Below are 69,466 nucleotides of genomic sequence, written 5' to 3'. Positions count from 1 at the left end.
CAAGAACCAGATTGGGATCAGAATATTAGTGCGGACAGATTGATGATCAAAAGGTATCAGCAGTTAATTTTGTATGGGGTAAAGCATGGGGTACCTAGACCCAAAAATCTTGCAAAGTTGTATCAGGTGGTACAGAGTAAAAATGAAGACCCTTCTCCTTTCTATGAGAGGCTGTGTGAAACTGCTAGAAAATGGATGGATTTGAAGCCGGATGATGAAGCAAATGGGAGGATGTTCAATATGGTGTTTATTGGGCAGTAAGTGCAGGATATAAAGAGAATGTTACAGAAAGTCGATGGGGGCAGGGGTATGTCAATAATTGGGATGAGAGAGAAAGAAAAGAGAAACAGAACAGAATGAAGTTGCAAGCATCTTCGCTGGCAGCAGCAAGAAATGGGAATAATAGTAGAAGGAAAGGTAGGGGTGGAAGTAGAGTAAGAGGGGAACGAGGCGGAATGATGCAGGGAAGAGGTTCACAAAACCTAACCCTGGTGGGGCCAAACCAATGTGCAGCCTGTAAACGGGAGGGAGACTGGAAGAATGAACGCCCGAACCTAAAGGGGCTAGAGGAGCAAGATCGGGTAAGAAATGCCCACCTCATTACGTTAGGGGATTCAGACAATGAATGAAGGGCACCAGGGGAAAACATTAAGGTCTCCCCAGCTGATCCCCTGGTTTCAGTTAAGCTGGCGAATCAGACAGCTAAATTTTTAGTTGACATAGGAGCAATACATTCTCTATTAAACAGTTGTAAAGGACCTATGAGTAAATTCTCTATGTCAGTAATTGGTGCCACGGGAAAATGAGAGATTAGGACTTTCTTTCAACTGATTAAGTGTGAAATTGGAAACAAAGCACTTTTACACATGAATTTTTGTATATGCCAGAATATCCCCTACCTCTGATGGGAAGGGATTTATTGAATAAATTGGGAGCACAGATAACTTTTTCATGAGAATAAAGTTCAAGTACATATTCCACAAAATAACGCCTGGAAGGCACAAACATATATGTTACAGGAATTGTCAGAAACGAAGAATGCTGAAAATAAGGAAGAACAAATTGAAGTTCCCTCTGAAATCACGAATGCAGCGGTTCCCTTCGAATGGGCAACTGAGAAACCTGGAAGAGCCAAATTGGCAGAACCGCTAAAAGTGGAATTGAAACTGGGAGCGAGGCCAGTAAGACGAAAACAATATTCCATGAAATTGGAAGCTCGGGTTGGACTGGAGCCTATAATTAATAATTTTCTAAAATATGGACTGTCGAGAGTGTCAATCTGAATATAATACCCTGATTTTGCCTGATAAAAAGCCACATTCATAGGAATATCGATTAGTACAGGATCTAAGAGCTATTAATCAAATAGTGATTGATGTACACCCGGTGGTGCCTAATCCCTACACTCTGCTGACGACGATAGTTGATTCAAATGTTTATTTTACAGTGTTGGACTTAAAAGATGCTTTCTTTTGCATTCCATTGGACGAACAAAGTCAGAAGCTGTTTGCCTTTGAATGGGAGAGCCCTGCAACGGGACGCAAAGTGCAGTTCTGCTGGACAGTGCTTCCTCAGGGATTCAAGAATAATCCTACAATCTTTGGTAATGTATTGGCAAAAGAACTGGAACAATGGCAAGGTCAGAAGCCTACCGCTACCTGGTTACAATATGTAGATGGTATCTTGTTGGGGGCAGACACAGCTGAAGAATGTAGAGAGGCAACTATTAATCTATTGAACTGTCTGGGGTTGGCAGGATACAGTGTCACAAAAGAAAGCACAGATTATGCAGAAAAATGTAATTTATCTTGGATTAGAGATATCCCAAGGAAAAAGGAAACTGGGAGTTGAGAGAAAAGAGGCGATCTGCCAAATCGCCCTCTCCCCATCGAAAAGAGAGCTCAGGGGATTTCTAGGAATGGCTGGATGGTGTCGCCTGTGGATACCTAATTTTGGGTTAACGGCTAAACCTTTGTATGAAGCTGTTAAGGGACCAGGAGCACCAGAACGCCAGGAAGGATTTGATGAAATAAAAATCGCTCTCCTGAGTGCTCCTGCTTTATCAGGTCTCCTGAATTTATCAAACATCAGGCACTGGGAGTGCTTGTACAAACTTTGGGAGACGAAAAGACCAGTAGCTTACTTTTCAAAGCAATTGGATAAAGTAAACTCTGGATGGCCAGGATGTCTGAGAGCAGTAGCAGCTGCTGTGTTGCCAATACAAGAGGCATGAAAATTGACTTTGGGACAGAAAATAACTGTTTATGTGCCACATGCTGTTGCAGCGGTGCTGGAGCAGAAAGGACATCGTTGGCTATCCCCGAGCAGAATGGTACAAGACCAAGCAATATTGCTCGAACAAGAATATACAGCACTGAAAGTGTCCAGTGCCCTGAATCTGGCATCGCTGTTACCTGTACATGAAAGGGAGGAATTGTCATATGATTGTCTACAAACCATCGAACAGGTCTACTCTAGTCGTTCAGACCTGAAGGATACTCCCTTGCAGAATCCCAACTGGGAGCTGTTCCCTGATGGAAGCAGCTTCGCTGTGAAAGGGGAACGGATGGCTGAGTATGCTGTTGGTACCTTAGAAGAAGAAATAGAAGCAAGAGCACTGCCAGTGAATACACCTGCTCAGAAGGCTGAATTAGTCACTTTAACTCAAGCTCTGGAATTATCAGAAGGAAAGTGGGCTAATATCTATACTGATTCAAAATATACTTTTGGAGTAATACATGCACATAGTGCAATTTGGAAAGAAAGAGGACTGTCATCATCACAAGAAAACCCTATAAAATACAGCAAAGAGATTATGAAATTACTTGAGGCACTTAATAAACCTAAAGAAACAGCAGTAATACACTGCAAAGCACATCAGTCTGGACAAACTGATGTAATTAAAGGAAATCGAAAAGCAGATGAGGCTATGAAAAAGAATTGCTCTATCAGCAACAGTGACAACCTTAGTTCCAGAAAGAATGTTAAAAATTGACACTCCTAAATATACAGAAAAAGAAGTCAAGTTGGCTGAACTATTGAAATGCATGAAGACTGCCGAAGGATGGTGGGTGACTCCAATCGGACAATGTGTTGTAACTCCACAGATAATGAAGGAACTAACGGAACGAACACATAAGAGCACACATATGGGAACTGAAGCTTTAATTGAAACAGTAGGAGGTAGGCTGTAGGAATCAACATGATGTTGATTGCTAAAAGTGTCACACAACAATGCGCGATTTGTGTCAAAAATAACCCTAAGATCCAAAGGACACCCCCTCCCGGAGAGGTAAAAAGATGTTTCACACCTAGGGAATATTGGCAAATTGATTTTTCCGAATTACAGAATTGTAATGGATATAAGTATTTATTAGTAATTGTTGATACTTTTTCAGGATGGCCTGAAGCTTTCCCACGTCGCACCAACAAAGCAAGAGAAGTGGTAAAAACTTTGTTAAAGGAAATTATACCAAGATTTGGGGTACCAGGAAGGTTTTCTTCAGATCAAGGACCTCATTTTGTTGCGTGGTTCAAGGGGTGTCAAAATTTTTACAAATTAAGTGGGATTTACATACTCCATGGAGACCCCAGTCCAGTGGAAAAGTAGAAACGATGAATCAGACAATAGAGAGGCAGATTGGAAAATTGTGTCAGGAAACCCAGATGAAATGGATATAAGTTTTGCCTCTAGCGTTATTAAGAATTAGAATAACCCCTGAAGTTAGAGAAAGAATTAGTCTATTTGAAATTTTGTATGGGAAACTTTACATGGTAAATTTAACAGGGAAAGGAACTCAGATGCACCTTAAGGGTGATCAAGTGTCGAGTGACTCTCTCTTGTCTATGGCAAGGGTTCTCACTTCTCTCCATAGGCACGTCCAGCTGAGAACTCCTGTGCCTTTGGATTCAGCTGTACGCCCGTTTAAGCCAGGAGATCAGGCGTGTCTGCAGACCTGGAAAGAGGAGCCGTTGACAGAAAAGTGGAAGTGACCTTACCTTGTACTATTAACTACAAACACTGCCGTGAAACTTCAGGGGATTGATATCTGGATTCACTCACCCGCGTAAAAGTGGCCCCTCCAAAGATGTAGAGTGTTGAACAAGTACAACCTTTGAAGTTAACAATATGCAGAGACAAATGAACTGCACTTGGACTGATATTGAATCAGTTTTACATTTAGAGTGTGTACAAGGAAAAATTTTCTTGTATTGTCTTTTAGGAATAACATTAATACTGTTTCTATGGTTTTTATACAGGTACCTTACTTTTCTAAAGCCCAACAAGAGAAATATGGTGGTTACTTTTTTTTCCCTTTCCTGAGTCAAAGGGAACCAGGAGGGATGCTCTGATTCTTGGAGTCATAATTCTCCATCTGGAAATGGTTGAAAAAGCTATGAAAATAGATAATCAAACAAGTTGCTGGGTGTGTACCCATTTCCCAGAGCATGGCAATAAGGGAGTACCTTCAGTCAGAATACTAATTCCCTTCAGTAAGTCCTGGAATAATTTGTAGGTAAAACCAAAATTCACAAGGAAAAAAAGAGACTGATTTTCAAACCTGGAACGTACGAGATGTGTTAAGTGTATGACAACAAATAAGACCAGGCCATCTGGTAAGGCGTCAGTAGAGCATTACCCATGCTGTCAGTGGTCAATGCAGTCACAAGGAAAGAAACGACAGAGCGGTTATGGGAACCTTCCAAGGGCAGTGGCCGGTTTCGGTCATGTGGAAAGAAGGCACGGGGAGTCTTGCCGCCCAACCGGTCTGGGACTTGCACCCTAGGTGCGGTTGTCCCTAATATTACCATAATGAATGAAATAAACACAGGGCTATGGGTAAGAACATATATGAAAAGGTACCAAAGAAGCCACAATCCATTAACTGCTCGACCAACTGCCTTCCATTCATTTGTCGGGTGGTTTCTCCCTTGGTTAGGAGTTAGAGAACTTGAAAAAGCGCTAGTGACTATTTCAGCACTTACTGAAAACATAGAGAATGCAACAGCTGATGCTACCAAAGCCTGGCAAGGGAAGCGTCAGAGATTGGGGAAGCCACCCAAAATAGAATGGCATTGGATATGCTATCGGCTTCTCAAGGAGCGGTGTGTACAATGATCAATACTGGTTGTTGTGTATATGTGCATCAAAGTGGGCGAAACTCTACTGATTTAAATGAAATTTGGCAACAAACTAAAATCTTACATGAAATTCAAAAAGATGATGCATCTTTAGGGTTCAAAGAGACTTGGGGATGGTTAACTTCCTGGTTCCCTGATTTAAACCTATGGATCAAGAGATTACTGGCATTATTAATAATAATCCTGTTAGCTTTTGTATGTTTGAATGTACTTCTACAGTGCACCTGTAGGTGTTGCTTGGCCAGCAATCTGGCACAAAAATGATGTATCTAAGGAACACCCTTAGACAAGTCTCAAAAGGGGGAAATGATGTCTTGCAGAAACAGTAATTTTCCAATTAGCAAAACTACTAATGACTTGCGCCTTGGGAAAGGAATTTGGGAGGGAGCTCAAAGATATGAAAGTGTTTGTATAAGATACACACTGTGGAAAACTAACGGCTCTAGCCTTGACGAAGAGCTAACAGACCGATAAACGGGAGCATCTTGGCACCAAAGACTGGACGGTGGCCAGAGAAGCGTGAAGTTTGATCAAACTGCAGAAAGTGGGTGACAGGTAAATGTGGCGAGGGGAGATCGCGACCGCCGACTCAATTCAGGACCAAAAAGACTTGCCCCCCCCCACCTGAAAGGGGCACGCGTGCTAATTTACAGAGCAAGCAAGGCTAATTTAAGTACAGTAAACCAATAGTGTATGAAATGTTAATCACCAGCCAACAAGTGTAAATTTAGGCAGGTTTATACTAATCATGTAAGCTGATAAATATACCGCTGTTTTGTATGAGGGTGTGCCTGCTTTGTGGGAAATCGCCCAGCACCCAGCTTTGTGCAAACCTGAAGTAAGTAATCAACGTCTCTCCTGAGTGGGTGGTTATTGGGCCATTGCACACCGGGCAAAGGAGCCACTTTTTGGACAACACAAGGAGCCGGTGGGGGGGTGTCAGAGTTTGGGTGGGGGCAATGGGCAGATGGGGGGGTGCAGGCAGCACCCTGGGGGTCCAGAAGCAAAGGGGTTAGGGGAGGGGTGGAGCAGGGGAGCGGGGGCGCGAGACTGGAGGGCAGGGGACGCGGGGGGCACGTCCCGGGGAAAAAAAAAACCCGCACGGGGGGAAAAACCTTGTGTGGGGGGACGTTCGGGTGGAGAGCACTCGGGAAGGCGGAGAGACAGGCAGAGGAGGACAGGGGGGAGGAGACGGACACGGACGGACGGACGGCGGCTATGTGTGGGTACAAAGGTGCACGGGGGGACACGGGTGGGGATGACCTACACCAGGGGGTCCACCCGGCATAATCCACAGCAGATAACTCACCTGGGATAACCCGCAACGGATATTCCGCTCCGGAGAAGGAATCCACGCCAGATAATCCCCAGCAATGCCCCTCAAACCGCCCGCGGTTCACCCCAGATTTGGCCCAAACTGGTGCGGGTTTTTCGTTTGGGGTTTTTTTTGTTTGTTGTTGTTCTCGTTGTTGTTCTTTTTTGTTTTTTCTTTTACATCATACAAAACTTGGGGGTTTCTGCTTTCCAAAATATTCAGTTCTGGGGTTTTCCGGTGCTTTTCCACAACATAACAATGGGTCATTTTTGGTTCTGATTTTCTGCATTAATGGAGGGGGGGCAGTGTTTGCTTTCCAGCTGCGGAAATCCAGGCGGATTCGGCTTTCCTGGGAGCCCCAAACTGTGTTGCTCCCCCCCCTCCAAATTGCGTGGCCCCACTGGGGAAAGTCCCCATTTGGGGGAAACCGGCCCCAAAGTGGGATGGGAAAAGGGGGAAGGGACAGCTTTGGAAAGTGCTTTTATATCTTCAAGAGAGATTCGAGGGGGAGGTCGAGTTTTTAAATCCTTTCTATAAACAGGGTTTCTTTGCATTTTAGAAACCTTCTGTAGCATAGACGTTTACACTTACGTAGCTAGTTACACATACATATATTCAGGCAACAGATACCTTTGATGCATATTACCCGTTTACACTGATATATCTATTGACACATACGTGCCTATTTACACGTCTTATTCCATAGAACATCTATTTAGACGAGCTGGCTGTTTAGACTTGGATATTTTCACACTTTGATATCTTCGACTTCTCTCTTTAGACTTAGGTGTCTACTTACAATCCTACCTCTTTAGACTTAGTTATCTGTTTACACTTCCATAGAACCTTTACTTCGATTACACAGGATACCTACTTAGGCTTACTCGGTGACACAGGGTAAGCGTAGATACCTCTACCTATCCAGACTTTTTCCTGTTTTAAATTCGTTCATCTACATCATCTCTTTTTGCATTTTAAACTCCTTTATTTCTTAACATAGAGACAAGTTCTTTTTTATTTTAAAACCCTATCTATCTATTTAGATTTTTTAATAGTCTAAAATCCTTTATATAATAGAGCAGATACAGGTTTGTATTTTGAAATCCTTTTTTATGTATATATATAAGTGAGTATTATTTTTATATATATATATATATATATATAAAGGCGAGAGATTTTTCTCTACTGCAATGCCTCGCACCCGTATTTCCAGTTTTTAATGTTTTTAATGAATTTTCAGGCATTTTGGGGCTGTGACCCCTCTCCTCTGAGGGGAAACCTCCCCATGACACCTCCATCCCCCACTCACCTGCTCCTCTGTTTCATCATCACACCCCCACCCCCAGTGACATTGGGGTGCCCCAAATGACATCATCACCCCCCAGGCCCCTCCACACCCCTCCACACTTTTAATCACCCCCCCCAAAAAAGGCACAAAACAAGGAAAACAGCCCCGACCGGCAGCTCGCTACTTTAATAATGCCATTTACATATGTAGGTGCCCCCCCGAAAAGGGGAGCTCCGCCAGAAAAATAAAATGGGGGCAGCCCCCCCAAACGGCTGCAGCCCCCCCCGGCCCCCGTCCCGCAAGCCGGCGGCTGCCCCACGCCGCGGGGGGAGCCTGCCGGGGGACGGTGCCGCACCTCTCGCTCAGGCTCTGCTCTGCCGTGCTCACCCTCCGTTCCCGCGCTGGCTTGGACTTATCCAAGGGCTGCAGTCCCTTAGGGGTTTACCCGCTCCAAGCGGAGCCTTATCTACGAGCCAGTCTCTCCAGGGGTATACCTGCTGCGGCACAGACCTGCACAGTCACTTAGAGGTGCACCTGTTCCAGCGTGGCCTTCTCCACGGGCCACAATCCTTTCCGAGATATACTTGCTCCAGCATGGCCTCACCCACAGCCATGTTCTCTTCAGAAGTAAACCTACTCCAACATGGCCTTACGCATGGCCACACGCTTTGAGGTGCTCCAGCACGAGCTCATGCACAGCCACCAATGCTTCAAGGTGTACCTGCTGCAGCGCGGACTCATCCACAGCCACAGGTGCTTCGAGGGGTACTTTCTCCAGTGTGGCCTTCTCCTTCGGCCACAATCCCTTCAGAGGTATACCTGCTGTGGCACAGACATAACCATGGCCACAGACGCTGCGAGACATACCTGCTCTGGCATGGGCTTACCACGTCCACAGACGCTTCAGGGTGTCCTGCTCCCACGTGGACTCATCCACAGGTCGCAGTCCCTCTGACTCAAGGTCAGCTGTCCTGGCCGTGCCCCCTCCCAGCTTCTTGTGCACCTGGCAGAGCATGGGAACCTGAAAAGTTCTTGATTAGTATAAACACTACTCAGCAACAAACAAAACATCAGTGTGTTATCAACATTATTCGCATCCTAAATCCAAAACACAGCACTATACCAGCTACTAAGAAGAAATTTCACTCTATCCCAGCTGAAACCAGTACAAGTCCTTGCACTGCTGCTGCACATCTTGCTGGCTTGGTCGACAAAGCTGGAAGCGAAGCGTAACGCTTTCGAGGGGAAAAGGAAAACCAAAGGACAAATCGCAGCAATTCGCTTCATACTAAAAAAGCTGTGCGTGTGTTTATAAACATCCAATAAAAATACTTCTGCTGGAGAAGGACTGGATTTTCCTTTGGCGTTAATTTAACTTGCACAGCTGTGAATCGATACCAGTAGATTATCTGTCTCCAAGATACGCAGTTATCATTTGACCAGGGGTTTTTTGCGCCTTACGTCATTAGGAGCGACATCTGGCCAGCCGCGCCGCCCAAGAGAGATGCTGCTGAACTGCCAGGGAAACGCACCCTTGAAAGCCAGACAGAAAGAAAGTACTTCAGAGCACTCCGTCAAAAGAGCGGGGGGGAAAACACCCCGTAACGTTCAGTTGCCTCTCCTGGTCAACGTTCAGAACAAATACCTAACTGCTTAAACACACCTAAGCAATTGTACGCCACAGCTAGTTGGCAGTTACAGCTGAAACAACGCAAGGCAGTTTCTATATCCAATTTTAACTTTTTTTTCCTAAAGTTACATCTAGGAGAGAAAAATCCGTGACAGAAGAGATCCCCCATACGGTTTTACTTTGGGGGCAGAATCCAATCCCCGGGGCTGCAACGCGTAAGGCTACCAAAAAGGACCGGCAGATTTGCTAACGCTTTTGGCTGCGCCGAAGCACGCAGAGGAACGCGTGTTGATGACATCTCGGCTGTTGCAACTGAGAACCAGCGATGCCATCAACTTCTGGAAGATGTGCTGTGCTCGGGTCTTTGGAAGCAAATGGACTTTTTTTTTTTTTATTTTATTTTATTTTATTTTTAAGAGAGTGGAAAGTCTTGCTGCTGCTGACTTCTACTGCCAAGCGCATCATCTCTGAAGATCCCCACTCTGATGGGGAGCTCATAAAACACAACTTCTTTGAATGAGAAAGATTTCCATTCTGGAAAATCTCTTTCCAGCTGAAGTAAGAAATCACACGCTGTAGGTTAAGAAAAAAGGATGCTGCCGAAGCAGTAACTCACCGAAACCACGTCAGGACTCGCTGTCGCTACTTACAAGGCTGGCAATGCTTCTCGGGAAAGCGACGCCGATTCCTCCTCTTTTGTCCACGTCTCTCCTTGGACCTTGATCGCTTTTAGTACGGACGCTAGTATCGCAGTAAGCTTTTCAAGACCTACTGTAAGATATTTTAAAAACTTATTGACTGAAAAAGCACACAGCTTTTATGACGAAAACAAAGCCTGTTTCTTCTGAACTCTTGCAAACATTGCCTTTCCTCTCTTAGGACACAATTATTTTCCCAATAGCATTTCCTAGTAAGCACACAGAAACACAAGATTGCGCTTTCAGGAAGGCAAAACAAACGGAGGGAAGTCGACTTTGCACAGGCATAACATGCTCCAGCACAGACCTTCTTTTATTTTTAGTATCTGTGTTAAAATATTTCATAGAAAAACTACAGAAGGAAGGAGAGCTGGCACATTCTTGACGTTAACTTTGAAGTCCATACTACAAGCGCCTTAGGAAAAATACAGACACGCATCGCGGACGTACCTTGTACTCACAGACCGCTATGGATCACAGCGGCGCGCAAAAGAGAGGGGGCCAGGGGAGGGGCAGGGAGGGCCCGGGACTCACCACAGCTCTCGCTCTCGGCGCTGCTGGGAGAATTGTCCAGTTCAGATGCTTCTTCCTCCTTCTCTCCTCCCTTCCTCTTCTGTAACTCCAGTCACTCGGCTGTCCACCTAAAAGAATACGTGGATGTCTTACAGCTCTTACGAGACAAGGTTTCCTAGACACGTAGCCTCGCTTGCTCGCGCACTACACGGCTGTACCACGCTTTGGGTTATGCCTACAGGCCCTGTGGTGCACACTGGTGGTCTGGCCTGTGGTGCACTACAGAGGGGGATCCCTTCCCACCCGGAGAGGCAGGCTCTCTCTTGCCTGCAGCGGGAGGCAGCGGTCAGCCAGATGGCCTTCCGTTTCTTCTTCTTTACCTTTCTCCAGCCTCTCCGGCTTCAGCCGCGGCAGCTCCTGTCCGCAGCCAGTAAGCGCTCCTCCTGTCCCTTTTCGCCCCCACACCACGAGGAGAGCGAGGTCAGGCAGAGACAACCCACGCAAGCCTGAGGCAGGTGCTGTCAGCAGCATCCCCACGGGAGGAATGGACAACCGCGTCCTCAGCGCGGCCTCTGGGACAGGGAAAGAAGAAGCGGTGACCGTTATTACCACAGGTCGCCCCTGGCCGAAGCCCTTCCTTCTGCAGGAGCTTCTGGAGACGCTGCTCCTTCCCCGCACTGCTGGTAACGGCACGGCACCCGCGTTAAGGGAGAATCCAGCCCACTTGAGAGCCAGCTTGTGGTCTTCACAACAGGGCTTGGGGGCAATCTCGTGCTATGGGACAGGCTTCAGGGGAGGTGCTGGAGCAGGGGGCAGCTGCACGGGGCCAGGAGAGGCTCGGGGGGGCTCTGGCGAGTCGGGGAGGCGCCTGGGGGCTGCCCGCCTCCTTCCCCTCGTCCCTTCCGTCAGCTCTCCGGTAACTCCCTGGGGCAGCCCGGGAGCCGGCCGCAGCGGGCAGGCTGAAGCTTCCCGTCCCGCCACCCCCGGCGGCCAGCGGGCCGGAGACGCCCCTGCCGCCGCCGCAGGGGCTCGCTCGCCTCCCTCGCCCGCCGGGAAGGGCGCCCAGCGCGCCGCCATGCCGCTGCCGCGCGCCGCGCACGCGCCGACGCCGACGGCGCGCCGGAGGGGCCGGAGCCGACGCGGGCTGCGGTACCGCATTTGCGCCACGAGGCGGCAGCAGGGAGCACCCGGCGCGCGGCGCCTGCCCGGGGCGGCACCGGCGCCGCCGTCCGCGTTCCGCGCGCCGAGCGCCCGCCGGCGGCGCGCCCGCGGGGAGCGGGGGGCAGCGCCGGGCGCGGCGGCTCCGCCCCGCGGGCGCCGCATGGCCGCTACCGGCGGGCGGCGGCGTGGAGCACGGCGGCGCCTCCGCGCACCGGCGGCGCCCCAGCTGCAGTGCCGCCCCTCGGTCGCCGGGCGGCAGCGGCGCCTCGCCCGGGGTTTGTCCTAGCACGAGGCCGCCCGGCTCCCTGAGCCCGGGGTCGGGCTGGGGGGAAGCCTGCGCGCCCCGGCCCCCTGCTCGGTGAGGCGGGGGGCGGCTGTGTGCGAGCGGGGAGCCGCAGGGGCGCGGGGCAGGGCCCCAGCAGGGAAGCCCAGGGGGGCTTGGCTGCCTGCGGGCTCCCGCCGTGGGAGGCAGCCCCGGGGCGCGGCCGCAGGGCCAGCCCTCTCACCTGGTCAGCGAGCCCACGCCGGGGCAAACCGAGAGGCAGCTACAGGCACGCAAAAAGCCGTCCGGTCCCTAAAGGTGCCTGGGAAGCTCTGCTAGCCCTGGGACGGGGCTGGGACTGAACCTGTCTCCTGGGCTAGGACGTGGGGGACGCTGCTGTGCCGCTGCTGCAGGGAGCCACTCTCGGGGAAGGCTTGGACCACGGGTCGAGTTGAGCCAAAGCCCCTGCCCTGCAGGGCGTAAAACCTGACTGGCTGCAGAAGGAGCTGATGGCCTGTTCCTGCCCCTGTCCCCTCTGGGCGCGGGGCAGTGCAGGCTCTGGGGTGAGGCTGATCCCATGCCACATCCAGGGCAGGGCTGAGGAGGAGCTCCAGGAGGAGAAGCCAGCTTCCCCAGGCTGATCCTCATCACCTCGTTCTCCTGCCGGGACAGCACAGCTTCCCTAGTACCCCTGAGCCCACCTTCCCTTTCCCACCCCCAATGCGCCCTGCCCCACTGGCAGGGTGAGGCCCCTCACAGAGCTCTCTTGAGAACAAGCTGACGTGTTTGTTTACAACAATAGAGCTTTTCTGAAAAGCAGCACCTGCACAAAGTCCGTCCCTGCCACTCCACAGCATGGCAGCTGTGATCAGAGGCAGAGCTCCCCAGAGATGGGGACACTTTCCTTCGCCGCTGGCAAATCTGCTCCAGGACCAAGCAGAGAGTGTTCCCAGTCAGCACCACTGCAGCATCCTGGGCACCATGGCCTTGGCACAGGTAGCATGAGCACACGTGCCTGGTGGCAGGGGCACTGCAGTGCTGCTGCAAGTCCTGGCTGGGCATTCCTTCTGAGCCCGAGGGTGTTAAGGTGGGAGGTGGCACAGCCATCTGAGCTGGCATTCCCTGTGGGAGTCCAACACAAGGCCATCGCCCTTGCAAGTCCATGCTCCTGGAGGTGTCCCAGGACCATTGCCCCCAGCCTGAGGAGCTCTCAGAGGTGCCAGGGCACTGCCTCCTCAAGGACCACCACCTTTGCACTTCATGGCCTGCCTCAGCCCCAACAGGGCTTGGATGCGGCAGTCCCCTCCGTGCTGGTGGTCCCCTCCAGAGGGACTGCAGAGGTCAGGTGGTAGAAGCTGTCATCCGCAGTTCTGGCCTGTGCCTTGCAGCAGCCCCAATGACCTTGTGGGGCTCCTGGGGCTGAGGCCACAAAGCCTCCATGGGGCACCCACATGTGAGCTCCTCGACAGGGCTCAGGCCTCAGATCTGTAGCAGGGAACCCTGCGACGAAGCCTGGGGAGACTGCAGTGGACGCTTGCCCTGCCAAGGCCTTCACCGTCCCCTGGGGCATCCTCAGGGCTTCACCTGTGGCAGCCATGTCCATCTCATCACTAGAGCTACAGGACGTGCTGGGCAGGGTGCTGGCCTCAGGGAAGCCTGGCCACGCTCCTCCCTGGGCATGGGGCCATAGAAGGGGACAGGCACCGGGTGGGAGCACGGTATTGTGGAGGCTACCATGCAGGCAAGGGATGCCCCACACAACCGCAGCATGCCCCGGTCCAGCTGGATGAGGTGCTTTAGTTTCAGGAAGGCGGGACAGGCGCAGTGTCGCCCCAGGGGCCCAGCCCCAGCCCACACGAGTATTTCCATGGACTGCTGTGCTGCCACAGGGAGCCTTTGCAGCTTCATCTCCAGGCATTTCCTTGCAGTGCACATCCAGAGCTTGCTGCGCACCTTCTGGCTCAGCTCCAGCCTTGAGATGACAGGAGGCACTGCAGCGTGAGGCCAGCTCCTGTCTGCAATGTTGGCCTCACACCCGCCCTGGGTGGTGAAGTTGGTCTGACTGTGTACATCTTCCTTTGGCAGGATGGAAGCTGATCCTACCACCGGTCCTCTTTCTGGTCCTGCTGGCCCATTATCCAGGCGGGGAAGGGCTGGGGAGGCCATGGATAAACCAAAAGGCTGTAGGCACTCCTTCTCCCACGGCGACAGGCCCCAGTCCAGGCGAAAGAGGCTCTTGTGCACAACGTTTCCCAGCACTGGTGGTCAGATGGCTGGATCCCCCACGCCGTCATTGCCACCGAGAGAAGAGTCCAGGTGCTGGTTGCTTGCAGAGAGATCCAAGGGACATGTCTGCGCAGCCAGCGACCTGGGGCACAGAGGCAAAGGAGTGTGCACAGACTCCTCAGAGCCATGCTGGCTCTGCAGCTCCTGCTGTCCCTCCCCGGGGTGCCCCACTGCACTAGCCTGACCCAGGGCCCCCGCATGCAGTGCTCCCGGGGGAGCTGCAGGTCCAGCAGAGTGAGCAGTGGGGGGGGCATGGCACCAGTAGGGCCAGGGACTCCTCGGTGGGGTTGGGGTCCCCCCACAGCCTCCAAACTTGCTTCTCTTCTATGTTGTCCACAATGGTGTCTGCCTTGCCCTGCAGCGGGGGGTACAGCCCATGCCAAGGCAAGGGCTGGCCCTGCCCTGGCCAAATGAGCTTCAGCAGGACCAGTTGGCTCTGCTGCAGTGCTGCTTGCTGCTGGGACAGCTGCACTGGCGTGGGCAGGGCCCCCAGCCACATTTCCAGTCCTTTCCTGGCCATGCGCATCTTCAGGGCTGAACAGGCTCTGCTGCCACACATGGGTCCAAGGGAGCGGGTGGACCCCAGCTCTACGATGGCTCCTCTGTCTGCAGTCAGGTATATCTCTCTCAGGCTCTCGGAGGGACTGAGGCTCGTGGGGGAACCGGAGGAGCTGCAGCCACAGCAGGGCAGGTGGCCCCACTCCACCAGCTCCTCCAGGTCCTGCCATGCTGCCTGCCAGGTGCCAGGGTCCAGCGTGGCTGGGGAGCCTGGTCCGGGCAAGGCCCCGGCCCTGTTCCCAGTCCCTGCCAACAGCACCAGCTGCTGCAGCTCCTGCGCAGCCTCGCTGCAGTGGGTGCAGCTTGGGCTGCAGCACCAGGGCCTGCACAAGGGGTCCACAGGACTACCTGCCTGCTGCTCACCACCTGCAAATCAGGGAGGGGTTGCCTGAGCTGTGGGGGGCCAGGGACACGGGGACAGCCCAGGGACCATCCACCTAGGTTGCTCCGCACCAGGGCTAGGCTGCTCTGAGAGGTCCTGCCCTGGGGACGTACCCGCACATCCCCAGCTGGACCCACAGGGGACTTACCTGGCTTGGCTGCCACCATCTTCAGTGTCGCTGGCTCTGGCCATCATCCTGTGGGCCCAAGAGTGTGGCACAGTGACCCACCTGGCGCCAGCCCCCACCCTGAGTGGCCCCCCTGGCCCCCAGCAGCCCCATACCTGTTGGTGACGGCTGGTGGCAAGCAGAATGGCCCCAGCAGCCAGGAGCAGGATGCTGAGGCTGAGCTGCTGTTGCTCATCATGCAGAGTCCAACACAGCCACACCGGGAGGTGTGGGATGGTGGCATGTGTTTTATGATCACCATGCTGCAAGGTGACAGCCCTGCTGGTAGGGACACCTCAGTGATGTCACAGCCCTGCATCACACCAGCGCTCACCCCCGCTGTGGGTACCAGCCTGGCAGTGCAGCCACCCAGAGCAGGGGCCCCAGGGCTTTAGGCATCCTGCTGCCACGCACTGGCAGCTTCCCATCCCCACGAGCAGATCAGGGATCCCAGTCCCAGAACTGCAGACTGGCTGAGGTTGGCAAGGAACAACCTGGTCTAGCCCTCCCTGCTCAAGCCGGGCCACCTGGAGCCCAGGACCATGTCCAGGTGGCTTTTGAGTATCTCCAAGGAAGGAGACTCCACAAGCTCCCTGGGCAGCTTGTGCCAGTACTTGGTCACCCTCACAGTGGAAAAGGGTTTCCTGACATTCAGACGGAGTCTCCTGCATTTTGGTCTGTGCCCACTGCAACATTTGATTTTCCCCAAGTGCAACATTTGAGCTTGGGCAGGACAGGGTGCCCCCCGCCAGGGGCTCCTCCGTCCAGGGTCACAGAGATGTCACTCAAGCTCTCCAGGCAGGCTGAGGCTCAGCTCCAGCTCTGTTGTTAAAATATCATCATTAATCTAGATACAAAAGAAAATACAGACTGTTTTGGTGGATTCTGTCAGGGAGCGCCAAAGACCGGCTGCTCCCCAAAGGATGGGGATGGCCGGGAGGCACCCCAGCACAGGCAGTACCCTCACTGGTAGGGTGCAGTCCCACGGGGCCTGAGCACAGCGGGCAGAGCTGGGGCTGGTAACTGGGTCCATTGACAGCCCCAGCAAGTGATGAACAGGTCCAGGGTCCATCAGGAGCATGGGGCTGGGGGTATGCTACAACATACATCCAAGGGGTCCATCCAGGAGCAGAGCTGCCTATGGCACAGGTCCAAGGCATCCGGCGAGGAGACCAGGCTGCAGACCAGCACAGCTACAACATAGCTGACAGGGCTCAGGGCTGAGCACAACTGGGACTCCTGTGGCCGTGGGTGTGGGGCTAGGTGACACTGCTCAGGGAAATTAAAGCCTATTAATGCCCTCCAGGCCCCGACAACTTTAAAATAAGTCCAAAAGTCAGTTCACACTGAATAAGCTCATTTATTGCTCCCTTTCAATAAAGCAAGTGAGCTTACAGAAAATGGTGCCATTCCACCCACTCTGGAGCTAGATGACTACTAGACAGGGAAAGACAAATTGAAGTTATCCTTCCCGAGATCTTCATGGCTTTAAGAGCTACTTTCCTATGCTCAAAAAACACTCAGAGAGAAATAGCATATGTTATATGAAACCAGAAAGAATGCTGGTGACTACTTCACTGAGAAAACTATAGGTTTTTTATCAACATGAAGAAAAGTGAAATGCCCTGGGCAAAATTATCCAATATCAATTACACACCCGTAATAACAGGGTTCGGGCACTGAGCAAGCCTGGCCTTGTGGGTGGCAGAATCGCCCAGTAATTCCTGCCTGGTTTCTCTTTCCTTCTTTTCCAAAGCTGGGAAAGCCCCTGTAAAGCCATGTAAGCAAATCTGTAGGAACAGTCACAGTCAATACCCTTTCAAGAAATACTCTCCAAAAGAACGTGCTGGAGGTATCTGTGCTTCTCACCTGCCACAAGTGCCTCCAGCAGCCGCATCACCCCACCACCGCAAAGGTGGCACACAGAGGTTGCTGTGGGATGTGGATGTTATAAGGCCCGTTAAATGATGGCACTCACCTGCAATTAGACTCCCTAGGAAACGTCCTCACAAAAGGGATAATCAGCATGCCCCTAATTGCCCCCACTCCCTCTGGTGCTGTAAGGGTATTGCTAAAAAATTTAGTTTTACGCTACCCAAGAAGAAGGTGGTCTGTAAGTGCTTACAGACTGTTTTCTACACCTTCGATGCCAGAGGTCGCACAAGCAAGATGGGACAGAAAGAGAAAAAAAAGTGGGTTTAAATGATGTTAATTTAAGAGCAACTCAAAGCATTGGTCTGCATCAGGTGGGGCAGGGAACAGAAATAGCCAAAGTTGGCTTCGGGTGCATAGAGGTCAGGCAAGACATGCTTAGTCCTCCAGTCTGGCCTTACCATCCCAGAGCGCATGGCGAAACTGCCCTCAGGGGCCTCCTGGGCTCCTCGCTGCTTTTGCAGCTCTCTGCTGGGGAATGACCTGACCCTCTCGAGATGGTCTACAAAGCCCTAAAAATTTCAGGAGATCACTTGTAGAAAAACAGGTTGCAGCCGACTTTCGGGAGAAAGGGCCCTTCTGCTTGAAGGTGCTTTGAGTCTGGGTCTCTCTAGGAGACAGGTCTTGACATTGAGTCGAATCACCATCTTAATGCAGAGACGTTAACTAAAACAAGCAGTCAGGACCACATTTACAACCACTCAAGTCATACCTGCATCTGCATGGCCCGAGTTCCCACTCTGGCTCCTTCATTTACCAGCACACGTCCTGGGCACAGAGCTCACAAAATTGCTCGGTCCCTCTTTCTCCACAGAAATCCACAAATCAGGCGACTTCCTCTACCAACTGCTAATAGTCGCAGCCTGAAAGGGGAACAAAACTGAAAAACCCCACGTGGTTCATTTTGATGGCTTTTGAACTCACACTTCTCCGCTTCTCACTGTAGCAAGTTTCTTCAAGCTTTGCCTAAAAATAAAACATCAATGAGGACAAAAGGGTTGTTTCTTGTAAAAGTATCCCCTCCCCTTTCAGGTTTCTGCATAGCCAAGAAAGCTTAAATATCTATATCCATGAGTGTGTATATATAGACTCTCTGTCTATTTATTTATTGACATGATATATACACAGTTTTTCACCAGTCCTAAGCAAGCTCCATGCTTTGGTGCTGAGCAGCAATCCAAGCCAGCAACCAGCCGCTGGCTGACACAAGCCCTGGTGGCTGCAGGATAACTCATGCTGTTCCAGTTTAACGTCAGCCTCAGGTGAGCCCCGTCAGCACTTAGGCTGCTATTGCTCAGTGGTTACAACTCGGGGTTTTTCTGTTCACTGAGTAACAATCTCCAATTCCTCCCACCAGGAACTTTGCTGCAAACTGATAGATTTATTAGTAGCCCTTGGGAATTTTTCTAAGGCCACCCGCTTTTTGCAGCCAGAGCACTGAACTGCGCTGCCTTCCCAACCTAATTTATTCTCGACTTCCCAGTGCCAGGAATGAGCGGCAGGACGAGGCTATAGGACAGACCACCGCAGGGAATCCCAGCCCACAGGAAGCCCCGGCATGATGATGATGCATGAGCCTGGCATGCCGGGGCGCCGTGTCCTTGGGGCTGGGACCCAGGTGGCCAAGGGTCCCCGCCAGACCCAGCAATGGGGCCAGAAGTCAGACCTGGCACTCAGCAACCCAGAGGCAGCACCGAAAAGGTTTTCCATTGCCTCCATCCATCCCAGGCCCTGCTGATTTGGGTTGCATCAGCGCTGTGGCTTGCCATGAGCAGCACATCCCACCCCTCGCCCCGACCCCAGGCATTGAATGGCTGTGCTGTTTTCGGGGGGAGCTCCAAACCGCATTTCCCCCTCCTGGTCCAGCACCTGCGGCTCCGCTGGTGGCCATCCTACCTCGCTTCCCCTTCCTCACCCTCTGGATGGCAGCAGCAGCCCTGCCCAGGGCTCTGCCTCCCCTCCCAGCGCCCACAAACCTGTGAGCACGGCTTGCTCTCCGCTTTGGCATTTGATCATTCCCCGTGGCAGTGAGGAAGGAAATTTATTTTGTTAATCCCCAGCTGGGTGCGGCGGCTGAGTTTTGCCTTGCTCTGCTGCATCTCGGTCGCCATGGGACGGGATGGCTCACGGCAGCAGACACAGCATGGAGAAGCCCTGGTTTGTGTTTGGGAGCTGCTCCTGTATGGTGGAGAGACAAGGCAGGTCCTGTCTGCCCCATGGGGCTTCTCTCCCTCCTCCGACACCGGGGCCTCAGCCGTTGCCAGCTGTGGCTCTCCACTGAGGGCCAGTGCTTAGGCTTCAAAGGTGGGTAGCAGTGAAACCCACGGCTAGATTTTAGGTGAGGCGACCTCACAGCCTGGTCCGAAATGCAGATGGCTCCGAGTTCATGTGGGAGCCTCCAGCAAGGGGCTCCCCACACCAGGGTTTTCCAGCTACTCCGGGGCCCTAGCCCCACACTGGGGCCAGCAAGGCCATCCCCGATGGTGTTCCTGTTGTCTGTTGCCCCTTGCTCCCAGGTGTTATCCTGGCAAAAGCACACACACATCTACGGTCCCCCCCTCCATCACAGCTCTCGCTTCAGCCTTGAACCGTGCCAGAACTATCCTGGGAAGAGGAACTAACCAGCAAAAATAGGGGAAGTGAGCCTGTCCATATGGAAAGAGTCACAGCTTTCACAGCAGAAGCTGCTTTAACTGTTTATTCCCCAAAACATGCAGCAGCTGCTCTGTGCCACTGAAGCCAGGGCCCAGCCACGCGCCAGCATCGCTGGGCAGAGCCGGCTCAAGTACCACTGGGACCAGCTTCCTGCGGTTTAGCAATCATAGAATCGTTTATATTGGAAAAGACCTTTAAGATCATCAAGTCCAACCGCTAACCCATCCCGAGCAGGAGGTGCTTTTCCCAGCTGGGGGCATTACAGACCCTGGGGGAAGGACAGGGATGGGGTAGAGGAGGCTGCAGAGGACCCTAATGTAGATGTCAGTATGGGGGGGACACCTGTGCCATGGGCTGACCCCCATGGGGGGAACCTTCAAACACACCAGTGCCTGCCCCAGGGTCTCGGGCAGCCTCCTCCCCAAGACAGAAGGGAGACAAGCATTGCACTGTCCCCCACACTCAAACCACACTGCACCATCTCCCCACTTCCTCTCCTCGCCTCTTCTGCAGAGGAAAGCCTTGGAGTCAGCAGCAAAGCAAAGCCCATGCGACCAGGGCCAGATCTCACCCCGTCATGTGAGCGGGACCCCAAGGCTGTGGGGCTGGGGACAGGTCCCTTGCATGGCATAAAGGAGCCAGGGTCACCCGGGGGCAGGGGGGGATTCATCGGGGGGAGTCACCCAAGCGCTGGCCAAGGGAGATGCACACAGTGAAATTCCCTGGGCACAGTGAAGAGCTGAAGGTGAGATTTCTCCCTGCCCCATCCCCTGCAGAGCAGCTTTCATGGGGAGAGGGAGCTTTCGCAGCAGGAAGGCAATGAGCTCTGGGCACCTCTACTTTCTGCTCCCCACCTGCTTGTCTCGGCTCCACTCAGTCATTTCTCACATTCGTCAGATCTCACTTCTCCTTTCCCTTTTGTTAATTCAACCCCCAAAAGGAGGAACCACCCAGCAGCTGCACCCCCAGCCAGCTCATTTCCCCAGCTCCCGCCTCGCTGCTCAGACGTCTGGTGAGGGCCCTGTGCTGGTTCAGCCATGGGCTGGATGCTGTGGGGGGTCCTGCTCGCCTGGGTGTCGATGGCTTGGGTGAAAGGGGGTGGGCAGTCCCAGGAGCTGTCCTCCTCTGCGGGGTTTCCAGAGTGCAAGAAGGCCCTGAAGCTCCCAAGTCTGGAAGTCCTGCCGGGGGGAGGCTGGGATAACCTCAGGAATTTGGATATGGGCAGAGTCATCAATCTGGGCTACTCGCTGTGCAAGACCACAGAAGACGGATCCTATATCATCCCAGATGAGATCTTCACTATCCCTCGCAAGCAGAGCAACCTGGACATCAACTCTGAGATTATCGAGTCCTGGAAAGATTACCAAAGCATCACCTCTGCCTCCATCAACCTGGAGCTGTCCCTCTTCTCCTCCATCAATGGCAAGTTCTCCTACGACTTCCACCGGACCAAGACCCACCAAGTGAAAGACCATGCTGTCACCACCCGAGTGCAAGTCAGGAACCTGGTTTACACTGTCAAGATCGACCCAGGGGCAGTCCTTGACAAGGGCTTCAAGAAGCAGCTGCTGACGATCGCCAGCCACCTGGAGAACAACCAGACACGGATGGCTGATTTTCTGGCCGAGGTGCTGGTGCTTAACTATGGCACCCACACCATCACCTCCGTGGACGCCGGAGCCAGCTTGGTGCAGGAGGATCAGATCAAGGCAACCTTCCTGAAGGACAGCTGGGCCACACGGAGTGCTGTCACCGCCTCGGCCGGTGTGGCCTTCCACAGCATCATCAATGTGAAAAACGACGAGTCCCTGGATATCAGCTCTGGCTTCACCAAGCAGTATCTGGAGAACCGCACCAACTCCAGGGTAGAGAGCATTGGCGGGACACCCTTTTACCCAGGCATCACCCTCAAGACCTGGCAGGAGGGGATCAGAAACCAGCTGGTGGCTCTCGACCGCTCAGGGCTGCCCCTGTACTTCTTCATCAACCCCAACACCCTGCCAGAGCTGCCCACCCCCATGGTGAAGAAGCTGGCCAGGCGAGTGGAGATGGCTATCCGCCGCTACTACACCTTCAACACCTACCCGGGCTGCACTGACGCCACCTCGCCCAACTTCAACTTCCATGCCAACGCTGATGATGGCTCCTGCAAGGGTGCCATGACCAACTTCACCTTTGGGGGAGTCTTCCAGGAGTGTGCCGGGCTCGCTGGCCCTGACACCAGCACGCTGTGCCGGGGGCTGGAGCAGAAGAACCCCCTCACTGGGGCTTTCTCCTGCCCCACCACCTACACTCCAGTGCTGCTGGGCGTGCAGGAGCGGGAGGAGGGCCACAGCCATCTGGAGTGCCACAACAAGTGCATCCTGGGCATCTTCTGCCACCGCGAGTGCCGGGACATCTTCTGGCTCTCCCGGGTGCAATTCAGTGCCTACTGGTGTGCTGCGAGTGGGCCAGTGGCCCCAAACTCAGGATACCTTTTTGGGGGGCTGTTCAGTGCCCACAGCGCCAACTCCATCACCAGCGCCCAGTCCTGCCCCTCGGGATACTTCCCGCTGAAGCTCTTTGATGAGCTCAGGGTGTGCGTGAGCCAGGATTACGAGGGGGGCGGCCAGTATGCAGTGCCCTTTGGGGGCTTCTTCAGCTGCCAGGCAGGGAACCCCTTGGCAGGGCAGCACCAGGGCACCGCCGAGGACCCCCATGCCAAGAGCTGCCCCCCGGGCTTCAGCCAGCACTTGGCGCTCATCAGCGACAGCTGCCAGGTGGAGTACTGTGTCCAGGCTGGCATCTTCACAGGGGGCTCGCTGCCACCCGCCCGCCTGCCACCCTTCACCCGGCCCCCCACCAGCCTGCCGACCGTCGACACGGTGCTGGTGAGCAGCGGGGATGGGGACAGCGCTTGGGTCAGGGATGGGCAGAGCCACGTGTGGCGGTTGGCCCGGCCAGAAGAGATCCAGCACGTGGCGGAGATGGGGAGGGGCCGGGGCCTGACGGGGAGCGAGGTGGCTGGCATCACGGCAGCAGTCCTGGCCGGGCTGGCCACCATCCTGGCAACGGTCTGCTACAGCCGCTGGAGGTACAAGGTGAGGGGATACCGCGCGATGGGCGAAGGGGACAGCCTGGCCGCCGTGGGCCCCGAGGACAGCACTGTGCTGAGCGTGGGCGAGGGGTACCAGCAAGAGCCGGAGGGACCGATGGCATGAGCGTCCCCTGCCCCCCCGCAGCTGCCAGGCGATGCCTTGTGCCCCAAACCCAGGCAAAGCCCCCTGCCCACCCCCCCTTCCCGGGGCAAAGCTGCGCAGCGCCACCAGCCCCCTGCCCCTCGCCCCCTGGAGCTGAGGGTCCCTGTCCCCACAGAGGCCCCCGGCTCACCCCCCATGGGGCGACAGATGCTCTCACCCTCCGCCAGATCCCCAGGCTCCAGCCTCGAGCACCTGGGAGGCTCCATGGCCCTTCAGACATCCGTCCCTGGCTGACCGCGGGGGCCGACTGTCAGGGTCAGCCCCTCATCAGGACCCACCACGATATCCCCCCGCACGCCCCTGCACCTCCATGGCTGCATCTCCCCCCTCCAACCAGTCCCAAGGCTCTTCACAGATAAGCGGATTTCCCCTCCGCTGCAAGCCATGCCCCAGCTGTCCCCCCACCCCAAAACCAAAAAAGGGAACCCAGGACCCTTCAACAAGTTGCTGGGGACACTGGGGTGCCCGAGGAGAAGGAAACCCTGAGCCCAGCCAACTTCTTCCCCCCAGGCTGGCCCCAAAAAGCCAGGGGAAGCTGCGCACCCCCCCGCACCCTTCCCCAACACACAGGAACACCAGCAGGGCTCAAGCGTGTCCATGGCGGAGACTTCTACTGGTAAAAACATTGGGTCAGGAGGCGCGCTGGGGCCTGACTCCTGGGAAAAGACCCCCGGCCCTCCAAGCCCAGAGAACCCCCCAGCTACTGCAGGCACCCAGGCCCAGCACAGATGGCATTAGCGATGCTTCGCCTAGCGGGAAAGGAGGGAGTGGAGGGGCCCCGTGGAGACGTGCACGGAGCTAGCCACCGACTCTTGCCCGCTGCAAGCAGAGGGCAACCCCTGTCTCCATGTATATCTATCGGGATAGATATACACACGCATGCAGAAGGCACGGATCAGTTTTATTTCAGCCAGCAACTAATTGCGTAGGCAACACGGCATTAAAAAAGAAAAAAAGTCATGTGAAAAGACTGTGTCACATTAAGAGCCGTCAGGCCAGCACCCGGGGAGGGTGGGGGACCCCCCCCTCCTTCCTCCCCCAGATCACGGGAGGGTTTTGCATAGCTCCAGTCAGGGTTTTTCTGCAGTGGGGGAAGCCCAGGGCTCAGAGACATCACACTGCTGCAGCTCCCTGGCTGCAGAGCTGCCCAAAAAAAGTGTTTTCCCGGGGAAAGAGGTTTTCTCACTTGAGGTAGAAAAATAACATCCCATGCTAAGGACGGCTGGGGACAGAACAGTGCAAAGGGGCATCAGGGGGACAAGGGGTGCCTGGCCCCCCCACGGTGCCCCCTCACTCACCTGGCCACACAGACGACGGACAGAAGACAACAGAGAGGCCAGGCCGTGCAGGGACAGCGAACGTCCCCTGCCATCCGCTTTATTGACCCCCACCCCCTCCTCCGCAGGGCAGCCGGCTGGGGGAGACGCACACCCCAGGCCGGGGAGAGGAAAAACAGCGACAACAGAACGATGCACAGCAGGACGGGTCCCCCTCCCACGCCACCATCCCCTGGGACAGAGGGCAAGGCGACCCCCCCAGGAAAACCAGGAGGGGAATGCAACACAACGGGCTAGGAGGCTCCAGCTCCCCAGGGAGCAACAGTGCAGGGCTGGGGGCGGCCTGGGCGGTGGGGGGTGCTGCCACCCACTCTGCTCTCCGACTCTGGGGGTCTCACGGGACAGGGGCAGCAGCGCAGCCAGCCAGAGTGTCCGCAGAGCAGCCCCCAAAGCTGGGGGGAACCTCCCTGGCACCCTGTGACGGCTCGCTCTGAGAGGCCCTATGAAGTGCCCCGGGGGCTGGCAGGGACCGCAAGATGCCATGCAACTCCCCCCCGCCCCCATCACCAACAGTCCCCTCCCCACGCCAACCCCCCTGGCCCCAGCCCAAAACCGCCGCGCCAAGCCCCCGCCAGCCAGCCACCCCCCACCCCCCAAGGTCTCCCCAGGGACCGCCGGCGATGGTGCTGAGACCCAGCAGGAAGAGGAACAGTTCCCACCCACACCCATGCCTGGCCCCACAGGGACCCACAGGCAACAGCCCCACCGTGGGGCACTGACCTCCTTCGGGGTGGGGGGTCCCCGCAGTTGGGGAGCAGTGCTGTCCCCGTCCCATCCCCTCCCAGGCACCACCAGGCTCAGCCCCCAGTCTGGCCGCAGCATCGCATTCTCCCAGCCCACCTCCCAAAACGCGACCGCCTGTATGTACATATATATGCCAAAACCCCAAAACACGAGGTATATAAAAATTCAACGCGGGGACACCCCTATACGAACAGTTCAAGGAACCCACTACAGGGGGGTGGGAGACAGGCCAAGAAACGTGCTCCTCGCCCCCCTTCCTACCACCCACCGCCCCCCCCCGGCACAGGGCAGGGGGGGCAGCCCAGACAAGGGGACCCTGCAGGGCACAGCTCAGACGCAGCCAAGAGGAGAAGGGGGCACGGAGCTGGGGGGCCAGCCGAGGCAGACTGGGACTCCCCCAACCTCCGTGGACACAGGAGACCAGTGGGGAGGTACCGGACAGGACAAATGAACGAACAGACGGCTGAGGGATGAGGCACAGCGAGGGGGACTCCCATGGCCCCCACTCTTCCCCACAGGCCACGTCCCAGCCCCAGGTGGGTGTCAGGAGCATCGGACCAGGCTGGAGCCATCCAATGGACGAGGAGGGAAGGGAGCCTGGCACCCCCCAAGCCCTCAGCACAGCGGGGATAGGACACCGGCCGGAGGGGATGGCCAGGCCAGCATAAAGCCCCACAACTCTGTGCGGGGAGGCTCCCTCCCCACGGGAGTGAAGGGGATGGCCAAAAGGACCTTCTCCCGCATTCCCGGCCAGCCTGGGGATGCTCCCGCTGGACGGGTTTCACCAGGAGTGGGGGGCTCCAGGTGCCCCCTGCAAAGCCCCCAGGCAGCTTTCTCCAGCAGCTTCATCCTTGCGGGGGGTGGCACGGGCACCCTTTCCCTTGCCTCCCTGCCACGGTCTCAGTCCTTCTCCTGTGCCAGGCTCTCCTCCGTGATGCCCTGGGCCGCAAGCTCTGCCAGGACATTGTCCAGGTAGTTGATGTCGGGGTAGCCGTGGCCAGTGAGGTTGGAGCCGAACTCTGTCTTGTGGTGTATCTCGTTCCAGATCACCGTGTCCGACTCGCCTGTGGTGCTGGAGGTCCCAATGGCAAAGATCAAGCGCCGGTCCCAGGCTACCAGCAGCAACTTCAGTACCTGTGGAGGGGAGAGATGGGGCAGGCAGCAAGGCAAACGTGGAGGCGGGAGGAAGGACCCACTTCTGCTAAGGGCACACCTGATCATCCTGGTACGCCCCGGCAATGTGGGCAACCCACAGCCAAGCCCTCCCAGAGAGCTTAGGATCCCAGCATGGGGTCCTACCCCAACCAAAATAGTGGGACCAGGCTGCCAGAGCTCCCCCAGCGCATGGGAACTTCACTGGGCTCCTGCAGAGCATGCCAGATGGGCTATGGGGAAAACCTCCACCCAGATTTGCCTGCATAAGCCCTATCTGCTTTTCCCCGTGCTCCAAATAATAGCTGTTCACTCCCTCTCCCCCTTGATATGCCCTTGAGCATGCCTTGGCCAGCTCGAGCTGCCTGGGTGAGCCCCTCACCTTTCTGCCCTTCTCGCTGTCCGGCAGGTAGCAGTGCCGGGGGAAGCCGCGGGCGGTGAAGCTCTTCCCGGGGTTTGGATGCTCTGGTCCCTGCAGTGTGTGGAGCGGGAGAGGAACAAAACCCTTTTGGAGCTCAGAAGGATGCTCTGGGAACAACCCCTCAGCCTCAGTGGACGCAGAGCTGCTCGCTGCTGTGCTGGGCAGCCACACTCCAGCACGGTGGCCCTAAATGCCACCACCCCCCCTGCCACCAAGCAGATGGGGCCAACGCTTTCCATGCAGATGTACCCCAGACTTCCCACAACATCCTTACGGGACACACACCTCCCGAGACATCATTGAACCCGGAGCCCTGAGTCAAGGCATGAGCTGCAGCATGACCCGGGGGTGACGCAGCGGGGACAAGGTCCACCAGCCCCCACAGGGGACCACCCATGTACACCCCGGGGCATAGGGCCGGGCCGCACCTGCACCCCCGGGGGGATGTTGTAGATGATGCGGATGGTTTTGCAGTCAGAGTGGCCAGGCAGCGCGTGAGGGATGACGTGATACTCCATCTTCCCAGGGGGCTGTGTCCCCGTCTTCACACCATAGATGGTTTTGCAGGTGGGACACTGCAGGCTCCCATCCTGAGAGCAGGAAAAGAGGGAAACATAATGAAACCGGTATCCCCCCCCAGCACTGAGCCAGACTGGGCACTTTGTCCCTGAGCAGTACTGAACGCCGCATTCATCATGAAAATAGTCATTTCAAAAACACTCAGGAAGCAGGGGGTAGGGCTGGAACAATTTGCTACAGCGACTCAACTTCAACCAAAAACCCGAGGTCTGCATTTCTCTTCCTCATCAGTTTTACAGTCCTCACTACTTTCCCTGCCTCTGTTTTGGGTTTTTAATTTTTTTTTTTTCAAAGAGGGAAAGATAATAAATATTAAAAACCCCCAAGCAATGTGAAATGCATTTTCCTGGGAATGTCGAGCACAAGAGCCATTTGCAGGGGGCTCAGGAAAGCCCACCTGCGGCTGGAAAAGCACTGTCCGATGCCAGATGCCAAGTAGCTCTGCTCAAACATGCAGGGATCAAAGTTCGCCACCACTAACCCTGGGAAGGAAAGCAAGGATATAAAACCGAGCATAGTGGGGGAAAACACACCCACGCAACCCTGGTTTCTGATTTAACCGTCCCAAAATGCTTGCTGCTGATAAAAATTAAACTCTCCATTAGGGCGGGGAGGTCAGACCCCTCTGGGGCAGCAGGGCTCGAGCACCGTCCCACTGAGGGCAGGTGGAGCTCAGCACAGGTCGCCGAGCCAGGGGTTCGGGCATCCCCCAGGGCTGCAGCCTTGCACCTTGTTGCCGTTGTTGTACATGGCGACCAGGCAATGGAGGTGGAAGACGTGGCCACATTTCACCAGCTTCCCCACGAGGTCGGGTTTGACGGCCGGCTGGGGTCCCTTGTAGCCAGAGGGTGCAGAGAGGCGCTCCATGCAGATGGTGCAGTCCTGCGTGGAAGGGGAGGAGAGGGGTCAGATGGATGGATGCAGCTGGAGCCTTGCCAAGGACACGGGGCTGATGAGCTGCCCTGCTCTTGCCCAGGGACCAGCACCCACCCCTGGTGCCGCGCCATCACCCCGAGCCACCGCAGGGGCCAGCCAACACGTGCATGCGGCACACAGCCCCTCTTCGGAGGGCGACAGGGACAGGGCAGGGCCATGAAGGGCGGCAGGAGACTCCTGCATGGTGTGGGGGCATCGCCCGTGTCCCCAGTCACTCCTCCCAGAGCAAAGCACCCCAGGGACACCCCACTGCAATCCCCCATTGCTCACACCTCATCCAGCGGATGCCGCACCTTCTGCAGGTATTTTTTCAGTACCTCCTCTGGGGTTTTACCTGTGGGAGAGCAAGAGTCAGAGGGGGCGGAGGGCAGCACGGGGGAACCCACTGCTGGGGGCAACAGGAGGAGACAGGGGGACAGGGGAACCAGGTAGAGAAGGGGGGACAGGAACAGGGGCCAAGCGGCAAAGTGCCTCTCACCCTTCTTGGCCTGCTTCTTGGTGGTCTTGCGGCAGGTGTGGGAGATGCCAGGGATGGACTGGATCTCGCTCTTGCTGACGGGCGGGGGGTGCAGCACCAGCTTGGGGGGCCGTGTCAGGCAGACGGGCAGCCCGGCCGCACTCATTAGGATCCCCGTGATCCCTGGGTGAGGGGGTTCGAAATGGCACTGAGGAGCCAGCGTCACCCCAAACCCCAGATGTTCCCCCAAAAACCACCCTGCTGGGGCCGACTCCCCCCCTGGGGAGGCGAGCACCTGCGGGCACCAGGCACCCTGCTGCAGCCTGATTCTCACCTGCCAGTGCTGGGTTGACGGGGCTGGAGCCAGTGAGGTTCTTCACGGGGACGGTGGGGACCCTGCGAGGAGCCAGCAGAGACCACGTCAGGGCCGGTGGCAGGCACCCACATCCCCATAGCCCCCGGGGGCCAGACAAAAGTTGCCTGAGCAACTGCACGGGCCCTGGCTGGAAATAGAGAATCCCCCGACGGGGCGACGCGCCCCCCCTGCCCCACCGCCGCCTTTTCTCTCGCTCTTTAGAAACCCCGCCTGTGTCTCCATTCACTGCCCCTTTTTGTCACCGTTCCCCGAGCTGGTCTGTTGTTTTTTTTTCCTCTTTTCTCCTATGGCCACGTCGCTGCCGCAGCTCTTTCCCCCGCCTCCCCTTGGGGCTCTCTTCCATGGGAAAGTTTCCTGGCGGGTCAGGAGCAGAGGGAAGGGGGAGGATGGAGAGGGAGAGGAAAGGGGCCAGGCTGCGACAGAAGGCTGACGGCAGAGCCAAACAAAGAGGAGAAACAGGCTCATTAAATGCCCACCTCCTCCAAAGAATGTGTCCTCGGATGGTGGGGGTCTGGAGGGACCCCTTCTCTTGGGGCCTGAATGGCTTTTCTTTGGGCCTTTCGCAGTTCCCCACCCAACCCCTGTCACCAAGAAAAAGAGCAGCCTCAGCCTACTCATTGAGATGCAGGAGCCACCCTGTGCCCACTCCAGTCCCCGGGCACCCACGGGGAAGGTGAGGGGCCCAGCACAGCCCTCTGCCCATGGGAGGTTGGGGACCGCCAAGGTCCGTCTCCCATCAGGCTCGGGGGCGATAGCGCCCCTGCAGTGGGGAGCCCCGCAGGGCTGCGGCTCCTCTGTGCCCCGGGGAGGGGAAAAAAAAAAATCGCGCTGACCCTGTTCTCCCCCCAGCTACCCTCTCGCTTGCACGTGGCGGGACTCACCCAGAGGCAATGAGCACTCGGGACTGGGCGATGGCCAGGCGCTGGAGGTGGCTGCGGTTCAGGGTGCCGAGGCCAGGACGGGATGCCTTGCTGCTGCCCGCGCCGGGGGGGCTGGCGGTGGAGCTGGCCGAGCTCAAGGCAGGCGTGCTGGCTGCCTGCCGCCGGCCCCCTTGGGCTGCCAGCGGCTTCAGCGAGCCACGCACCGCAGCCATACCGTCAGGCGCCTTGGCCCCTGGGGCCGGCACTGGGGCTTTGGGAGCGGCGGGTGGCGCAGGGGGGGCTTTGCGGGGCTGCAGGGTGGCAGTGCCAGGGCCAGCAGCTGACACGGTGGCTTTGACGCTCATGACCAGGAGGCACTGGGGACAGGCGCAGGCAGGGACCGGGGGGGCTGCCGCTGCCCCGGGGCTGGCCGGCCAGGACTGTGACTTGGGCAGGGTGCCCGAGACCAGTGGGTAGACCATGTCAAGGCGGCGGCGAACACGGCGCTTGCGCTGGGTCTGCCGGTTGATCTGGCCCATGGTGGCAAAGTCAATGACATAGCAGAAGCCGATGGCGCTCAGGTCCACCCAGGGGTGCTGCTTCTCATAGGCGCGCTGGATGGTGATGCCCACGTCCATGTCGTAGGGTGTCCACGACCCGCTGTCGTTCTCCCACTCCCACACGACTCCCTTGCCTGGTGCCGACGATGGGTCGTAGTAGCTGCGCCGGACAGGGCGGATAGTGCCTGAGGGAGGGTGAGAGATGCTGTCAGGCCCTGGCGCCAGCACCCACTTGCAGGCAGGGAGCGAAACCACCCCAACCTGCCCCACCGGTGCTGTTCGGCACGGGGACAGGACGGCTTTCCAGCGCAGCTATTGTCCCCACCCTGCCAGAGGACTTGTGTGCCTTGGTTTCCCCAGGCCACTGCGGGCAAGCCGCCCTGCTGCCGGCACACTCAAAGGGCCAGCGAGCCCCTGGGCTGTACACGCACGGCACTGGGGTGCACCCCCCGGTGTGACCGGGGTGAGGGAAGTGCAGATTTCACCCCCATCGGTCCACGGTGGCGGCCACCCTCCCAGCTCCAGTGTGCAGCTACTCAGCCCTGATGGGGAAACACAGAACCACAAGCCTGGCCGCTCCAACCTGCTCCTAGGGACCTCCTGTGGGAGCCTGATGAAACCAGGCACGTAGGCACCGGAGTCCTGCAGTGCCTGCCACGGCCCTGTCGCCCTCTCAGCTCCAGACTGGGACAGGGGAATAAAAGATTTAAGGGGCAGCTCTGAGCCCTGCAGCGGTGACATGCGCAGGCACCCATGTGCACAGGGGAGCGGGGCTTGCACCAGCCCCACCGTCCACAGCTGCCAAAACGGCCCGTGACGAAAACCCAGCGCATGGCACAGGGAAAATCCCTGTGAGGCCAAGCAAAGGGGTTCGAGCGGGGCCCCATGCCCAGCTCCTGCTCCCCCATCAGCAAGCATTAAGAGTGGGATGAGAGCGCAAAGCACAAAGGCTTTGTGGCTTGCATCCTTATTTTTGCTAGGCGTTTCCTTTCCCACCGCTCCCAGTCGACTAGGATGCATTCAAAGCACAGACACAAATTTTGGAAACTCCTACAATGAGGAGAAAGCCTTCATCTTTGGGACGTTTCACGGCACAGCAGGGCAGGCTGAACACGGCTGGGCTGAGCCTCAGGGTCCCATCCTGAGCACAGTACTAGCGCCCAGAGTTGTTGGGTTAATAGGTGGGATGGGCGCACAAGCATCGCTGCCTCCGTGCTCTTCTGCAAAACCCCACGGCTCGGCCCTGCTGCCAGCAGTAGGAACAAGAAAGCTCAAAGAGAAGAAATAATAAGCCTGCTTCTTCCAGCTTTTCATCACGTGTCTTGCAAAGCCTGCAGGAATTTCAGTCCCTTTTCACCCCCACCTCTCTGCTGGGAGCAACCGCCACAGTCAGTCCCCACACAGGACCACTTCCCAGGAAAAAGTGGGCTAAAAAGGAAAAGATGTTTCTTAGCACTAATGACAGGTGCACATCAAGCACCCCGATACAGAGAACAGGGTGCAGCTGCACCCCCGGCAAGCCAGGCTACCCGTCCCCGTCCAGTGAAGGGGGGAGAAAAGCCGCCAGCGTTGGCAGCACAAAGCGGGGCTGGAGGGGAGCGGGACGGTGATTTATCCTAATCCGGCACGAGGCGGGGAGGGCAGCAGTGGCGGCATGCGGCATCTGGCGGTCCCCGGGCTGAGGTGTGGGAACGCCGCGCGTCCCTCCAGCCCAGCGCGGCCAGCCGGCCTCCCATTCAGCAGGGGAAGAAAAGGGACAATAGCTATTCAGGGCCTGCCAGGGTCGCGACCCCCCCAAATCAGAGCTGTTTAATGACCCAAAATACCAACATCCCCAGCAACCCAGGGAGAGACAGAACAATCCCCCTTTCAGGCCTCCTCCCTGGGCGACAATAGCCCTCAGAGGCTGGCCCCCAGCCCTGCCGCAGAGGTCCCTCATCCCCGCACCCCCGGGCAGGGGAGGGTCCCTGACAGCCCCAGGGCTGCTGGGAGAAGGAGGACAAAGGAGGGTGCCGAGCACCCTGGTGCACCCAGCACCCCCTGTCCCAGGGACAAGGGGTATCGGCTGGTCCCCTTCCCATGGCCATCACAGGGCTGTTGGGGGGCACAATCCCCTGTGCCAACCTCTCCCCCATGGGTGCCTGTGCCCCACATCCCAGGGCCATATGTGCCACACCACCTTGGGAATCCCTCCACAGCCCCACCACCCTGGCGACCCCCATGCCTGCTCGTTGCCCCTCCCCCCCGAATACCCCCCTTTACCTGTCCAAGCCACCATCCTGGGGACCCCCCCCCGCCTGTGTCCTCCCTGAGCATCCCCCCACCTGCTTGTGCCCCCACCCTGGGCACCCCCATGGGCTGCCGTGACCCAGAGCAGGATTTGGCCCCCAAGCACCGTACAGCACTGGGCCCTTGGGGTTGATGGCGGCTCAGAGGTAGCACAGAGGGAGCTGGGCAGGGCCCTGGAAAAGGTCTGCAGGGGATGGGCTTCGTGCACGAAGGGGCTGCGGGCCGGGAGAGGAAAAGGCCACAGCATGCAATAGGGTCCAGGGAGGTGCAGCAGGGAGGAGGCTGGGCAGCATGACCCCGTAAGGGACCAGGAACACGCGGGCAGGGCTGGGCAGCATGGGATACGGCAAGCACCTGGGGACTGGGTGGGATGGCATAATGCAAGCTGGCAGCGGGCAACCCCCGGCAGCGTGGGCTTGGGCAGCAGCAGGCAGGGCTGGGCAGCGAGGAGCAGAACTGTGCAATTCCAGGGCAGACAGAGCAGGGCAGCGCAAGGCAAATCCAGATGCAGTATGGGACCGGGCAACGGAATCCAGGACCAGGCAGTACAGCACAGCGCCCAGCAGCACAGCGCAGTACAGGCAGCAACGCGATGGCAGAGCGGGCAATGGGACGTAACGCAGGGCAAGGCGCCACGATGCAATATGGGACCGAGAAAGGCAGCGCAATACAACCCAGCTCCAGATCAGGCAGTGCAATGCAGTATGGGACCCGGCAGCACGGCATTGTGCAACACCGTGCAATGCAATTCCAGGTCAGGCAGCGCTGTGCAACACTGGACCTGGCAGCAAAGCGCTGCACGGTGCGACTCTAAGCCGACCAGTGCAACGCAATAAGGGACCTGGAAATGCAGAGCAAATCCAGATCAGTCACGTCAGGCAGGAGAGCACCTGCGCGGGCAGGGCAGCACGGGGCCTGGCGCCACGACCCCGCGCAGCGCGGCGCAGCGAGGGACCGGGACCAGGACCCGGCAGCGCGGCGCGGCGCAACTGCAGAGCGGGGAGCGCGAACGGCGCGGGAAGGCGCAGCACGGAGCAACGCAACTCCGGAGCGGGGAGCGCTGTGCGACGCCAGGCCGGGGAGCCCGCTGCAACGTGCGGCCGGGCAGGGCTGCGCGGCACCCGGCGACGCAAAGCAGCGCAGAGCAAGGCCACCGCAGCCCGGGGAGCCCGGCGCAGGGCCCGGCCCGGCCGGGACAGGGGTCGGCGGCGCGGCGGCTCCCCCCGGGCTGACTCACCGGTGTCCTGGCGGAACTGGTGCATGGACTGCAGGTCGATGATGTAGGGCGCCAGGCGGCTGTCGGCCTGGCCCAGCACCACGCTGCCGCCCGCCCGCGGCCCGGCGCGGGCCACCGCCTCGATGTGGTGGCTGACGGCCGGGCTGTAGGGCCGCCAGCGCCCGTGCTCGTTCAGCCATTCCCACACCACCACGGCCGAGGCCAGCAGCATGGCTCCGCCGGCCCGGCCCGCCGCCTCCCCCGGCTCCGGCCCCGGCTCCGGCTCCGGCTGCCCGCCGCAGACGCCCCGCGGCCGCTGCAGCCCGCCCCGCCGGCACTCGCATGCCCGGCGCGGCGCAGGGCTCTGCCCGCCCCCGCCCCGGGGCCGGCCGCCGAGCGGGCGCGGAGCGAGGCCGCCCCTCAGCGCCGCAGCGCCGCTGCCCGGGCGGCGGCGGCAGGCGGGAAGCGGCGCCCCCGCCCGCGGCGCGAGCGCGGAGGGGCGGGGCGCCCCCTGACGTCACCGCGCCCGGCCCCGGCCCGGCGGCCCCGAGCCTCGCGCCGGGGACCGGGGCGGGGGGGGGGGGGAGCGCGGCCGGGAGGAACCATTCCCGCCGGGAGGGGGGGGGGGGGGGCTGCTGGGCGCGGCTCGGCCCTGCGCGCCCCGCGGACCCCGTACCCCACCCCAGGACCCCCGCCCGGCACCACGGGACCCCTCCCAGTGCCCCCTGCACCCCCACCCTGCACCCTTGGGACCCCAGTGTCCCTGTACCCCCACCCTGCACCCTTGGGACCCCTCCCAGTGCCCCCTGCACCCCCACCCTGCACCCTTGGGACCCCAGTGTCCCTGTACCCCCACCCTGCACCCTTGGGACCCCAGTGTCCCTGTACCCCCACCCTGCACCTTTGGGACCCCTTCCAGCACCCCCTGTACCCCCACCCTGCACCCTTGGGACCCCTCCCAGCACTCCCTGGACCCCAACCCTGCACCCCTGAGGCCCCAGTGCCCCCTGCACCCCGACCCTGCAGCCCAAGGACCCCCCGGTGCTCCCCACACCCCTAACCAAGACTGCAGCCCAGGTGCTGCAGGGAGACCCCGGTGTGCACCCATCCCTGTGTGCCACCCCGGCCCCAAGCCCGCCAGCAATGGGAAGCTGGGTGTTGGGGGGTCGCACGCCCGACCCAAGGCAGGGTCTCGCGGCCAGACCCTGCTCCACACACCGTGACAGTGAAACGTGGTCCGAGAGCTTCGACCATCCCCTTCCCCGGGCTGCAGTGCCCACGGGGAGCGGCCCAGCGAGCTGCCCCGGCCATGGCCCGTGACACACGAAAATGGGTTCACAGCCCAAAATCACCACGTGCCTCAAGGGGCACCTGGGCCGTAACCACCGCTCCTGGACCCCAGCTCTCCCAGCTGCCTGCCACAGTTTAGTTTCCCTAGGAAGTGCTTTTTGGGGAGATTTCATGCACCTTCAGCCTGGCGTGAGGCTGCGAATCCCTCAGGGTGCTCCTCGGACTTATGCGTGCCTTGGCAGCCTGGTGGCTTTGCCGTGCAAACCGAAAACGGTGTAACCAAACCCCGCGTGCTCCTACTGGCAGTGTGACACGGGCACCTCTGCTTTACGGTGACTCCCTGGGACCAGAGCAGCTGGCGCTGGCCCTTCCCTGCAGCTCAAAAAAAAGTTCATCCTGAGCTTGTTTTTCCACTGAGCCTAACAAGCAGCATCCCAGGGCAGCCCTGAACGGCAGGGTGTCAGCGACAGGCAAGTGCTGGCATCAGGTCTCACCTCATTTAGTGCTCCTGTGCCCAGACACACAAAATGTTAATTTTCTTGGGTATTAAACAAAACACCCGTCATTGCCTGGTTCAGGGAGAGCTGTACAAATTGCATCCGTGTCCCACATGGATGGGTTTCCCAGCACCGGCAAATCCCCTGGTCCACGTCAGCTCAGAGGGCGACTCATCCCCAGGACACGGCCCGCGGTGCTGCTGCACACGTTGCTGAGCTCCTGGCGGCCAGTGCAGCTCCTCTCCTGACAAACCTGTTTCCCGGGCACTGCCCAGCCCGCGGAGCGTCCACCAGCGGCGCTTGCGGTGAGAAACCATTAGGCAGGATCTAAATAGAGGAAGAAAAGAAGGGAGGAAAAAAAAAGGGGGGAAGAAACAGGTGGGGACTAACTGCGGCGATGCCAGCTGGCGAGCGCCACGGTGAGAGAGGAGGAGGCGAACCGCGGAAGTTCAAGCAAATCTGTCCTTCTTCCAGCTCACCCTCAGAGACATGCAGGGCCACGCTCGACGCGCATTTTCCTGCAAGAAGGGAGGGCTCCTGGCTCTTCCCAGTAAGGCAGCGTGGCGGCCGAGAGCCACTCCTCTGGGTTTTCACCTGCTCCTTTGGGGCAGGGGAGTGCAGCCAAGGCCATGACAGGGAAACCCGGGGAAATCCTTTCCGCTGACTCAGGCGTGAGGAAAAGGTTTTCCTGCTATTAAAAACGAAAGCGTTGATGAACATTCCCCCCCGCCCCAGCTCAGGATCAAAAAGTCAGGAGCCCGCACTGCAATGCTGGCGCAGATCAGTGCAAGGGGTCGGTGAGCTGGTGGGACTGGTACAGCTGAACCCCGTCTGCCTCCGGTGCACGGTGGGCGAGGGGGAATTTATTCTCTCCTAGCGCCCAGCGCCGATGCCAGCATCCAAGTACAGGCATGCCTGAGGTCAGGGAGCAGCCTCAGTCGGCTTAAAGCCTTTCCAACCCCACAAAGCGTGCCCAACCCAACCACACGTTAAACTCAAACATTTATTTTTTAAAATTAAACACATCCGTGGGTTGGTTTTGGTGGCTCCTTCCCTGTTGCAATTCGGGAGCGCAGCCCCACCCCCCCTTCCCTGTTCCCACCAGCGTGGCAAATGCTTTCTCTCTTCCCAAAGCACAATCTCGGATGGCTTTTTGGTGGGTTTTTAGTTTGCAGGAGGCCATTCAGGGTGCTCAGCAGCATTATCCACATTGGTACGACTGTCGTCCCCTCAAGCTCTTCATTTCTGTCTCCAGAATCAACAGCTTCAGTCACCTCCAGCCACCCAGATCAACTTAACTTCAGCCTGCAGCAACGCAAGTCCAAAGGGCCTCCCAGCAGCAAGGGAGCTCAGCCATCGGATGCCCCTGTTCTCACCAAATCTGTTTACTAGTGATTCCTTGGGGGCTGCAGCTGAAAAATAGAATTAAAACCCAGCAGGCTCAGGTGCCACCACCTCTCTGCTGCATGGTGGGGGCTTGCTGGCAGGGAAAGCTCGAGACCTGGAGCCTCTCGCTCAGCCAGACCATAGAGGTTTGGATTATGGTTTGCTTTTTTACGTTGGTTCTGGTTACAGTGGCCTTTTCAAAGCATTGTGGGTGCTTTGCAAACACAGACATGCCCAGCGCTGCTGACAAGGTAGCAAGGCAGGAATAAGGAAGGTTGCGAAAGCAGCGCTTCACGCTGGTGGGCACAGCCCAGGGAAGCCCCTGGAGCAACATCATCCTCCACCTTCAATCCCCATTGCTGCTTCACCTTCCGGAGCGCGGTTGCAGCGGGCTGAGCTCAGCTCGAAGCACCGCCAGCAGCTGATCTGGAAGGATCGAGTTGCACGGACCCGTGCCAGGGCTGGGGCTGGCTCCCCGGGGATGTGAAGGTCACCTCGTACCCGGGCTACTGCGGTAGGAGAAAAGGGGTCTGTTCCCACCTGCTTGGGTCGCGAGGTTCGGAGATGGATGTGCAGCATTTGAGATAGTCGTGCCCGCCTTCGGGAAGGTGAGGGGCAGCGGGCGGGCGAGGATGCGAGCACCCGGCCACTGCTGAGCACAAGTGTGCAAGGGGAGAAAAGCAAGATGGCTTCAAGCGCACAAAGCAGACAGGACTGCAAGAGAAGAACACTTGCTGGGAAAGGGACTCACTTTGACTAATCCTGAAAAAAATAAAGGCCAGAAATTGTTATTCCCAAGTGCAGGGAAGCAGAAACACTGCAAATAATCTGGTCTGAGCTGCAAAGCTGAGGTCAGGCAATAAGTGGCGATGAAGAAGGTGATGTTCTTCCTCTTGGGCATCACCCACAAAAAAAACAGGCACCACCAAATCACCCTCGCCCCAGCCCCGCAGGGCAGCCCCAACCCTGTGGCCCCACTCGCCCTGATGTGGCCGGTGGGGTGGGCAGGATGGGTGCTGGGGGTCCCGCCTCAGCATTGCCCTTTGTCCTCCTGCAGAGCCTGGGGCCCCCCATGCCCATGCAGCTGCTGCTGGTGCTGGGGCAGGCGCTGTGCCCGCTGCTGCCACCACCCACGGTGACAAAGCCGCTTTGTGCAGGGCCAGCTGGGCACATCCCCAGCCTCCTCCACGCCCCGGGCCCCCGGCATCCCCCCATGTTGCCTTCTCTCCCTCAGGTCAGGGAGGAAGGCAGGGCCATACCAGGACGGGGCACAACCCCAGTGATCCCCCACCTCCTCCTCCTCCTCCCACCACCTCCGTCTCCTTCATCCCCCCCAAGGCCTCCCAGCAGGTCGCAATCCCCCCAAAACCTCCCACCCCACCGGGACCGACCCTTCCCTGGGGCGGGAACGCGGCAGCCCAGGCTCTCTGGTGAGGCTGAGTCCCGCTGTGCCACCTCCCGCAAGGAGTCATGTCACCCCGGTAGATCTCCCAGCCCTTTTATTCGCTTGGCAGCCAGCAGCCATCACATCCGTTCAGCAAGAAAACCAGGGTCCGGGCAGCTGCGAAACCTTGCGGCATTCCCCTTCATAGGGTGAGCGATGTGGTTGGGGCAGTTTAATCCTCCATGCCGTTTCCAGTCCCAAAATAACCCCTGGAGGCACAAATCTCCTTGCGGAGGGTCTTCTGAATCACAGCCTTCAGTTAAAGGATCCTCTCCATTATCCTGTCCGAGCAGTTAAGAAATACCCTCCTGATCGTATCGCCACACTCCCCCCTCCCAAAAAAGCCCCCAAGCAGTTAAAGCAGAAATTCAGTGCACAGAAAATGTGAGCTGGGCAGCAGAAAAGAGTCCACATGAAGGAGGCGAAGCCTTGCATCTTGCAGCTGGGGGGCAGGTCCCAAGACTCCTTTCACCAGGCAGTATTTTTCTGTCCCTTCGCTCCTGCCTTGCCTCCGCAAGAGCCCCGAGCCAGTTTCCATTGGCCGGAGGCCGCACCTAGCCATGGCAAGCTGGGCAGCGACCAAATTTCAAAGAAAAGGCCAGCACGGCGGGTTCCGGGCCCTAGGGCGAGTGGCAAAGCTGCTTCCCGGGGGATAACTCCAATGCCCCAGCAGGCAGAGCCTGAGCCACCCCCGAGGCTCCCCCTGCCTGGGGATCCCCGCTCCCTCCGGGGCAGAGTGCGGCCCGTGCCTCAGTTTCCCCAGAGGGAAAGGTGCCCACAGGGAGCGGCACCAAAAGCGCGGGGGGCCTGGGGATTAATGACATGGTCCCTCCCGTCCACCCTCCTCCCTGAACAACCTCCTTCGCCGTCAGCAGCCCTCCGCAGGGGTGGGCAAGGAGCCCCCCACTATGCCCCAGCAGGACCCAAGCCCCCCTGCCCCACGCCCGCCTTCAAGGGCTCTCAGCCGGGCTGGGGGCAGAGCTGCTGCCCGGGCTGGGCTTGGCGAGCTGCCGCAGGTCCCGCGCGGACCTGACGGCCCACTGGGCCAGCTCCCGCAGCACCCCCAGGCCCCTCAGCTTCCTCTCGAAGAGGCCGAGGTGGGGGGCCGGGGGCGGCCCAGCCCCCTCCTCGCTGGGGGGCCCGCGGCTCTCCAGCCGCAGCAGCTCCTCAAGGTGGTAGGCGAAGGCCGAGACCTGGAGCAGGACGGCCGCCAGCGCCCGGCCCAGGGCAGCGTCGGCCTCACCCAGCTGCTCCCGCTGCTCCTCCAGCATCTGGGCCAGCAGGGCCTGGAAGGCCCGGTACGCTGCCAGGTTCTCCAGCAGCCGCTGGGTCCCCGTCTGCTCGTCCCAGCGCTCCGCCGCTGCCGCCGGCACCCCCTCCACCACCGCCACGCTGGCCGAGGCGTCCAAGCCCTGCCGCTCCACCTGCAGGGGCGAGAGCAGCCAGGGATCAGCGGTGTCAGGAGAAACGGGGGGAGCCCCCGCCCCGAGCCCCGCCAGCACCGGCTCCAGAGGGCCCCGATTCAGCTTCAGCGCTGGCCAGGAGGCGTTCGGAGCAGTGCAAGGCCAGGCGATCGAGGTTTGCCCAAGCATCGGCCAGCAGCATTCCACCCCCCATCTCTACCATGGGTCAGAGCCCTCACGCCCCAGCGCGGCTGCCGGGAGACCCCCGGATCCCGGTAGCGGCAGCCACCCTGCCAGTGCTCCCAGCCCCACGGGCAGCCGGAGGGAGCAGGGCAAACTCACGTAGGTGTCCAGGAGGTCGACGACATCTGAGCGCATCTTCCCGGCCAGGCGGATGCCTCGGCTGCACAGGTCGCGGCGCCGGAGGGCGGCCGAGGTGCTGTCTGCTGCCGCCATGGCCCGGGCAGCTGTCACGGGCACCAGGCTCATGGCGCAGCGCCTGCCCGGCCCGGGGAGGACAATCCCTTGCTGAGCTGGTGCATTCCAGCCGGGAGCTCCGCTCACGCATCCGCCGGCCTGGCTCTCCCCCTCTTCTGCGCTTGGGGCCTGGCACGACACTGCAAATTCCCGCCTCTGGGATCAACAGTGACAGATTATTTTCCCTAATTCCCCCATGCTTTGCTACTCCAAGCGCCTTGCCCAGAACGGTCTCGCCTGGCAGCAACAGGCTCCCGGCCCCAGCTCTCACCCATTCCTCCCTCCCAGCCACGCAGTGAGATTAGCAGCACACTAATCCCCCCGGCTCACGCCGGAGCGCGGGAAGCGGCTGCCGGGAAGAGGCGAGTAAAGCCCGGACATTGCTCAACATCTCAGCCTGGGCAGCGAGCTGGGGCCTAAGCAGGGCAGAGCGCTGCAGGCTCGCCAGCGAGGAATGGAGAGGAGCCCCCGGGCTGGAGATCCAGCACCGGCTGCAGGCTGGGCTGCAACCCAAACCCCAACAGAAGGCTGCGGGGGCCTGGCCTGGCCGGCTCCAGCCCTCTTATTCCCCCACAGCTGCAAGGGACTGGGTACCCCAGGTCTAACCCCCCTTTCCCAGAGCGATCCTGCCCCAGAGCGGGGCTGCAGACAGGGGAGGAGGTCCTGGCCACCCCCGGGCAACGCTGGCCACCCGCCACAGGTGAGCTGCATGCACCAAGACAAAAACAGCCCTTTTGGTTGGTTTGGTTTTTCCTCAGTACATTTATTTTGGTTATGTATTACCCAGATTAAGAGAAAAAAACAGGAGTTGAAAAGCAGTTTCCCTTTAGTATCACAGTACACTGAGCCCTGCCCCAGCCTGGCTGGGGGCCTGCCCCGGCCGCCAGCCCCAGCTCCCAGGGCTGGTGGCCAACCCAACAGCGTCGTTGCCACCTGGTGGCTACTGCAGAAAGCGCTGCTGAGCTCCGGGAGGCCCCCAGCCGCAGCGGGCAGAGCCCCCGGCCCAAACCCTGCACCCCCGGGCCCCGGGGGGAGGCCCCTGCCCGCCGCTGGGCACAGCGCCCGCGCTGAGAGCGGGCAAAGGGCCCTGCGCGCCCTCCGTTCCCTCCCCGGGAGGAGAAAAAAAATAAATACAGGGAAAAAAAAAATACAAAAAAGTTTATTGCAAACTACTACAATAATTTATTGAAGCAAACTGCATGCGAGTGAAGGAGAGACATCGAGGGGAGGAGGCGCTGCAGGAGGGCTGTGTCAGTTCCAGGGTTTCAAAGGGGAGCGGGACGGGAGCTACACCAGTCTCTCCTGCATCAGGGGTTAGCAGGCTGTGGTTAGAGGACAGACAGGCAACTGGCCGAGACCAGGAAAAGAAAAAGGAGAGCTACGAGAGGTGTGCATGGAAGGACAAGGCGGGAAGTGGCAGGGATCAGAGGTGTCCAGGCCAGGGAGCAAATGAGCTGCTCGATTCTGCGTCCCAGAAACGCGGCCGATGGCAAACTCTCTGCTGCGCCCGGGGCGGTTGGGGCAGGCGCAGGATGAGGCAGCCTCCCTCGCCTCCCAGCCAGGTGCCAAGCGTTGCATCACCAGAGGCGAGCAAGCCCTTGACCCAAGAGCATTTTAGTGCCATCCCTCAGAAAACAAGACCCCAAGCTCTGTTTAGTGTTCTGTGCAAGGCTCTGCCCACGCCGCGCCTCCCACGGGGCACAGGGGCAGGGCACGAAAAGCAGCTCCAGCAGCACGGTCTGCAGCAAGCGCGGGGATGAGGTGGCCGACCCGCACCACACGAGCGCATCTGCTACCGGTGGCCGGGATCCAGGCCAGGAGACGCACCACCACACAACGCGGCTCGGCCAGCCCTGTCTCCCCGGAGAGACGACCCGCGCTGCTGGGGGGTGAAACCATCACCTGGGTTTGAACACATCTCATTGTGCTGCTTATCTTTAGTTTGCAAGGGGAGGGGACCGGCTGGCCACCCGGAAGCTTCCTGCTGGAAATCACAATAATTTGATCCCAGCAAGAAATGGGATCACCCCAACTGAAGAAATTGGTTTAGTTTAACACCGCGGACCTGACATGCACTGTCCCAGGAGACCCCCGTTCAGGCACGCTGGGCCCTCATCCTTATCTCCAGGAGAGGCTCGTGGCCGGACGCATCTCCTGCAGGCATGGGAGCCATGCTGCTGCCACGGTGCGAGAACGTGGGACGCCCGCACCCAGGGCATAAGACACCAGGGCTGCACACTGTTCAGCCACGAACTGCCCCATCACCAGAAGTGTTTCAGCTTGCTCTGACACAGACATCAGTGTAAGGGGGGAAGGGAGGGGGCAAATCAGGACAAATGGCCCAATAAAAGCTGTCAGCCTTGGGCCACAGCTGGATTTCCAGGCAGCACAGGGGACAGAGTGGGCGTTCAGAGTCAGTTTCCTGTAAAAGGTTTCCAACTAAATGCCATGTTTTATTGCCATTCTCCAGACCCCCGGTACCAGATTTTGCCTAGCAGCTGTGTGCTACAGACCAGTTTAGCTGATCTTGTGCTCGGACAAGATACTTCAGCTCTGCTCCCAACCACATAAACCCAACCGAAAAAACAAGCAAACAAACAAAAAGCCCAGGTTATTCTTCACCTCTTCCAAAAACACTACGAATTCAAGGCCACTGAATCTCCACACAAAGTTTCAGATAAGAGCAAAAAAGATCCAAGTCTCCATAGCAGACACATCATATCCTATGTAAACTTTTCCAAGGGCTCCGAGCTGTCCTAACTACGCTGGCAGGCAACACTTGAACCGCCACGTTTCATGGAAAGCAGGGGGTTTTGCGCAGAAGAAAGAAGCTTTGAGAACGCGGCTGCACAACGCTCTCCCCCCAAAGCGGGGGCAGGGAGAGAAGCTGACAGCCCCTTAGTCCCACGTCAGTCTATTGCCTTGGATAAACAAGCCTGAGACAACCATATCCAGTCCCTGCTTCTGTATCTTTGTCTAGACCTGGAAAGGAGAGGCAGAGTTGGACGAGGAGCACAGCATCCCCCAGCAGCAAGGAGCTCACAGCTGTCCTAAGTCATGAGAACAAGTTCCTGGCTAATGATGTTCTAGGGAGCAAGGGGGAGGCAAAAAGAGCATTTAATGCAAGGAGCTCACCCTGACCTGGGAGGGAGGGAGACAACAGCTGGCTGTTCCATCACTCACCTCATCCTCCTGCTAACACGCTGCTGCAGAGACTCCCACTGCAAACAGGCTCTTCTCCAGGGGCTCTCCCTCTACTCTGGAAAAGCTGCGAGAGACATCTGACTCCGGAACGCTGCCTTCACCTCGGCTCTCCCAGCTGCTGTTACAATGGCACGACGTGCTCCCTGCAGCTCGCTAGCGCGAAGGAGCCTACTGGGAAATAGCCTGAACCCCTTCCACCCCCACCCCCTAAGAACATAACTAAAAAATACCGACCCTTTTTCATCAATAAATAAGGAATCTTGTTACCACAACACAAAAACGAAACATGTTCAAAGTGCAAATTACTGTCGTCAAACCGGGATGCTCCTCCTTGCCTCTCCCACGCAGGGCTCCCGTAGCCCCCGGGCCTCTCCAAGCAAACATGATCTATGAGCCAGGGCGTTCCCTCGACTTCCTGCCAGAGCTGGAGCAGAGGAGCGCGGTGAGGAGAGGGACGTGCGCTGTTTCACAGCTCACCCTGCTGAGGGGGCCTAAAGTGCCAAGCCAAACTCCCAGCCCCAGGAGGAAGAAGGAGACTGCAAGGACCAGAGTGCAGCGATGCATAGAAGTTGGGACCAGGGGCGAGAGGGAGTCCTAAGAAACTTGCCCAGAGCACATCGAATGCTTTCTAGTTTGTGAGTGGGGCCACGTCAAGGAGCCAGGAAGGCATCTGCTGTGGGGTAGAGCGAAGGCTTTCAGCAGTCCCCCCTCCCTTGGAGAAATCCGTCGCTCAGTCCAATTTGCTCTGGTAATGGCAGCATGTGCCCCTTTCTACAAAGGAGCAGTGGGAGAGAGAGAAGTGGTTGGGAGAAAGAGGATGTGCTGTGATCCACGCTGGAGGGGAGCAGACCCTTCGGTTATTTACTAGTATTGTAAGTTTTGTTTAACTTTTCTCTCTTTCAGTAAGTGTCTCCTTTTTGTTTTGTTTTTGTTTGCCTTTTTTTTTTTTCCTTTTAAATACAGAGTCCAAACTGTCCCAGCACCCACGTGCTCCCCGCCCACTAGGGTCCAGTGGAGTCTGAATCTTCGATGAGCACCTCCGTGGTGGCTCCCAGGATCTCTGTGTTCATGACCAGCCCCTCCGGGTTTGTACTGCTGCCGCTGCCCACAAAGAGCTTGCCGTCAGCCACCAGGCTCATGCGCTCTGCCCCACCACAGTATGTCTTCGGCATCCCATCAGGGTTCAGCAGCAGGCAATCTGCCGGGGCAGCACTTCCCAGGGGGTCAGGAAGAAGGGGGAGGCCCTGGCCATCAGTGGGCGGCGCAATGGCCTCCGGATTAGTGCCCAGGATGTCGGTGCTGGTGATCAGGGCACCTGCATTGGCAGCCAGTGCTTCAGCAATAAGCACTTCGGGGTGGCTCTTGGCTTTGTGGGCCACGACGCTGTCCTTCTTCTCGAATTTCTTGCCACAAATGTTGCAGGAGAACTGGTAGAAAGAGTCCGCATCGTGTTTCTTCATGTGCCAGTTGAGGGAAGCCTTCTGCCGGCAGGTGAATCCACAGATCTCACACCTGGGAGGGGAGAAGGGGAGGTCACACACACTTGTGGGGACAGCAGTAGCAAAGGGGCAGCCCAGGAAAACAGCAGGGGCTCACTAAAATGGGATGCCACTGTAGCTCCAGCTCTTCCAGTTTTATTTGCAGAGGGCTTATGTTCCTCAGATCTCTACTGAGACACTGCCTCAAGGAGCAGACGAGACAAGTGGCAGCTCAAACACTCCTACAGGTGCGTGTTTAAAGAGAGCTGGGACACCAAGAACAGATGTATCCAAGGGTCCCTCAAAGTAGCAGAGCAAGAGACAGGCAGAGGTACTCACTGCAAGGGCTTCTCGCCCGTATGGATCATCCGGTGCACCGCCAAGTTATGAGAACTCTTAAACGCCCGGGCACAGTACTCACAGATGTAATCCCTTTGATCTAAAAAAGCAACACCAGTTGGAGTATTACTCTCCCGCAGACCTGCTCCCTTTCCCAGCTCTCACATGTTGCAGGTAAAGCTGCCCAAGAAGCAGCAGAACTAGAAGTGCTGGGAGGCCAGCAGGCATAGCAAAGGAGGAGGTGTCCCACGATACACCACAGCAGCTGATCTGGAGAGTTAAGGCATGATTAAGACTCTCCTAAGAGCTAATTATCCATTCTGACCAATACTGAAGGACTGGCAAATTAGGATAAAGCTTGGCTTGGTTTATTCCTCTACAGAACCCCTGACTGATACTTGCCAGGGGGTGAATTAAAAACTCTGTAGCCTATTTCTTTCATTGCCTTACAAGATGGTAATCCAGAAGGAAATAATACCCTGCTGCCGCTGCAAATCTATGCCACCTGCCTTGGCTTCACCCTCCCCAGAAGTCCTAGAGGCTTTTCTGGTTTTTCTGCTCTCTGTTCACTGACCCGAGGAGGACTTTGTATCTATTTCCCACCTCCCTGTACCTGTGTGGTGTTTGGCGTGCCGCAGGAGTTGCTTCTGGAGTCGGAAAAGCCGACCGCAGGAGGGATGAGGACACACGTATTTTTTCTTCAGCAAGTGCTGGTACTTTATATGATGCTACAAAGGAAGAGTGAAAGGTTGTAGACTCTCTCCTTACATGGCTAAGAGAACAGCTGTGATACATTGATCCCAGATGGCCCCTCAGCAGGCCACCAATCCCTCCAATCACTGACAAGACACCCTTATACCATGAACATGAAGGCTTTGATCTCCATTGAGAGAAGAAAGCCAAACGAACATGGACATCTAGCAACAGGACAGACGCAGAGACACACGTGGCCGCAACTGGCCACAATTAATTAAGTCTACCAAAAAGACGGCATTAGAAAAGAGCGCTTCGGTACCAGTGGAGGATTAGCTGCCTGTTCCAAATGGCCCTTCCCCGCCCTCACACATGCCATTGAGGAAGTGAAAAATCTCAACCAACCTGCAGGTAACGCGGATGAGCCAAGACTGTGCCACAGCCTTCCATCTCGCAGCGGACATACTGTATCGGAGGCTTCTTCCTAAGAAGTCAGAAAGTAAGCAGGCAGAGTGGTTAGCTGATGCATCTGAAGCCAGGGCAGCAGCAAGATAAATGACTGTGAGTGCAGCTTGGTGATGTGAGAGCAAAGGATGACTGCTCCAATATTTCTGTGCGGGCTATGCTGACAGAAACTCTGTCCAAGAGTTCCCTCCACTCCTCACACTTCTTGAGGGCTCTCCCCAGAGCTGAGAAAACCCCAGGAGATAGAGAGTTCCCAGAACCTTATCGCTGGGCAATGCCAGGCTAGGGACCAACTCAGAAGTGCAGGGTGGGGGGCTGGTTCAGTTGGAAGAAATCAAGCCTACACCTACAGGGAGAAGGAAGAAGGAAAGGAAGTCAAGGCATGCTGCTTCCCCCCCCCCCTTTAAGGCAGATTTGTATACTGTGCAAGAGAGATGGCTTTGAGACAATCAGCATCTCTGCGTAGGACACGAGGGAAGTGAGTCTTCGGAACAGAACTGAGTAGAGGGGATCACTTACCTTCTCTTGGGCAACCTTGGGCTCTTGTCATCCTTTCTCCTCCTTCCCCTCCTGTAACAGGGTTACAGAATTGAAAGAAGCTTCTTTACATTTGTAGTGGGCAGAGTTTTTGAAGTGTATGCTATAAAGCAGGAGCATGCTATAAGAAATACTACAGAACCCTTCTACGCTTTTAGGCTGAAAAGTAACACTGCACTCGGCAAGTCAGCTGCTCTGCCAAGTCAGCCACCTGCTCTGGATCAAAGCGCCTCAAGAGTTTCTAAGGAAACATTCTTGTAAGAGATGGGCAGGTTCTCTAAAGAAGTTAAGTAACCAGGCCGCCATGCAAATTGTCCCTGCATTTTGCAGAACTGCCACATCACACAGAAGACTGCTCCCTGTGGAGCTGTGGTCCCCACGTTTCCGATACCTGGGTGACACTTTTTTCTGTGTGATATTTGGCAACATGTGGCAGACCTCAAATCACCCTGCCTCTGCCAACAGTCAGGCTGCGGCTGCATGACTACCTGCTAGGTCTAGCGTACAACACATTTTTGAACATGGTTGCCCAGCTCAAAGGTGTCTCAGCCCACCATTCACAACCAGTAAGCAGGTATCAGACAGCCACAGCCCAACAGGCTGCGGTTAGAAATTACCAACTTTTCTGCCACAATGGAGTGGGGAAGGGCTATTTTAAAAAACCCTCAACCAGGCATCACATGCTTCACATTTTTTCTTTTAAACCTGCAACCATCCAAACAACTTGCGACCTTATAATTAAGTTCATCCCTTTGCAGGCTGCACATCAGCACAGGAAATTCTGCTCTCCTAAGTTTCTGCTGCAGACAGTTAGCAAGCCATTGCCTCATTAACCACAAGCTCTAGAAAAGTCAATCAAGTGCAAGCTGGAGGCAGATTCAGAGGAAGGCAACACTCTTGAGAAATATGTTTCATGTGGTTTGCTCTCACCCCCCCCCCCCACATTTCCTAATGCATTTTTTACAAACATGTAATTTTGCCAACACAGTCCAGAATTGACGGTGCCCCCCATTTCCTCTGGTCTGTTGGGTAACATTTCATACCACGTGAAAAACATCAATCTGCATGACGAGGAAGAACAGGATTAGTGATCTAGCAGCTATTTTACAGTCCTCTGAATTAACTATAGCAGCTTATACACCTGTCAAGACAAAAATCTATGCTCTGTCTGAGCAGACCTATGCTTACATGTAAAATGTACCCTCCCAAGCAATAGCTCTACCCAGAACATCGTGCCTGCTTGATCATATTGCTGCAGAGACAGTTACAGTAGATTGATGGAAGTCTTTTTCTAGACTGTACTGTGACATCTTTATTGATAGCAAGACCATGCCGGTGACACGTCGAACAGGCACTCAGCATTCAAGCCAAGCCTTCAGAAGAGGCACAGGTTTTATTATGCACAAAAGTAGTGTCTGATCCAAACAACGCAACCACAAGCCTCAGAAAGCCATCTTGAACAGAAAAAAAAAAATTCTCAAAATATCAGCATCCTTACTCCTCTCCAATGTAAATCAGCTCTGCAGCAGCTTAGAAACAGCCAGAGAAATTAAACCGAAGGTGTGCAGAGCCCCGCGCCGCAGCCCAGCAGAGGGAGCCCCACTTGTTCCAATTGCTCGTAAAGCAGCTAAAGTACAAAAGCTGCTTCCCCCTGCCCATCCCAAAGAATAGCTCTGACACAGACACACGAATCCAATCTACCTCAGTTACCAGAAGGAAAGCTTCAATGTTGAGTTCCAGTGACAGCATACCCAAAGGTTTTGAGCCTCCATGCAAAGCACTAGTGACTGACTAGGTAGCACTTCTTTTATTTCTCCAAAACGAGGGAGAACACAGCTGTTTTTCCTGAGCTCTGATATGTTAGTCCCAAATGTACAAAGAGGATGCTTACCACACGACATGTACAAAGTATTCCCGTGTCTGCCTCTAGGCACGCAACAGAAGAGATGTTGCCTTCTCAGCCTGGCTTTCTAATACAGTCTAATCCACTTCAGACATCACAACAGAAACAATTTTAAGAACGCTCTAAAGTATTTCATACTGTGTGGCTGTATCCAGGTAGGCTGACTAAACCACAGTATGGAGAGAAAAAACCTCTACTTAAACTAAATGAAAATACCAACTCTTTTATTTTTCCTTGCCAAACATGCACAAGATACTAGGAAGCAGGACTTCTATCAGAACAAGAGGTTCTGCCCTATTATCCTTCAGGCCCAGAGGAGGAGGGGGGAAGCCAACAACAAAACACTGTTGTACACTAGCAAGAACGCAAAATATGCAATACACACTGCTACATATAACTGCACAGTCTTACTCACTTCCTTGGTGGCTCTTCGTCTTCCCGAAACTCACTCTCTTCTTTCACTTCTACTTTAATCTCTTTCTGTTTCTCTTTATCCTCCTTCCCCTTGCTAGCTTTTCTCCTTTGCTTTGGTGCTTCCCTATAAAGATACAAATACAACATATTACTCCAATACTCCTCCCTTTGTCTGCTTTTTACAAAGACTTAAGCAAAAACCGGATCGAAGTTCGGGTCTATTTACCAAGTCCCACTTCTAAGCAGAAGTACGAACAAGGATTAAGGAAGAACCTGGCAGCCAGCAGGGCTCTAAAGGCTTTCGTCCGTTAGAGGAGAAAAGTCCCAATAGCTGTAGGCAATACTTAGAAAACACCATGTCCAACGGGAGCCATTCCACCTTAGCAACTAGCACAGGTTCTTCGGGCTGTATTAAGCTAATTCAACTAAGATGTCACAATTTTTTTGGTCTAAAAACACAGTAAGTACATAATCCAATATACTTCTCTAGATGGGGCTTGTAGGTTTCATCTCTTGGATCATCTTTGAAGGGAACTTCTTCCTCACTGATGAGCATCTCCTCATCATCATCACTGCTGGGAGAAAAGGAGAACAGAGGACTTTAGCAGCAACAGCTTAAGCACTGCTGCAACAATATTCATGCACCATCCCCTAGGATGGGAAAGACACTATTACACAGCACTTTCTCATCCAGCATGACTGGGGAAAGCTAACAGCTTGCACTGACTAAGGGGCACGATGACAGCCAAAACAGACGGGCTAGGCAGAGCAGTCTCCTCTTGTGAACCCACCCAACTACAGCATCTGCTCCTGAAGGATTACAGCTACCAGGTGAAATGCCCAGATCTAATCTTACTATCCATTTCCCCACAATATCTCCTGACATCTGCAGTCCACCTGCAATTCAGACTGAAAATGCAAAGGTCCAGGACTGAATGAAAACAGAGGTACTATCCGTCCCATAGATCCTTTCACAGAAGCATTTATTTGGCAAAAACTCGGGCCCTTATTTTCCCTTCTTGAGACACTGAAAAGGAAGAAATACCACAAAATAAAGTTTCCTACCTGATTCCAGCTGGAGACTGATGCTCTTCTGTGACCTCTGAAAGGAAAAGTCACCATTAGGTTTCAATCTGTGTTCGCTGCAGTGAGCTCATCTGTCTCAAGATACCTCCGTCGACATTCAGTGCCAGGAGTGCTGGTGGCAGAAGGTACTCGTGACCAAGAAGCACCACGCCTGTACCAGCCACAGTCTGCATACAGCTCACAAAGGTACACCCACATCCAGCTCCCTTCAAAGGTTCCCAAGACCTGACTATCTCCAGGCACTTCCATGCCAGGGCTTCCCACGTACCATATTCAAGCTGGTCTGTGTTTGGCTCTGACTTGCAGACGAGCTGCAGGGAACCAGTCTTGGATCTGGAAGCACGCGAATTCTCAGTGTCGCGCTGGCGGGCCGCAGCAGCTGACCTGCTGCTGCGCCAGCTTCTGCTAGGCCTGGCTGTGCCGACGGGAGAGCCGTGGCTGAGGACACTGGAAACTTCCTCCTCTTCCTTCTCTTCTTTGGGATCTGAAACACCCATTGCAATCTCTTTAAAAATAATAAAAAGCATAAATCCCATCATTAATTCACACTCCTCTCTGTTGCACGACGTTGAATAGCATAACTGTCCCTGTCCACTCTGATGGGGAAACCACTACCTCTTAAAGACTTGGGGCGTAGCTCTGCCAAGCCAGACAGGAGACACCTCGGGGCCCTTCCACCAGAGCAAGCCTTCGTTTAAAACTCTCATCACATTTTCCTACTGCCTCTAAGTAAAGACACAAATATTTTAAAACAGCTTACATTTCCCTCTGAGAAAGGCTTATAAGATGATTATTTGCTGGCTCTGATCTCCCCTAAGCCCTACAAGATAGACATTCATAAACCTCAGCAACTGCTTTATGAAAGACTAGCTTCAAAATCGGACCATGTTAAAAGCCATGTTTGAAGAATCCCCCAAACACATACTTAATCAGAATTGTACACCTGGTAATAAACCTGAAGAATCTGAGCTGGATGTTTCTGGTCTTATGCTGGAGCAAAAAGTATCACAAGCACAGTTAGCCTGAGGTCTTTGCACTCCTTTACAGCTTCTACAGGTGGTTTCTTTTTGGCTGATGGCTGATCTCCAGATATGTTTTGGCAAGATAACAGAACTGGCTAAAACGTCTGTGTGAGCAAATTCACCCCTTAAAAACTAAAATTCCCGAGTACAGTTCACTTGATCTCACTTTTTAGTGCTTGCTGTGACACTGGGCCTGAATGAACTCAAATTCCTTTTGAAATTTCACAAATGATGTGCTGAAGAAATAAATTCCAAGTAGCTGGCTATGCTCAGTCCTCCAGGTTTGCCACTGCTTTAGTACACAAAGCCACATGCAGCACTCCGCAGGGCCTGTGCTCTAGGCTAAGCTCTGGCCCACTCCTTCTTACCCAAATACGTTTACACTGCTGTCTAGTTTCAGCTGGGTTTCTGCTGCCTAAGCACCAGCCAGCAGTACCACCGAGATGCCTGGGAGTTTATCAAGCATCTGCAGGCAAAGTCAGTGGACAGTCCTCTGAGGGCTGGCTGGGGAGCAGCTCTGCTATGCTGGGAGTCCCAGGGAAGAGCAAACTGCACATCAAGAGCCAGGAGCGTGCCCCGGCAGCGAGGGAGGTGCACAGCATCCTGGGTGCCATTCCCAGGAGCACAGTCAGGAAACAGAGACACGCTGTTAATCTCCTTTACTCAGCACTCGTTAGACCACATTTGGATTCCCCCTCCAGTTTTGGACTCCCACCACAAGAAGGTTGTCAACACGTTTGAGCAAGTCCAGAGGGGACCACCGAGATGGTTGGGGGCTGAAACACACAACCTGTGAGAAGAAGCTGAGGGAAACGTGCTTGTTCAGCCTGGAAAACAGAAAACCCTGGGAGGACACAACAGCAGCCTTACAATGTACAGGCAGGCTATCAAGCAGCCCAAACCTCCTTGCTGAGGTGCACAGCAGGGAGATGAGGGGCAGTGGTCATCAGCTGAAACGGGGAGGTCCGACTGGATACGGGAAAAGCATTTTTCCACAAGAGGAGAGTCAAGCACTGGAAGAGGGTCCCAGCAAGGCTGTGCCGCCTCCATAGAATCACAGAATGGTTTGGGTTGGAAGGCACCTTAAAAAGTGATCTAGTTCAACCCCCCTGCAATGAGCAGGGACATCTTCCACTAGATCAGGTTGCTCAGAGCCCCGTCCAACCTGACCTTGAACATTTCCAGGGATGGGGCATCCACAACTTCTCTGGGCAACCTGTGCCAGTGTTTCGTCACCCTCATTGTAAAAAATTTCTTCCTGATATCTAGTTTGAATCTCCCCTCTTTCAGTTTAAAACCATCACCCCTTGCCCCTTGTCCTATCGCTACAGGCCCTACTAAAAAGCCTGTCCCCATCTTCCTTATGAGCCTCCTTTAAGCACTGAGAGGCCGCAATAAGGTCTCCCTGCAGCCTTCTCTTCTCCAGGCTGAACCACCCCAACTCTCTCAGCCTGTCCTCACAGCGGAGGTGCTCCATCCCTCCGATCATTTCCGTGGCCTCCTCTGGACCCACTCCACCAGGTCCATGTCTTTCCTGCGCTGAGGACCCCAGAGCTGGAGGCAGGGCTCCAGGTGGGGTCTCACCAGAGCGGAGCAGAGGGGCAGAATCCCCTCCCTCGCCCTGCTGGCCATGCTTCTTTTGATGCAGCCCAGGAGACGGTTGGCTTTCTGGGCTGTGAGCACACATTGCTGTCTCACGTCCAGTTTTTCATCCACCAGTACCCCCAAGCCCTTCTCCTCAGGGCTGCTCTCAGTTCCTTCATCCCCCAGCCTGTACTGATGACAGGGGCTGCCCTGACCCAGCTGCAGGACCTTGCACTTGGCCTTGTTGAACCTCATGGGGTTCACATGGGCCCACTTCTCAAGCTTGTCCAGACCTGACTGGAGAAAGCCCTGAGCAACATGACGTGAACCCTGTGGTAAGCAGCAGGTGGGACCAGAGAGATCCTGAGGTCCCTCCCAACCTGAAATCTCTAATTTTGCATCAAGCCTTTTGAACCAAATAATCCTTTTACTTCTAGCATGTAGTTTGCTTTGCATGACTCATTCCCTAATCCTTGATTAACAGGGTGGAAATAATCAACATTTGACTGAAAAAAAAAAATCTGACTGGAATACAAGATGTGAGGCATCACAATTTCATTGTAAAACAGCAACCAAGTCTGATGTCTTACATGTATAAAGCCCACTTCATCATCAGAGAATGAACTACGCCTTCGTTTTGGCTTCCTGGTTTAGCAGATGCCGAGGTGAGCTATGACTGCTTTACATTTTTAATCCTAATTGTGAACATCCTCAGTTTTTTTTGAATGCTAAATCGAATCCAAAGACACTTGAACCCATTCTCTATAAATTTCCCCTCAAACACTACCATGCTACCAGTGTTAGCAAACACTGCTGCTCTTGAAAGAGGTTTATTCCCTTGGAAGATCAGGCATTCAGCTGATTTCTTAGCAAGAGCTAGTATTTTAAAGATTAGACTTATGGAGTTAAAACAGACCTGCCTCAGAATACATTTCTACAAACTACACCACTCACCTAGCAATTTTGCTTCATTTCTCTGAAGTGAAGGTGTTTAATAAGCCTTTCCCCATGATTTCTCCTTTTTACTTCTTCCTCTACTTCAGCATGCTTGTCTAACAGATTCACTGCATTTTTACATGCTGTGAATACCTATGTGCCTCCAAAAAACCCCACAGTTAGCAGAAGCATCAAATATTTACTTTGCAGTAGAACTTGTAAAGCAATACAGAGCTATTCGTTAAAAATCCTTATAATTCTAGACCCTCCCAACAGGGGACACAGGTCCCTATGCAAGGGTCAGAGCTGCGCCAGGAAACTTGTATCTGCGAAGTATTCAGCTGCACTAGCAGCTGGAATCGGCACTCACCACAGCTTCGCCCAAACTCTAAAACTGCACAAAAAAAAAAAAAAAGCCCTAGATTTTTAACAAATTTTATGTCTCTTTCCCACACCTAAATTTCCTTTTTCCTTCACAAAAACAGCTTTCTGATGAATCCAGCCTGCCTCTCAAAAAACAAAACACCAACAAGAAAACCCCACACCACTAAATACAGAGACAGCAACTGGCTCAGAGAGAAAAGCAGCGCTTCTTCCTCCTGCTTCTTTCTTGTCTAACACGCCTGACCTGGCATCAGAGGTGCTCGCAAGCCTGCCACTGGAGGTGTGGCCATTTTAACTGTGTGTCAGGATTCCTCCCCGGAATTCTGGTGCTAGGCAGGAAGCAACGGGACTCACGTCCGCACTGAGGGTAGGAACGCGGCTGTCCTGGTCCCTCTGTATCACCAGCGGAAGGAGTTAGGAGATGCCCACCTCTCTCAATGGACGACACAGGGATCTTACAGTTATTTCAGTCCTGTCTGGATTTCAGCCCTGTTGGGTACCACGCTTAACCTGGCTAAATCCAGGCCCTGTGGATGGACACAGCATTACCCCTCTCCTCTCACAAATGCCTCTACACAGAAAGCCACACTCCTCAGTTAGCAGGATTTGGCTAACGGCACAAAGAAGCAAGAGAAACAAGACAGAGGGAATAAACATTGCTATTACAGATAATCAGGCTCTGCTCTTCCAACAAAAAAAGATGCTGCTCTTGAGACTGAAACATAGGAAAACTTTCAATTAGAAAGGCTCTAGTCAATTCTGCATTTAAAACTGTACAAACTCGTCAGCACCACTAGCTCTGGCTAGCCGCAATTTCTCTGGAAGGTTTCTGTCCTCCCAGAGGACGCGCGGAAAACGGATTATAGGCCAACATCCTGTTCTTTTGTTGCAAGTGTCAACAGTGGTGACGGACACCAGCTCGTAAGAACTCGGGCTCCAGGAGGACAAAAGAATACGCGACACAATAGGTATCAAGGCACCCCCAGCGCAAAGCAAAAAGAAGCACCAAGCATTTGCTTTTCAAATCAGCTGCTGCAAAACGAATTACGTGCCTTCCTTTCGGCAGTCTGCTGGCCAGTCGGCACATGCAACCGCAGATTAAGACCCAGCGCTGCCGTCTTTTGCCCGAAACACATTTCACAGAGAGGGGGCAACGGAAGCTACGACTTGGCAAAATGAGTCTGCCAAGAAATGTCCCCATGCTCACACTCTCCTGTGACGCTCCGATACTGACATTAAATGTTATCCACCGCATCCCATAGCCTCTGCAGAAGTTCGCTTCGGGAACCGCGTGGATGCCTGCACCTTACTGGAAGTCATTCGAGAGAGACAGGGAAAATCCACTTTCTGAAGTCCTGCTGATCCTTTTGAGCTTTTGGCTCCTGGGGTTCTTCCTACCTTGAACTCTCTCTTAAGCAAGTCACTTAATGATAAACAGCTTTCATTCTGAGGTACTTTTGCCATTCTGCTGATTTTTCCCAATGGCCTTTAAAATTAACAGTGTCCAGGGCAGAAAACACATATAGATTCGAATGACAGTACACAAAAGGCATCAAATATCCTTTAATCTTAACATTTGTGAAGAAACCAGCAGTCACTGGGAAAAGGGACAAGAAAAGGAAATCTGGGAGGAAACCAGCTACGAAGTTGTAGCTCTGTTATAATTTTTTAGACAACCAACAGACAAGACTCTTGGCACTGCTCTGCTTCTTAACAGGGCTTACCCCAGTAACACTCCATCTTTACTCAGCACGCCAGTCAGCAGATTCCCATTTCAGACATGCAGCAGAAGTGTATTCTCATTCACACTCTAATTCTGCCCCTGGAGCACTGCACGCAGGGTTACCAAACCAGCGGAAGCATCTCTATCTCAGAACCCATGTCATATTTTTCTACATATACCAGCGTTGCCACCAACGGAAACAAAAGGGATAAATACCAAAGTTTGTCCGCTATCTCCCAGACCATGAGATAAACTCACCCTTATGAGTCTCAGTTCCTCCCTCCGTCATAAATCCACTTGCCAGGCAGGATACTCACGGGAAGCCACGGAGACCGGCACTCACGCTTTCTCATGCTTTGTTTCTTCACCTACAGCCACATCACTCCCCAACCCCACAGCATTTTCTTTATACGAGACTGTTCCAATAACAGGGCGCTTACTGCTTCTTTTTTACATCACTGGATGCAGCAAGTGTTAAGAGCGCGTCTGGGTAACTGACAGCAAGCCGCCAAGGGCCTGAGCAGTAAATACGCCTATCCCACAGCCGACACCTCCCTAACCTTCTTTCCAAGCACTGAAGGAAAACAAAGTCCCAGGCACGTATCAATTACTCATTGCAAAAAGCAGAAAGGGAAAGTCCAAACCAACTGCATTTACTTCCTGAAGAAGAGTTAGTAGTTCCTTCATCGCAGGACTTGCACGATCCTGCTGCGTCTGTCCAACGCTCTCCTCCTACCCCTGTTCCCCTAATAACTTGTGGACGCAGTGGCTATGCTGCTCGGTATTTTGGGAAAGATAAGCAGGTAGCCAGAGAACGGAGACCTGAATTACCACTCCCCGCAGGAAGGGTGCGCAGAAGTTGCGCTAGTACAGATGCCATTTTGCAAAGTCGGCAGCGCTGCTGGGAGATGCTGCTGTCCTCGGGCTTCACTGGGGACAAGGATGGAAACCCTCTGGGAGCAGAGCTTCTTGCTTCTCCTGCTTACAGCACAACTTGCAGACTTGGCATAAACCAGCCTTTTATAACCGGTGCACTGCTATGCACCGGTCCTGCTATACGGGCAGCTCGAAAATCTACTCAGTTACTCTCGCAACTGGGAGTTGTTTGGCACTCCACATCTACTTTTACTAGCCCCGCCTGTTCAGACGCTCAAGCAGTTATTTACCAACCCCCCTGCAGCTCAGAGGTAAGCTTGTTGCAATTACAGATTCCTCTTTTTTTTTTTTCTTGACATCACAACAGTAACAAAAACTTCCAACTGTTACAAATTAACAGTTTGTTGATTACTAACAATAACTTTTCTAAACTTTTGTTTATAAAACATTTGAAAGTAACTAACCCTGCAAAGTAGACGCTTTCAGAAAATACCCAGGTACAATTAAGTGAAAGGAAAATAAACGATAAATTACCTTACAAAACAACTATTATGAAAATAAGTCACCACAACGTATATACATCTCAGACTGCGATTTAGATTTAACATAGCAACCATACAACAGATAAGGCACTGAACACGTAATTTTATAATGGCATAGACAAAAAATGAAACTCAGGAAAAAATCCTAGTGTAAACCTCTATCCAAATGCCCCCCGCCACCGAGCTGTGAAATTGTGCATACGGGACACAGGAAAACACTCGTAGGAGTCAAAGTAGGTTTGGGCAATCCGAGTTATTTAAATTCAGCACGTTTTTATAAGGTTTGATTTTAAGTAATGACATTTCTCTCTCAAAACACTGACAAAGTCTTAAGGGAAAGCAGTCATTACCAAAGCAGCACGAAGCTTTAAGAATACAAATAACAAGGTATAATGCGAGTTATCTATGCTACAAAACCGTTTTGTACAACTAGAGTCTTAAAGGTTTCCATTTTTTTTAATCTGTGGAACCTCACGGTTTTTCTAGCAGTTCAAAGGGGACTGCTGCGGAGCAGGCTTGTATTTCCCACTCGTTTCCTTTCACAGTTCTTGGACGAGCGGCTCTCTGACCTCCCCTCTCCCCCAGCCTCCAAATCGCAGCTTGAAATCCGCTGCGGTGGGAGAAGGGCTGCAACACCAGCCGCCCACAAAGCGCGGTACAGTAGCCTCATACGGAAAGACCAGGGGAAAAAAAAAAAATACATGGCGGAACACATCACTGAGAGAGTTCTCCACGTGTGTGGATATCTAACAGAAGTATTCCACACACGACTCCCTTTCTAACGCACAGTTTCTATAACCATGCGCTGACGAGCATGTGAATACTGCTGGCATCATCCTCTAGCCCACGCTGTGCAAAAAAGCTTTGATTTGAGCATGGAATTCCAGGGAGGTGACCCTCTGCACACATGGTGCTACATCTCTTTTGATCGCAGCTTTAAGTAAATAAAGGCTTCACGCGGCCCTGGTTTACCTCTCTAACAAACTCTTCTTTCCGCCTTTTAATAGCACTACTACACAGCTGTGTACCTACACGCACTTAAAGAATTACATTGGATCTCATTCTTATCCTTGCAAAAAAGCATCGATATCAATGTAAAGTTGCAAGACGAAAACACGCAAGAAAAATAACTTGCATAAACAAGGGTCCACACTGAGTATGTTTCAGCTGCGCGACACAAGCAGAGCAACCTTAGACACGAACATTCAGTAATCTGACGTTCGTTCATGGCATCTTACTTTGTACAAGTGCTTCCAACCCCACCCTCTTTCTTCTTGCAACCAGCCGCTCTAAAACCTCGAAGGCAAAGCACGTATGCTTTGGGAGCACGGTAAGGCAGGGGCTCCGCCACCCAGCGCAAACCGGGCATCTTTATATTCAGCCACCACTCCAACGCTCCCGCCAGAACAGCTACGCAGCCTGTTGTTTTTTCAGCTGTAATTGATCAAAAGATTTCCTTCAAACTCTTAGAAGTGGTTACTAAACAGCAGAGGTAAAATCTTACAAAAAGGTGGATACAGTCAGAAATTGGTTTGGGTGTAAAATTAAATTGGAAAAGCAGGATTTGTTTGACTGCTATCATGACTTTAAGAGTCGCAGTAAGCACTGAATTTTCAATTCAGTGAGGGAAGGACGTGAAGCATATTCATTAAATCTATATTCCAATAATTAAAATTATGCAGGCCTAACTAAAATGAAAATTATTTCCACGAGAATATACAGCGTTGTGGGAAGTCAAATGTGAATTATACTGGGCAGTCTGACTCTAGCTACATGAATTCATTTATAAACTGAGATTAAATGTTCTACTTATGTAACTAATATTTCTACAGAAACACATTAGGGAAATATTACAATTGCATGACTAAGCAGACAAGACGGGAAACACAATCCGTACGGCTGACTTTGCAACTGCCTTCGTGCACACTAGTACGCTAACAATCGCATGCTGATTCCGACACAATACACACCTTCGACTTTAACCTTCCCGTAATCTGCCCATCAGACCTGCACAGTCAGACCTTTGTGCCTGCGCTCCCACGCTGACGAGCAGAAAAGCCCTCTGATCCCATGGCACTATACAGAAGAACGTAAAACTTGGCGAGACACTTCCACTGTTATAGCATCTCGGTTATAACGGACAGCACAAATTTAGCCGTGATCGCACCCATCATCTCTAAGCTTTCCTTACCAACAGTAACACTGGTGATTTTACTTCAAAATATGATCTCAAACATAAGGCAACAAGACTTACTGAACAAACTTTGGTGCAGCAAGTTTTTTGTTCGTCCGACAGATACACAGGATGCATCACCAGGGACACCCCACTTCCACAGGCCGTTTGCCCTGTACACAGAGGCTAACAGTTATGGCTGAGCTCATGCAAATTTAATATTCTAAACTGGATTTCGTATTTTATAGTAAAGGATAATAGTAAAATGCAAATTACGACGCAGAATTAAATTCCATGTCAGCGCTCACGCCAGTAAATGCCAGCACTAAATTCAAAGCCCCCACCAGAACCACTCAGGAGTTTTACCGGATTTCTTCCTCAGCCCAGCTCCACCCAGCGGTGACGTGACGAATGATATTTTACCTTCCAAAATCACGGAGGACTCCTCGCTACCAAAAACCCTGCTGTGCAAGGAACGCTGCAGTTTGCTTACACCTGATTAGGCTTCTTCAAACATTTTATGCTAAAGGCCAAAAAGGGGGGAGTGGGAGGGAAGCTCTTCTCCTGCATACTGCATACTGATCTGTCTGAGGAAGACACTCTACTCAGTCTGTTTCCATGCCTTCCCCAATAAGCACAGGCATGCAGCAAGGACTTCAAGCGTGCAGCTGGGACACAGAAGTGCAGCACTCTCACTTCTGTGTTTTTAAAGACTAAAAACAAACGAGAAACAAACAAACAAACAAAAAAAAAAATCACCAAGGCAGATTTCCTTTGGACTAGAAGTAGTCATCACTTCCCAGTGCCAATTTCCATGCAAAAGGTCATGCCATCCATTCTGGCTGCAAGTCTGATCATGAAAAAGAGCCCAAGAAATTTAATAAATACTTTTTCCACTCTGACATTCAAGGACAGCTGAATCTCTGAAAAGTTAAAGTCTAACATGGCTAGAGTGCAGAGAGCCACCAAACCTGGGAAGTTTCAGACTGACATTTGCCGTTTCCAAGCACGTCCCAAGAAACTGGGGTAAAAATGGGACTATTCTGCCTGTTTTCCACCACTACCATGTAAACGTTTCTGCTTAAGGGTATCCAAAGCACTGAGAATCACCATTAAAACGCGAGGTTAACACTATACACGTATGAAGCGACAGCGCCATGCCTTCTTACACATTTCAGCAACTTTGCTTTGACCTAAAAGGCTGAAGCTCTTGCAGTACCCTGCCCACCCTTTACGCCGTAAGAGGTAAATGCACACAAGTAGGGTCTGTGCTAAACACACACCAGTTAATTCTGCTTTGGTCTGCAAAAATACACCTTGCCAGCGAGAACCGTGACAGATTTCAACACCCAAATGGAATAAAGCTATAGACTTATAGGAATAAAGTTACAGAGTTATAAAATTACAAGAATAAAGGTAGCCTTCAAGACACAAATGCCTGCAAACAAAAAGTGAACAGCTCCAGCAGAAAGGTGAATTCATTTGCACAGGTGTGTGACTTTCTTTCCTCACTGTTTCATTCCGTGACAATTCTCTAGTGCCAGATCAAAACCAACACTACACAAAGTGGAGTTTACTTGGAACGGTTTCAGAAGTCATCACTGGGCAACAGGCAAAACCCTCTAACTTTTTTTTTTTTTTATAAGAAGCTGTTAAATAGATGCACAGAGTTAATAGAGTTCGCACTGGAAGAACAAAAGTTCTGCTGCTGGTGGCAGCCCCCACAGCTGGAGCTTTCTTGATCAGACCCATTAAGCTACCCTCTCCCCTTCAAAACTCTTCTTTTGCATCCCTGTAGACATAAGCATAAAAAATTCACCATCCACTAAAGCTAGAAAAGGACAAGTGTAAATATTTGAATACTCTTATTTCCACGTATCTTTCACATGTCTCTTGAGGACCTACACCTGTATTTGTGACAGCAGCAGAACAGATGCAAGCCCAGGTTTTGCCAGCTCCTCGGGACCACTGTGTAACACGAGCTGTCAAACTGCAGCGCCGTGTGGTCTCAACTCCTGATAGCGAAGTAATACCCTAGCGGTTATTTGGAAGAATAAGTTTCTGCATGTCGGGCATGTGCAAACATCAGCAGCGGTTTATCGCAGTTCCACAGTCTTGAGAGAGACCTTGGAAAGAAACTGCATATCATCAAGCAACAAAACATTCTTTAAAAGGAAGATCCAACAGATGTTTGGCTACCTTCGTGGGAAAGCCCTGACTTTCTGGGTGGAATACAACAGTAGGAGCGAGTAATTCAGCTCTTACCTTTACCAGCTGCTTTATCTGCGCACCTGAAAAAATACAAAAGGCAAGCATAAGAGACAGCTTCTATGGGCACGGTGGCAGAAACAAGAAACTGAATGATGTGGAGAATGAGCCCTAATTCCCAACTGCGGACAGACCCATTGCCTCATTCCCAAATCGCTTATACCAACGTGGATTATTTCAGCCGGAGAAAGCTTAGGTGAACTGTAGTAACACATCAGCAAAAGCCCAGTCTTGCCCATAACAGTCACGTCTAAATCAGAGGGACTTTGTCGTTAGAAGGAGGCCGATCGGCTACGTTGCCGAGCGCTCCCAGCGTACATGTGCACGTGGCCAGTTTCCTACTCCAGAAATGAAGCGGCAGCGAGATGCAGACATCTCCTCACGGGAAAATAAATGCCGCCACCTCCCCCCCCCGAGACTTCTGGCACACGGAGCCACAAGCAGCCGGGGCCCGAGGCGCACCGAGGACGGGGCAGCGGGCGGCTCACGCAGGAGGCGCTTACGGCTCCGCTTGCGGCCGGCGGCACGCCCGCCGCCACGGGCAGGGCGGCACTCGGGACGCTGCCTTTCCTGGGAAGGGTCCGGCCGCGGGCCGGCCCAGCTCGGCCCGGAACAAAGAGGCGGAGGCGCGGGGCACCAGCGGCCGGAGGCGGCCGGCGGGGCCCAGGCGCCGCTCGAGCGGGACGGGGAAAGGCCGCCCGGCCGGGGCCGCCCGCCAGCCCCCCCCACCCCCGGCCCCGACCTCGCGGAGGGCGGGCGCCCAGCCCGGCGCCGCAGGGCACTCACCCGGCCCGGGGGGCCTTCCTGGCCGCGGGCGGCGTCTCGGCGGCGGGCTGCTCGGCGGCGGGCCGGGCCCCGGGGCTGCTCCGCCGGCGCCGGGGATACTCGGCCTTACGGCGGCGGGAAGCGGCGGCGGCTCCCCCCGCGGCCGAGGCGGCGGCGACCGCGGCCCGGCCCCGCTCCCGGCCGCCCCTCAGCACCCGGCTGCCGCCGGACTCCTCCCCCTGCTCGGCGGCGGGCGGCGGCGGGCGGCGGCGGCCCGAGGACGGCGGCCTCTCTGCCGCCGCCGGCGGGCCCTGGGCGGGCGGCTGCTCCTCGGCGCCCCCCGGCTGCTCGGTGCCCGCCGGCATCGGGGCGGCGCGGCCGCGGCTGCTGCGCGCTGCCCCCTCCCGCCCGCCCGCCGAGGCTCCCCCGCCCGCCTCCGCCGCGCCCAATCACCGCCCGCCGCCCACCTTCACGCGGGGCCGCGAGGCGACCCACTTCCCCCGCGCGCCCGCCAATCCGCGGCCGGGAGGCGAGGGACGGCCCCGCCCCCGGCCCCGCCTACCCCCTCCCCTCGGCCCTCCCGCCTTTCTCCGCCGCTCGCGCGCCGCCCGGCCAATGGGCGGCCGGGCTGCGCCGGGGCCCGCCCCCCCGCTGCCGCGCGGCCAACCAGCGGGCCGCTCCCCGGGCGCGCGCCGCTCCGCGCAGGCGCCGCTGGGGCCGCCGCGATCGCGCTCCCGCTCCCCCCCCGGCCGGCCCCGCCGCAGCGCCCGCCCGAGCGCGGCCCCTCCGCCTGCCGCGCCGCCCGGCCCGCCGCCCGGCACGCCCGGCCGCCGCGCGGCCCGCCGCCCGGCCCTCGGCACCGCCGGGCTCCCTACCGCCGCCGCTGCCTGCGCCCCTCCGGCCGCCCCCGGGTCCCCTCGCCCAGCGGGCGAGGCCTGGCAGGGGAAGCCGCTCGCCCCCCGCCCCGCGCGGCCGCTCCCTGCCGCGGGGCTGCGGCGCCGCTCGCGGTTCCGGCGGGGCCTGGCGGCGGGGCCTGCTTTTGGCTGCCGCTTCTCCTTTAAGAAAAAAAAAAAACGCCCCGTCGGGCGGCGGGTGAAAGTCGGTGACAAAATGGCGGCCGGCGCAGAGAGGGCGGGGCTTGCGGCGGCCGCCCCGCCCACTTCCGTCCGCCCTCGGCGCATGCGCGCTGCCCGCCGGGAGATGTAGTCCCCGCCGGCGGCGGGACGGGCGCGGCCTGGCCGGAAGCGGCCGCGGGGCGCGCCGGGAGCCGGGGCTCCGCCGGGACGGGCCCGGCCCGGCCCGCCCCGCCCCGCCCCGCCCTGCCCAAGGGCCCAGGCAGCGCCCCTGCACCCGCAGGGTCCCGGTGACAGATGAGCGCGACCGCTGCGTCCTCTGCCCGGGAGCGGGCCGCGGCCCGCGGGGCTGCGGGCCCCGTGCCGGCGCCGCCCGCCTGGAGCCCCGCCGCACCCCGCTGACCCGCACCCCCGCGGGGGAGCTGCGGGGCAGCGAAGGGGAAATCTGCCCCGCGCCGGCACCTGCCCGCCTTCCCTGCGGCAGCCGGGGCTCCGTCCCAGCGCCGCGGCTGGCGGCCGCGCCGTGCCGTCCCGCGGGGCCCGGGGCAGGGCCCTGCTGGAGGGCCCGCTGTTGTCACCCCCAAAAACTCGGTTACCTCCCCAAAGCAAAACCTTCCCAGTGCCTGACGCCACACGCCCCCCGCCGAAGCAGCACTGTCACGTAAGAACCACACGGAACCCAAAAGCTTCGAGCCCACGAACACCGAAGCTACCACAAAGCAGTTCTGTGTCCCAGTCTCCACTCCATCCCCTCCACCCGGTGTCAGGACCGGAACCGCAATCCGGGGAATCTCCGCGGCTGGCGGTGCCCTCAGACCTGGACGGATCCCTCCTAGTTGCTGAGGCTGCCTCAAGACCAAGGGAGCCACCTCCAGAACTTGCCGCAGATCCTTTGGGCAGCTCCAGTGCAGCTGGGATGCTTTTGGCACCGAGGATGCCCTGCGGATCTCGAGAGCTGTCTCTCTCACTGGATGAAGCAGTTGCCCCCCTGCCAGCGGTCTCAAACAGCCGCTATCATCCCCTGTGACACAGCGTCCCCTCGCCAGCACTGGGTTGTGACTCCTCCAGCTGGAAGCCAGGTGTTGCCTTCGGGGATGGGGGTTGTTGCCATGATTCTTCTGGAGAGGAGGATTTGGCTGCTCTTACCTACCATTTTAGAACAGAAGAACACGAGGGTAGTACTGCCACATCAGAAAATCCATCTTTACCCCGGTTGTTGAAAAGATTGGCTAAACTGGTTGGATTTCATTTAATTCCATTCCAGGAGTCAACAGGGAGTCTCACTGATCGGTATCTGGATCAAAAGCCCTCCTGCAGCAGAGTTGCCATGCCCTTGCATCCTACCACGGACAAGCTGGTAAAGAAAGTGTGGCAGACACCCACGCCGTGCCTCCTGTGTCAAAGGAACTTGAGAGAAAATACAGCCTCCCTGAGGATGCGGTTGGTTACATCTCCCAGCCTGTACACGAGAGCGTGGTAGTCAAGGCAGCAATGGCAAGGGAGAAGGCGGGCCGGGAGCGTGGTACTGCACCCCAAAACCCAGAACTGCGACGCCTGGATTCATTTGGCCAGAGGGCTTACTGGCCCACGGCTGCAGCCCTTCGTGTCGTGGACTATCAAGTCTACGTGACCAGAGGGCAAGTTGAGCTCTGGAGGAAAGTTTCTGTGCTAGCAAAACGTCTGCCACAGGACCAGTGTCAGGCCTTCCAGGCCATCATTCTCGAGGGCACGGACCTGGCTGGGCATCAGGTGCGAGCAGCTGCTGACGCAGGGGATACGGTGGCGAGAGCCGCTGCCCCGGGAGTGGACGCACGGTGGTCTGCTTGGCTGCAAGCCTCCAGCTTCCGCAAGGAGGTCCTAACAAAACTTGAGGACTTACCCTACGCAGAGGAGAATGTCTTTGGGGAACCGGTGGAAGGTACTTTACAAAAAGCCAAAGAAAGGCAGGCCACGCTGCGCTGCTGCGGTCGGCGTCCTGCCCCTCGGCCCCCTGCACTGGGGTGGGAAGGGGAAAGCTCCTCTGCATAAGCCAGCTTTCACATCCACTGTTTGTTTCAAGGGTGTGCGGTGCCCTTCTGGGAAGGGTGCCCCACCACAGCAGCAGCATGAGGTGCTCTTCATCCCCTCTCTACAGACAGCAAAAATAAAAGGGAATTCAAAGAGCCTGAGGCATTTAGCTGGTAAATCGTGTTTGGGAAACTGATACCCACCAGTGAGATGACTCGGTTTGCCTTTTGAGTTTCAAGTCCTAAGCTTTATTATGTATGACTAGAAAACAAAAGTGTGTCCAAATCTCCATTCCTCAGTTCCCGAGAGTGCTCTAATAAGCCATCTTATTGTGGAGAACCGCATAGGGTCTGATTCCTCTTGGCAAAGACCCCGGGCTGTGGGGAGGAGGAGTACCTCCTAACGGGGAAGTTAAAGAACTAGAAAAGTTCGAGATACTCGCACAGGGATTCCTTCTGTCCCTTCCCGACCAAGGCAAGAGGCTGCCGATTCAGCCTCCTGCAGACGCTGCAGCAGCATGCTTTCTCAGCAGCGGTGTTTTTTAAAGGCGATGTACAAACCTTCTCCGGATTTGGTTACCTGAGTGGTTTGAGGCTCATTTTCAGCACACAGGCAGTTCGGCTGGCTCTTGCTTTTTGTCAGTCCAGTGTCAATCTGCTAGTTTTCTTTCAATTGAAATGTTTCTCTCTCTTCTCAAGAAGGAAATCTCAGCAAGAATTTAAGTAATGTCTGCTACTGCTGTTTGTATTGTAAGTGGCTGAAGATATTCCTTCTCTCCCCAAGGACTTGTCCAGCTGGAAAACTGATTGACATCACTTTCCAAACTAACTGTTCTGCAGCAGTTAACCCATACTCTCTGCTATGAAATGACACTGCATCTATTCTTAAATAAAACCAATTTTATTTCAAACTAGAGAGTCTCAATGTGGGAAGTTAGTCTCAAGCCGCTGTCGTGATTGATTTCTCCTTTTTAGGCAAGGCATGGTGTTGCTTAATGCTCGTTAAAATAGGTTGGCTAAGCAAACCATTGCACGGAAATACAGCCCAGATCAGGACACAGCTCAGCCATTTCTATCTGTTGGGCTTGTGTTTTATAATGGGAAATTTTATAACATGAAGTTACAGCTCCAAATACTTGTTTACACTAGGGCTCACATTATCACTGGAGGGGAAGAGTAAATCACTGAGAAGTCTAAAAATAACCCGAAACCTTCCGCAGACAGGAAGGTTCTGTTATTTGCAGAAAGGGAAGTGTCTGATGCAATGATCCTGTCTCGAAGTAGCCATAAGGGAGCGGTACAAGCAGTGCCTCACCTTGTCTTTTGGGTAGCTCTCAGCATTGCTTGCCCCGAAGTGTGTCACGGGACTCGCAGTTTAGTGTCCCGCCTGGCTTTTCCCGAGATGGTGCCTTGCTGGTCCCCGCTGGGGGCAGGTAACAAAAGAGCTGTCACCAACGCGGGGTGTCCGTAATAAAGTGAACCTCGGCGTGCCAGCTTGGTACAAAGGGGCTTAATTCAACCCTGTTCCGCCCTGACGGTGCAGATGGGATCAGAATGGGTGAGAATGGGTGGCCGAGACCGCGACAGCTTGACCCGTGCAGCAAGCGTTCGTTCCTCAGCTGTGCAGGGCGCTGCAGCTCCCGCTGCGCCGGAGCTCAGTGGGCTCGGGAGGAGCAGGCTCAGCCCAGTCGTCGACAGAGCCTGCGGGTGCCCGTGGATGTTTACAGGTCCCGACTGCAGACCCTCTGCCAGGTGCCGACAGATGGCTGCATCCCGCTGGTCTGCTGCCACAGAGACCCGCTCGCTGTTGTTTGGCCTTGAGGTGAACCTCTCCTTCCCCAGGATCTGTAATATTTCCGAAGCAGCCACATCTTGTGTTTCTGGGCCGTTTTGTGGAAAATCACGCACCTGGAGGCAGTGCAGTGCTTGATTGCAACCCTTTCTTTATGGATCTCTTGAAAGCTCTCCTGATGAGGCACAGAGCTGCCACGGCGAAGCTGCGCACAGAACTGGGGCTCCTCTCGCCTGGCAATGCTGGGAGAAAAATGAGGCTTATTTGGCTTTATCTGGAATGCTTTATTTTTTTCTGAACAAGCCTCTTCCCTGGGGATGAAATGGAGGGCTGGCAGGAGAGGCAAAGCCAGAGGGTATGGGAGCGAGATCACAGCGGTACCCACAGCGTGGGAGGCGTGGCCCAGGCGAGACATGGCAAGGAGCGTGGCACACCCACAGGAGAAGCAGCAGGGAGCCAGGGGCTCTGGCTGCGTGGCTCGTAACTTTTGCTCCCAAGGCTTTTTATAGCATCCTTGAAACCTCCAGGTAGCCTGAACTCAGGAGGAGCCTAGCAAGGGTGCTGTGAATCTTGCAGGCTTGCGTGGGGCTGGTAGCCAAGGTGCCTGAGATGTTATCCATGCACCCAGAAGGCGATGCCTCCTCCAAAAACCCAAGCAAGAGCACAAAGGACACATCAAGCCATGCGCGTGCCATCTAGGATTAGTGACCGGACCCGGCTCTAACGAGAGTGGGGCAGGGATGTTGCGATGGGATGACAGACCAGCAAGGGGGAGCGCACCAGCAGCAGTGTGGGGTTTGCCGCAGGTTGGAAAAGGAGCTCTGGGGGAGAAACGGGAGCCGGAGGGTTGTGGTGGGACAGGGGGAGCATCCTGGTGCCACGCTCTCCCGCCACGTCATCCCAGATGTCTACACCTCAGGTCTGGGGCCTGTTTTGATTGCGGGCATCATTGCACTGCCACCTCCTGCCGTTCCCCTGTCCACTGGTGCAATGAATATGCCAGTTCCTTACATCTCTCCACTGCAGCAGCCTCCGCTTCATCCCACCACCCCAGATTACTAACAACTAGTCCGTTGGAGCTGTTCCAACATCCACTGGCTGCTCTCAGCAGTGCCAAAAGATTTCTCTGCTAAAAAGCCAAGCCGTAAATATCACTAGATCACCCTCACAGGAGCTGGGCATCGGTGGAGGCACGAGGGATAACAGCAGGTCCGTCTTCCCAAGTGGTCCCAAACAGCGAGGGACCCGTGCCTGCGTCTCGGGGCCAGGCAGACTGCCATCTCAACCTGCGTCTCTGCCAGGAACACCTGCGTTGCTCCTGCCTCAAGACACGTATTCAGGTGCTCGTGGGCTCATCGCCTGAAACGGCTGCATGGGGAGCCCGGAGACTGGAGCCGTCTAGCTCGGGAGAAGCAGAAAAGTCCCAATGGTGGGTAAATCGCTCAACTTACCAGCACAGATCACTGCTCCGGTCTGCTGCTGGGTGTTGTGCCTGGCCAGCGGTGACGTGCTGAGCGGGTATATCCCGATGCCTGTAGCGTCGTGGCTGAGC

The 69,466-nt window shown here is 55.4% G+C and overlaps 4 protein-coding genes across 6 annotated transcripts; 1 reads left to right on the top strand and 3 right to left on the bottom strand.

Annotated features, from left to right (window-relative positions):
• Positions 1–21,018: 21,018 nt before the first annotated feature.
• MPEG1 (macrophage expressed 1) lies at positions 21,019–23,235 on the top strand. Its single transcript, XM_082317051.1, has one exon. It carries the CDS (start codon positions 21,026–21,028, stop codon positions 23,186–23,188), a length of 2,163 nt encoding a protein of 720 aa, XP_082173177.1. The 5' UTR covers positions 21,019–21,025; the 3' UTR covers positions 23,189–23,235.
• Positions 23,236–25,222: 1,987 nt separating this feature from the next.
• Positions 25,223–34,386, bottom strand: DTX4 (deltex E3 ubiquitin ligase 4; the record flags this gene model as incomplete). Its single annotated transcript, XM_082317037.1, has 9 exons — positions 25,223–26,442; positions 26,843–26,932; positions 27,310–27,471; positions 28,190–28,342; positions 28,669–28,730; positions 28,875–29,036; positions 29,188–29,249; positions 30,111–30,834; positions 34,176–34,386. The coding sequence occupies 9 exons, from the start codon at positions 34,384–34,386 to the stop codon at positions 26,209–26,211; spliced, it is 1,860 nt and encodes a 619-aa protein (XP_082173163.1). The 3' UTR covers positions 25,223–26,208.
• Positions 34,387–38,725: 4,339 nt separating this feature from the next.
• On the bottom strand, positions 38,726–43,907 carry CNTF (ciliary neurotrophic factor). Its single transcript, XM_082317490.1, has 3 exons — positions 43,835–43,907; positions 40,517–40,807; positions 38,726–40,195 (listed from the first exon to the last, which is right to left on the bottom strand). Exons 2-3 carry the CDS (start codon positions 40,661–40,663, stop codon positions 39,722–39,724), a joined length of 621 nt encoding a protein of 206 aa, XP_082173616.1. The 5' UTR covers positions 40,664–40,807; positions 43,835–43,907; the 3' UTR covers positions 38,726–39,721.
• On the bottom strand, positions 41,454–63,408 carry ZFP91 (ZFP91 zinc finger protein, atypical E3 ubiquitin ligase; the record flags this gene model as incomplete). Of its 3 annotated transcripts, XR_014228738.1 has the most annotated exons (12): positions 41,454–43,919; positions 44,162–45,367; positions 45,673–45,772; positions 46,286–46,400; positions 46,771–46,849; positions 47,350–47,400; positions 49,686–49,808; positions 50,167–50,259; positions 50,750–50,786; positions 51,039–51,254; positions 62,276–62,301; positions 63,065–63,408. XR_014228738.1 is itself a non-coding variant. In XM_082317488.1 (11 exons), the coding sequence occupies 11 exons, from the start codon at positions 63,406–63,408 to the stop codon at positions 44,857–44,859; spliced, it is 1,695 nt and encodes a 564-aa protein (XP_082173614.1). In that variant the 3' UTR covers positions 41,454–44,856. The 3 variants fall into 3 exon arrangements, 2 of the variants coding, with proteins under 2 accessions (XP_082173614.1, XP_082173615.1); XM_082317488.1 differs by having other exon boundaries at positions 41,454–45,367; XM_082317489.1 differs by having other exon boundaries at positions 41,454–45,367; positions 50,167–50,256.
• Positions 63,409–69,466: the final 6,058 nt, after the last annotated feature.

Source organism: Platalea leucorodia, assembly GCF_965183815.1.
Source record: "Platalea leucorodia genome assembly, chromosome: 7".
Classification (NCBI taxonomy): Eukaryota; Metazoa; Chordata; class Aves; order Pelecaniformes; family Threskiornithidae; genus Platalea; species Platalea leucorodia.
Note: the sequence above shows the minus strand (reverse complement) of the source record. Positions and strands in the feature narration are given on the sequence as shown.

Coding starts and splice junctions, on each gene's coding strand:
- MPEG1 (XM_082317051.1), top strand. CDS start 21,026: ATGGGCTGGATGCTGTGGGGGGTCCTGCTCGCCTGGGTGTCGATGGCT.
- CNTF (XM_082317490.1), bottom strand. CDS start 40,663: ATGAGCCTGGTGCCCGTGACAGCTGCCCGGGCCATGGCGGCAGCAGAC. Junction 40,196..40,516: donor TCGACCTCCTGGACACCTAC/GTGAGTTTGCCC, acceptor TCGCCCCTGCAG/GTGGAGCGGCAGGGCTTGGA.